Source organism: Cryptomeria japonica, chromosome 4, assembly GCF_030272615.1.
Source record: "Cryptomeria japonica chromosome 4, Sugi_1.0, whole genome shotgun sequence".
Lineage (NCBI taxonomy): Eukaryota > Viridiplantae > Streptophyta > Pinopsida > Cupressales > Cupressaceae > Cryptomeria > Cryptomeria japonica.
In genome coordinates this window covers 584,784,304-584,856,392 of record NC_081408.1, presented here as the reverse complement: position 1 = coordinate 584,856,392, position 72,089 = coordinate 584,784,304, and positions in this window count along the sequence as shown.

Genomic DNA, 72,089 nt, shown 5'->3' with positions numbered 1-72,089 from the left:
CAATTCACAGAATGAGGACAACCAAAAAGCACTTAGGGTTAGGCGGTGAGTATACCTTTGTCTAAGCGATGACAATGACTTCGAGATTTGTGCCCACCAACAGAGGCCAAGCCAACAAACACCTCGATAGTTCGGGATTTGTGCCGACCGACAGAGGCAAGAGGGAGTACGGTCGTCACGTGCGGACCCACGAACGCTCGCCGTCTATACGTCAGCACCGTCAGTGGGAAAATATCTGACCACTGAACACTCAACGGCCGAAGAGTCTTACACTTCGGCGAGCAAAAGCCCCCACTAAAAGCCTATCAACTTAATAATCAATTTACGATTTATAATTGTAAATACTTCCATGCTTGGATAGACCAAGGACTATACTCTTTCTTAGCCCATCTATCTTAATCTATTATGACTAATGTAAATTATTAATTCCTCTAAATTCTAATATATTATATCTTCAAAATATTTTGATACTTCAAATGAAGTGACTTCTAATCTTAAGGAATTTTAAGGACTATATGCATTATTCATTTTTAGAATTTCCTAGGAATCATATAGATATAAAGGAAAGGAAAGGAAAGGAAAGGGGCTTTTATAGTCCATGATGCCAGCCATTATGTATGGGTTCACAGTTGGGTTACAACAGTATGGAACTACCTCGTACTCCTTGCAAATTGATACCTAACTGCACTACAAATAAATACCAAACTTTATATATGATCTATGAACTGTCCATTGTCATAATCGACTCCTTCAAAATAGCATAATTGTTTTAGAATTTTCCTGAAAGAAACTTTGTCTTCCCATTCATGCAATTCTCCTCCTATATTTATGATTTGGTCAAACTTGAATTTGTCTTTATTTTATTTAGTTTTCTAAGGGCAGACTTGTCTTTATGTTACGATAGGTCTCTTTAATATTGTTTTAATTTTAATTTAAAATAGTTGCTTTAAAAAAAATCACTAAAACATTCAATCTTTATTTTTAATTTTATTACTTAAATAAAATAATATTCTTTAGCCTTTTTTTTTAACACGTGCTTTCACACTTGCTTTAAGTAATATTATTTTAATTCACTTTAAACATGCAATTTAAGAAAAAAAAACAATTCATTCTTTTTTTTTTTTTTTTGATCGGTAATTGGCCGAAGCCTAAATAGCTTTTGACTAGAGCTATGAACCAGTGGGGACATAGTAGGGGGCCCCATCCCCATTACTTGAATTATTATTATTATTATTATTATTATTATTATTATTATTATGTTTGATTAGATTGACCCCAAGACCTTCCCCATCCTATGGAAGGCCAAGAGTCACAACTTAGAATTCCACTTCAGATGTCCCTATTAGGAATTGAACTTGGGTCTCCACAGTGAGAACCCAGTGTTTTAACTAGTTAAGCTCAACCCCTTGGACAAAAAAAAAAACAATTCATTCTTACTTTTACTCATTTCTTTCTTTTTTTAAATAAATATTTTCTTTTGTTTAATTTATTTATATTAAATTTAGTATCTTTTTATAATGAAGCATGTTCTTTAATTAAAATGCATTCTTTTTATTTAATATATATATATTAATTAATAAAATTATTAATATATTTTTTTTACTTGGGATTTAAATAAAAAATTAATATATATATATATATTAATTCAAATATTAAAATTATGTAATAAGGAATCATATTTCACTTGATTAAGTAAATATACGATTAATTATTAAATAATAATTATATAAATAATAAGGGTCATGACACAAGCTCACATATTTTTTTCCATGGATCTGCACTGCTTTGGTCTTGGTTATTCATTCCACCTTCAATACATTATCTTCGCTTACTTCGCTTATGGTGATACGATTCACTCACCATGAAGGAAAATATGAAACTGCACTTACTATACAAAGTGCCTTGTATCCTCATGTTCTGTTTAATCACATTGTTGCTCACTATATTGCCCATTGGCACCCCAGAGTTTCAGACTCCTAGGGTCTTGGGTTTTGTCACGCCCTAAGTCCCTTAGACCTCTAGGGTCTGGGATTCTTGGGTCTTAGTCCTTTTAAAGATTTTACCATTTTGAATTTTGCATTTAGATTTCGAGGTTTTGAATTTTTGAAGTCTCAAACTTGAAAAAATTTAATTTCTTTGTGTCTCGAGAGTTCGAAATTCCAAAGGCTCTTCATCAATTTCATTACACCTTCACCTTTCTGGTTTTGCATTACCTTAGAGTCTTAGGTTTCAGACTTCCGAAGCATTGAGTTTTGGAGTACTGGCTCCTCCACACCTCAGGGGTCTGGAATTTTGGAGTCCTTATATTTTTATTTACTTCAAATTCCAGAGTTTCGGAACTGTGAGTTTTGGGCTTTTAGGTTTAACTTTGGTGCCTCCAAATTTAGGGTTCCTTGAATCCCAGAGGTTCGGGATTCTAGAAAAGCCAGATAATTCTTTTTACTCAAACTTTAGAAAGCTTTAAGACTTATTTATTAAACTTCATTTTTAAAACTAATTTCAAATTTTAAATTTTAATTAAAATTTTAAAACTTTTAAAGACTTAAATAAATATTTTTTTATTTAGACAATCAAAATTCAAATGAGTTTAAGTCTCAAAACAATAATATTAAAATCAAAATTTAAAATATAAAATCAATTTTAATTTATTACACACTATTGAAATTTATTAAAATTAACTTTAAATATTAAAATTTATATCAAAACTTATACTAATATCTCAAAATGTTTAAATTTTAATTAATTCAAATTTAAAATATTTTGAAATATTAATGTAAATTTTAAATTAATTTTGATATTTAATATTAACTTCAATAAACCCTATTTTCTGAAATTATTTAATATTTTATGATTATTTAACTTTTAATTTTATTTTTTATTTTTTCAAAATTTTAATTTTATTTGGATTTTTGGTGTTTTTCAATCCACCCTAACCTAAACTAACTAGGCAAATGATGACGAAATGACAACAAGAGAAAATAGAAACATGCAATGACATGATGATGACCAACAAGAGGACTCATGCACAACAACAAAGATGCACAAGTGATAGTTCACATGACAACAACAACAACAACAACAACAACAACAACAACAACAACAACAACAGCAACAACAACAACAACAAGAACAAGAACAACAACAACAACACCACCAAGATGAAGACACGCACACAATAACCAAAACTGCAAAAATGAACAAAGGAAAATGTAGGACTTTGGGATTTGGGGAATTGGGAACTTCTAGGAACTAAGTTCCTGAGCTTCCCAGGATTCCAAAATCATGAAATCCCAAAGGAAACAAAGAAAGACGTAAACTCAAGATTCTGGGATCCCGAGGGTCTGGGGAGTGAAGTAGCTTGAAGCCACTGCAAACTTAGAAACATAAAAGTCGGGAACTCTGAAACAACAAACACAGAGAAGAATGTGGGAACCTGAGATTCTGAGGTTCCAGGAAATGAAAGAAGAACTCTTCTAAACTCATAATTGGGATCCTAGAATGCGAAAGAAAATAGGCAAACAAGAACATGAAAGGACACAAAGGAAGGAACAATAAACCCAGGAACTCAGGATCTCGAGGTTTCAAGTTTACAAATTCGGGAACCTAGAATTTTGGGATTCTATTTAAACACAAGGAAAATAGATGGAAAACAAACAAAAGACAATGAAAAACAAGGGAAACAAAGGGAAAACACACAAAACCAAAGGGAAGAAAAAGGCGAGGGTGGGGGCAACACAGGAAGCAAAAAGTTGGGGTGTATTATTTAGGGCATAGCAAGTCCACTTGAAAAATAACCCACAATCTTGCAGATGCTCCCAACGCAGCCTCATAAAGGAAGACAAGATCACCACTATCTTGCTTCTTCTATTGGACAGAGAGTATGGAGTGCTCTACTTAGGAACAAATATTTGGATCCAAGTTTGTCTAGTCGAATGTTTTTTGCCCAATCTCCCATTGGAAGGATTGCACCTTCCTCCATTCTAATTAACTCCTTTCGAAGCTTCTATTTACTACAATTGGCTAGGAGCCATATTCTTCCCAGACCCTCCATTTTGATTGATGCTACTAGAGCCTCGTTATGACAGTCTATTGAAACCACTGCATCTCACATGGATAACATTCGCACCAATGGAGAAAATTTGATTATATCTTCCACCCTTCGCCCCTTTGAAACTAGCCGAAATTCTTCACCATTCTTTCTTTTTTCGCCTGAATGTGCTTTACATTATTTCAACATATTCTCACATAAGATTAAACATAATATTTTAGTTAATTATTAATTGTAGTGCTTATCTTAAATCTATTTTGGATATTTTAATTTTAAAAAAAAATAAAAAAAATAATTAGTGTTAAATATCTATTTAGGTCTAATGCATGGGAAATGTCAAAACATGAATTTTTGCAAAAAAAAAAAAGTTAGAAAATGGATAAAATGGAAAGTAGAGCAGGGACAAGGGAAGATCAGAAGAATTTGGATTTGTTGTTGTAAGAAGAGAGATTGTGTCATAATCAAGAGCAGGGAAGGGTGACTACTTTCGAATCAAAGAAAGTCAATGGCCATGGAAGGGAGTGCAATTGGATCATAAATCAAAATTTGGCAATATGGAGACTAGAAGAAATTTTCTTGTTGTAGGAGAATAGCAAGTGATAAATTTAAAGCAAATAAGCATTGGAACCCTAAGAAATGGTAGTTGTAGGTCAACACTAGAAAGAGGAGAGAAAAATAGGCCCTTGATAAAAAATGATCACCCAACTAATAACAAACATGTAAGAGGGAACTTGAGAACTCTTGAGCGATGGATTTCATTTTTATTGAATAATGATGCTTTAGCACATTTAGTTGCAAATTTGAAATAAATAGAATTTTTTATTAAATGGGATGGGGGTTGGCCATCTCTGAAGAAAATTAGGAAGTGGTGTGATGAAAATTGAGGAACCAATATTATGTTGAAATCACTACCAACTGGATTTTTCTTCGTGGAATGTCCATTGGGGTTGGTGAAATGGAAGATCATGAATAATGGCTCGTTAATAATGGATGAAACAAGAATATACATGAAGGATTGCACACCAAACTTCAACCCATGTAAGTAAAAAATAGAAGAAATCCCAACATGAATCAAACTTTACAACCTTCCTTAAGAGTATATTGGAAGGAGAAGATATTGAAGTATATTAGAGAGAATTTGGGGTCCTTTATCAAAGTTGATTAGAATATGATGGATGGATGTACAATGACACCTATATACAAGGCACCCCTATATACAATTGACACAATGACCCAGGGGAAGACAAAGAGAATATATAGGACAAGCATGACACTATGCACAAAGAACCCAACATAGAAGCTATCTACAAACAACTATGGACACATGAAGCATAAGGAAGAGTGAATGGATGCGAACTATGAGTAAGGGAATGTGGGTAACATGAGGTACCGCGCAAAAAAATATGACTGCAATGGAGATGTAGATGAGGGCGGGTAGCAACAGATACTGCACCGTGGAAGGTGATGGAATTGAAAAGCACTAAGAGGGGGGGGGGTGTGTGAATCAATGACACCAAATAAAACACTACTTCAAACACTAACCGGTAGATGAACTTAACAAAGCTTTTAAACACAATGCATGTAATCCAAAATGATATAACAACATTCATAAAAAGTAAAGCATCCACCATAACGTAAGTGTTTATGTTGGCATATGCACACTCCAATGAGACAATGTATGTGATTGAAGGTTTTTTCATTGATGGAAACCTTAGAATCCTATGGCACCAGCAAGGCATTACACCGGCAAGATAGTTCACCAGCATCAACAGATCACACTCTACACCGGCACAGAGAAAGGAAGCATATCGGCACAGAGGCCGACATGATTTTTGTTATATTACATTTTGTTTATTATTGTAAAAACCTTGTAAGCCAACTTGGCAAGTTATAAAATGACTCTTATATATAATAGAGATCATTGTAGACATTTTGTATGTAAGTGATGTAAGCGAAAAAGGAAGATATTAGGCAGAACTACTATGTGAAATATTGGTTAAAGGTTTTATGTAAAGAATAGAGCAAAAACTGGTACTGGATCAGGAATTATAGATACTATTGTAAAGTACTACAAGATATTGGATTTGTATAATCCACATTGTAAGTCAGTGAGATTTCCCATTGAGCAGTGAGCTCTAGGTAGTTGGCCTTCCTGCATGTGCAGGCCCCTCTTTTGTAAGTAATATTCTCTTATTGGCCAGTAAGTGGATATTATGGGTCACAAATCCCACTGAGGTTTTTACCACATCGGGTTTCCTCATTAAATCCTTGTGTCATGGTGTGCTTTTCATGTGGATATTTTTAATTCTATTTTTTTCATTATTTCTTGCATACCGGTACACTATTATAATATGTTCTGCATGTTTTAAGTTGAGAAAATCTAATTACCAGTTAGATACTGATTCACCCCCCCCTCTCAGTATCTGTGAGTTTCCTAACAATTGGTATCAGAGCTTGGTCCTCTATTTTCAGAAGCCTAATAGCTTGAGGAAGATCTTGACACCAGTAAAGATGGAAAATCTAATGAAGCAACTTGAAGCAGCTCTCTCAAACTATGATACAGAAAAATTGAAAAATATCAAACTAGAAGATGATCTAAAAGCAGCTCAAGATATCATTTAGGCACTTCAAGAGAATCTTACTATTGCATTTAGTGAAAAGATGCAAAATGAAGAATCAAAAACCTAAAGGTGACACTTCTGGAATTGGCTTTGAAGTTGGTGAAAGCTCCAGTACTGCAAACACACAGGATCGCAACAAACTGGTAAGGCAACCTAATAAATTCAATGGAAAATGCTTTAACTATAATAAGTATGGTCATAGAGCAAATGAATGCAGATCTAGAAATTATCAGAATATCAACACACCCACCGGTCAATGTTCTAAATGCAACAAAGTTGGTCACAATTCTGAAAATTGTAGAATGAAAGTGAGATGTTATGTTTGTGGAAGATTTGGACATTTATCTAATCAATGCAGAACACAAACCAACATAGGTTATGGGAAAGCTATTCAGAAGAATAATGTGACTTGTTATGCATGTAACAAGATTGGACATATTGCAAAATTCTGTAGAAGTAAAGGATCATCGATAGACAACAAAAGTTCTAGCCTGAATGGTAAGGAAAAAGTTGAAGAGGTTAAGGAAGAATTCTCAAAACAATGGATTAGAAAAGCTGATCAAAAAATTGGGAATACTCCTCCACCGGTAGAACCAATCAATGCTTCATTGGCAGGATAGAGTGATGCTCCACCAGCAGGAAGTTCTTCATCGAATTGAAGAAAGTTTCCTTGAGGGTTTGGCGATCTAATGACACATGTGCTATTATTCCCTCGGTTAGAGATGAGAAGTTGGAAATTACTTCATTACTGACAGCCAATATTAAGTGAATACTTAACCGACATGCATTTAATGTGGTAGATGGAAAATTAACACTATAAAATTGTTGTTCTGGCTCCATTTCATTTCATCGTGATTTCAAACATTCGTAGAGCGCAAAATTTGTAGAGCTAAGGGATTCCGAGCAAAGAGGTGAAGCACTTCAAGCAATCAATCCATCCAAAGGCAGAAAAAGGCATTTATCATCATGACATCCACCTCTGCACTTGAATATATAGCTAACCCTACTGTAGTCGAGGTCATAAAATGCCCTAGGCCCGTATTTCAACTAGTTCCCAAAGTAGCAAAGAAAGATTACAATGTAGGTGCTTTCTCACAAATACCAAAAGGAGTTGTTTATGCTGAAGACCCCATAATTTACATTCATTGCAACATAGAGGAATTGGGAGATGAAGAGATCAAAACTATGTATAAAACTATCATATGTGATAACTCCGAAAATGTGAAACCAGAACATAAAATCATTGAAACCCTAGGATTTATTGAAATCCTCTGCATTCCTAAATTTCCCAAGGATGTGATCAGGATAGTCTTAAGCAGGGTACATGGTGAATTTTTCTGGTTAGATGTAATTCACAAAATCACCAAGGAAGCTGTGAAAGCTGTCACAGGGTTACCGACCACCAGTAAAAGGCCAAGCAAAACTAAGAAGGTCTCCAATGACCTAGTTACTAAGCTAACTGGTGCTACATCTGATAAAAGGTCCCTAAGAGTCAATGATGTAACCGACATAAATGTAAGGTTTATCGGCATGATATTAGGGTATAAGGCAACTCATGCAAACAAACTCAATTCAGTTTCAAGTTTATGCATTAAAAGTGCTTATGACATGATCACAGATAATGTAAAAATTGATATATGTGAGTGGTTGAAGGATGAGTTAATTGACAACCTAGGCAAGATTAAGAAGGATAAGAAAGGAACTTTTAGGTTTGGAAATCTGCTAGTATGTTTGATGCTACATATAACCAAACAAGTTCCCGGTATAGGTTACAAAGAACTTGGATTTGATATACCGGTAGGTAAACAACTAACAGAATTATTCAACAATATGGGAGAAGATAAGGAAAACAATATTCATGATTTCTTTCAAGCACTTAAGGCCAAAATGAAGAAGAGAATCAGATTATCACAAAAGATTGTTGACAAATATAAGGATGAAATATGTTTTGTAATAAAAAAGGATGAAATCTAGATGGAAACAGTCATCCGAAGAACAATCTGGGTAATAGAGATGGGCTACGAGATAGATGATCATATAATTGAGACTTATGCTAAAGCACTTTTGGAAGCACCAAATGAACCAAAGGAAGAAGTATTTGGTAGTGCCGTGACTATAAAAAAACAAATACAATCTAAGAAGAGAGTAAAAAAGGTTGAGGCAGTTGTGAGAAGAGGCTCTAGATAGGAAAAGGCTATTAAAGAAGATGTGTTAAAACAAACCGGTATCACTGAGGATGAGCTAGGAACTCTACAGCTTGAGACTCATCTATCACCTATAGGCACTTCTTCGGAGAGTGACATGCCTGCAACTTTCAAAAGAGTTGTAAGGAAAAGAGACACCTCACCAGCAACCACACCCTCACCTAGGAGGACAAGACAGAAACAAGAAGTAGTAAGGTCTCCTGTTAAGAAGACTACACCAAAGAAGAAACTGACACCCAAGAAGAAGAAGAGAACAAAACAAAACCTGGCTCCTCTTGATATACTATTGAATGAAATTACAGAGGAAGGGAAACTGAAGAATATAGAGAAACTATATGACACTTTGACAACAGATGAAAAAGAACAAGTAGAAAACAGTGTTATATTGCATATTGACATGTATAAGAAATTTTTGATGGAAGTTGTAGATGAAGTACCAGATGAACTGTTCAAAATACTAGAAGTAAGGAGACAAGCAGTAATAGAACTTGACAAGAAAATCAAGATATAAAAGCTACTTGCTGTGTACCTAGTGAACTCACCTAAAGAAATTGATGATTTAATTGCTGAAGCCAACCAGTCAGTATTCTCTATTGCACACCGGCACATTGCATTAATGGTTGGAAGAGTCAATGAGGTGACTGAAGAAATAGAAAATGCATGGGATATATTCCTAGTTGAAAAAGAAAAATAGGAAGAATATCAGAACCCCAAACCAATAAAGGTATATCAGAAAGAAAGAGACAAGGGAAAAGGAAAGGTCGGTGGACCTCCGAGTATTAAATTAAAAGACAACTTATCCCCACCTTCTTTTACATCACCGGTAACAACAACTACAGAAGATCAACCGACAGTTGAAAGTATGGATGTAGAGGATGTCAATCCTAATCCTAAAGTATTATACACAATAGATGTTGATACACAAAAGATCAACATTGTGGTAGACAAAGATACAACTGGTAAGACTGAAATGGCTAGTGAGCCACCGGTAGCTGAGCAAATTGTTGAAACATAGGAGAAACTGACAAATGACAAAGAACAATAGGCAGAAGCTCAGATTGAAACAGTGCAACAAGAAAAGCAATAACAACAGGAACAGGCTCCAAAACAGAAACAGGAATAGGGTCACGAGGAAATAGTGCCACCGACAACTGGAGAAGTACACGAACCATTGCTTAAAGAAATGCAAACACAAACAAACCTACCAGAGATCACAACAAGCTTGGTTACTTCTTCCATCGACGAAATTCAAAATGTTGGTTCCTTCTTAGTAGGCCACAAACCAACAAATGTAACTAAAGTACTTTTGGATTCAATCAAAAGGATAACAGATTGTAGTTCATAGGCCTACAAAGCTATAGATGACACAATCCCAATTTTGAAGGTAATTGCTCCTAACTATAATATAGACAATAAAGATTTTTAGGACAACTTGATACTTTGTGTAAATATATCATAGAGAACATTGAGAAAATAAAGGAAGAGACATTAAAGGACAAAGCAGAAATTGAAAAGCAAAAATTCTTTGAAGATCAAATAAAGAAGTGTACTAGGGATTTTGACACACTTCTACCAGAGCTGTGTAACTTATTGAAAGAGTACAAAACTTTGTACAAAGACACCTGTAAGACAAAATTTTTGACTGTAGACATAGATAAGAAAATAAGCAAGGTACAGGATGAAATCAATAAAATTGTTGATAATTTTGTTAACTCACCTGATACATTATCAGTTTTTGAGCAAAGGATAACAAATTTTGAGGAAGAGTTACTTAAATTAGAAAGAGAAAAGGAGAGAATAGTGAATAAGGCAAAGCATCTGAGATTAAAATTGAGTCCAAGATTGGACTATCTAGCATCATTGTGGAAGGAAATATCTGAGGCACTGATACAGGGACATAAAACACCGACAGAGCATTTGTAGCACCTCACCGGTACAACTAAAAGAACAGAGACAACAATAAGAGATAGTAAAAAGTTTATGGAGAGTATAAACTTGATTTTGGCGGATCTATTTCAAATTGTAACTACCTAGTTACAAGGTTGAAACTACAAACTCTACTGACATCTTGACAACCTTTGTCATTGATGCCAAAGGGGGAGTAGTGGTATGAGAAAATTCAATATCACAGGAATCATATGCTCAGGGGGAGCACACATTTTTTTGTAACATTTTTGGACTTTACATTTTTGGATACACTTTTGAATATTCTCATGAGTGTTGCCATCAATGCCAAAGGGGGAGATTGTTGGCATATGCACACTCCAATGAGACATTGTATGTGATTGAAGGTTTTGTCATTGATGGCAACCTTACAATCCTATGGCACCGGCAAGGCATTACACCGACAAGATAGTTCACCGGCATCAACAAATCACACTCTACACCGACACAGAGGAAGGAAGCATATCGACACAGAGGCTGACAAGATTTTTGTTATATTACATTTTGTTTATTATTGTAAAAACCTTGTAAGCCGACTTGGCAAGTTGTAAAATGACTCTTATATATAATAGAGATCATTGTAGACATTTTGTATGTAAGTGATGTAACTGAAAAAGGAAGATATTAGGCATACCTACTATGCGAAATATAGGTTAAAGGTTTTATGTAAAGAACAGAGCAGAAACTGATACTGGATCAGGTATTATAGATGCTATTGTAAAGCAGTACAAGATATTGGATTTGTATAATCCATATTGTAAGTCAGCGAGACTTCCCATTGAGCAGTGAGCTCTAGGCAATTGGCCTTCCTACATGTGTAGGCCCCTCTTTTGTAAGTAATATTCTCTTATTGGCCAGTAAGTGGATATTGTGGGTCACAAATCCCACCGAGGTTTTTCCCACACTGGGTTTCCTTGTTAAATCCTTGTGTCATGGTGTGCTTTTTATGTGGATATTTTTAATTTTGTTTATTTCATTATTTCTTGCATACCGGTACACTGTTATAATATGTTCTGCATGTTTTAAGTTGAGAAAATCTAATTATCAGTTAGATATTGATTCACCCCCCCCTCTCAGTATCTGTGAGTTTCCTAACAGTTTATACGTGGAAAACCCAAATAGGTAAAAACCACGGTGAGATGGAACTCACAAGTTAACTATCTACAATAATAGATAAGTGACAGGTTAAGGTCTACAAAGTGCTCTGCTAGGAGAGAATCTTGTTAGAGATCCCAAAGCTTGATTAGAAGCTTGTACCCTATTAAAGGTAGTACCCTGTTAGGAGTAACCTCGTTAGAGGATTTAAGATTCCAAACTAGTGGATCACCTTGTAAGAGGTTTTGTACATTGAAGCTTGTTAGAGATTACCTGGTTAAGGGATTTTATTCTATTGTAATGGTTAGTAAACAATAAGAAAGGTTTGATCTGTTCTAAGTAGCACAATACTTGCTTGATCAGATCCTTCTAAGTACATTCAACACTGCTCTTCAACACACTCTTCATCTTAACACTTATCGCTCTTCAACAAAAACTTTTACTCTTCATGCATACCATCAGTTACATAATATCTCGCTTTTAAATGATTCACTAAGATGTCTTTAAATAGACATTCAAATCTTATGTCGATCCAAGGAAATCAAAACATAATTTCCTAGGTGCAGTGTATCTAGACATGTGATCAAAACTCATCACAAAAATTACTGCCAAGTAGTCGGTGCAGGTAACTCATCACAAAAATAACCAAATACTAGTTGGAACAATCAATACCGGTTTGAATAAAACATATGAGCCGTTGTCCATGAATCTTCGCTTGATCTCCATCTGGATCTTCATCTTGATGTCAACTTAGTATGGTTGTCTCTTATGCACATACTAGTTGACACAAAGTACCGATTAGAGATAAACCTCTAACATACCAGTTAATAGTGTAAACAATTGAAGTTACACCGGTAGTCAATGCAATCATATGTGTGTGTGAGAGTGTTTCATCAATGACAACAAGTGATGAATTTGTTACAATCATCATCAAGCCAACAATATCCCCCTTTGTCATTGATGGCAACACTTAGAAAATTTTACAGTAATACTGCTAAGTGTGCATAAACAATAAATTTACACATATACTCATACTCCCCCTTAATGCATGCATAAATACAAAATTATCAAAAACACACACACATATTTCTACTCCCCCTTTGACAACAATGCCAAATTGAAAAGGTAAAATATATACATATATATAGAAAATTTGTATAAAAGTGTTCAACATATATAACAATAAATTTAAAAAAAGTTCATGCATTAGCTAATCTCATAAAAATAGCATTGAAGCTCTTCTTCATCTGTGACAAAGCATTTTCCCATGATTCCAATATGTGTGCAGTATACTCGAATGTAGATGTCACCTGAGAATGGAATTCTTCCATTGATTCAGTGTGCAGGTTTTAGGGGTTGCAAGAATAGCTTCTACATTGGAGTAGGCTCTCTGTAATATGTCTACTTGTGATGTGAGTAGACTCTTGAGTTCTTTTAGAGATCAGAGTCTCTTTGCCTTCTCATTATCATAGCTGTCTAGTCTGTTATGCAAATCATCTACAGACTTGTTAAAGCATGTATGGAGTCTTGGAGTGGGACATAGGCCTTGCATATCCTTTCCATTTCTTTCTCTATCTCAATTTGACTTTTTGAAATGTCAGAATAAAAGAAAGTAACATTGGAGGTAGAGGTAAGATAATTTCCTCCTATTTTTATAGCTTTTCTCAACATATTTTTATTGTGAGATAGAGCCATTTTGCCACTTTCAATATTCTTTGCCATTTTTTCTCCATACTTCTTCTTGTGATTCTTTTCAGCTTACAGTTGAGCAACATCTTCTAGTGACTTGATTTGATCAGATGCATCTGCAACTAACTGACCAAGTTTGCTAATGGGTGTAGAAAGATGTGCTATAGATGTTTCCAGTAGTAGACGAGATAAAATTTCTACTGCATTTTGAATTGTCTCTACTTCAACCCTTTGCTCTTTCAGTCTCTTCTTATGCACTCTAGATTGCATAGCAGTAGAAATCTTCATCATTTCTGATGCGCTCAAAGTGTTCATATCAATAGGTCCTGAAATACTTAAAGAATCATCATCATCATCTTCAAGTTGTTTCTGCTTTGCCGGTTTAGGGGATACAACTTAAATGATAGCTTTTTCTGTATTTTGCTCCATTGTCTTTTTAGGTGACTACGTGACAACATTTTCAGTAGTCTCCTTCTGAATTTCTTGAATGACCAGTAGAGATTGGGGTTTCTCTAGGTGTTCTATTTCCAATGGATTGTCCACTTTGGGTTGAGTAGCCAGTTGTTCAACTAGTGTAACCTATATATTAGTGATTTCCGGGGGCTCTATATCTAGTGTAGTGATGTCTTCAGATAGGTCCACTATGTTATGAACATTATCATCAACAATAATAATGGAATCATCCTTCTTCTTGAGTGGATAGACCTTGTTAGGTTGAATAATCTCCTCTTCATCCATTTCTGATGGAGTAACATCATCAATAGCATTATCCTTATTCATAGAGGATTGGATGAGCTCTTCCATCTTTTTGATTGCACAAGCTATATGATGTGTCTCAATTTCAATAATTTCCCTTTTACCATTAAGAAGCTTCAATCTTCTTGCTTTAAAAGCAAAATGTGCTTTGTATTGATAAACTAAAGCACTAATTCCATCCGTAGATAAATTGGGAAAATATTGTACAAATATTTCATCAATAATTTCTTTTTCCAATTTTATAGCATCCTCCCATTTATCTAAAATAATAGTATTCAAAGAATCTGAGATATCCTTTTCTAATTCTTGTGGATATCTACTGTAATGACACAGATGAGTGATTACCTATTGAATCACTTTCTCTTTCTCATCTTTAGTGAAGGAATCAAAATATTCTTTGACATTGTCAAACCTATTCCTCCCTAGTGTCTTCATTGTTCTTTCAAAATGGGTATCCAGTTTGTAAGCAACTATATCAATATGTGTAGTTTCCTTTGGCACTACCTTTACCTTCTTGGATATTTTTTTGGATGTCTTTGCCTTCTTTGGTTCTTCATCAGAATCCGTTCCCTCAGATTTTGGTTGCAAAATTAATTTTCTGCCTCTCTTCTTTATCTCTTTCTTAATATATACCTTGGGTTCTGGTTCCTTTTTGGTTAGGACACTCCTGGTAACCCTAGTACTCTTTGTTGGAGATGCTTTATCAAACTTTTTATTCTTTCCTTTTGTACTTTTCACAGGTGCAGTATCAGTTTGAGCAGCTTCATTTTGGACTGCCACAATGTCCAATTTTCTTTTTTCTTTGGCTATCGGTGATGCCAATAAGGTGTTAGCATAGCCAACTAGAAGATCATAGTTTATTTCATAACTCATGTATTCCATTTATTCCTCTCTTGGCTCAATAGCTTGCATTAGACAAAAATCAGTGGTAATGGTGAAGATTATATCCTTCTCAAAGTTCTTTACCACCTATTCTGGTATTCTTATTCTCATACTCATTTTCTTTTGGAACTCGATAAAATAGGGTAGTAGGGAAAGTATTATTTACTGCCTTGATGCTGTTCTTGATTTGTGCCGAGACCGGTGAGTCCTTTGACCACTCAATGTCTCCTATCCCTGGTAGAAAATTCTGAAAGTAAAAGAATAGGCCGACTAAAAGCTGACCAAGCTTGAATTTCTAACCACTATCCTTCTTGATAGATTTTAAATTAAAAAATAGTTGTCTTCTGATAGCTTCACAGATATCATAGTTAGCATTATCCACAATCATTATGTGAGCTATGTGGATTGCTGTAGATGGAACATTGTTAAGTCTACTAGAGTAAAATACTCTGTAGCCTATCACCATTGCTGCCAATTTCACTGCAGGGTCCCTGATGTTGTTGATAGAAAAAGAACGCCTGTCAGATGTAGAAATGGTTAAATCAAAGACAATATCCTTAGAAATTTTCCTTAGCTTAGGTACTTCACCGGTTGCAAAGTAGCCAGTCACAGCCTGAATGGCTTCCTTGGTAATTGTGCGAGTCCTTTCTAAGTACATGTTCTCTCCATGAACTCTACTCAAAATTATTTTGATATGTGCCTCTTCGTAATCTTCAAGAAAATAAGAGGCATTATGAAAACCCTTTTCAAAAAACCTAGCATACTGTGTCTTAATTTTATCGTTCTCATCACAAAGTGATTTCAGCTGTGTGTAAATGTATAATGACCCTAAGTCCTCTAACTTACAGTCAATATAATTGGACAGATCACCATTTACCACAACTCTACTCAGAACTTGAGATAATGCATTATATGACACAATTTCATATGCCTTTAGAGCTTCCATAGGCTCTGAAGTGATCATCAACCTCTCTACAGACTTTGAAGAAGATGCCATTCTAGACATACAAGATTTGAAACAACGTGTTCAAAGAAATACCTTGTTTAGCACACGCCGCTCCTTTTACCAGTTGAAATGACCAAGTGCACACCAGTTTGATTTTCTGCAACTTTCAATTCAACTTAATTTCTCAATTCACGAAACAATTTGATAATTAACAATAAGACAATCTTACTTAGCTTTGCAATCACTTCAAATTTCTTTCTCAAATGAGTTAGGGTAAAAATGACAAAGTAAAACTCACTTTTATCCTTTTTACCTACTGCAATAAATGCTCACTTGTTAGGGTTACAAACCCTAATTTCACCACTCAAGTGGAAAACTGGTTGATAACATGTTAACTAAAAGTTACCAAAATTTCATGTTTCAAAATTCTGTCTCACTCATTTTTCACAAGAGGTCTGGAGATGTTTTACCGTTAAGCTCCCCTTAGCCATATTAAAAAGGCTTAAGTCACCGGTGCATGGTTCTCTTCACTGGGTGAAGGAACAGTTTCTTCTCTAGGTGAGTCATTGCTCTTCTTCTTCCAAATCCGATTCATATCCTCTCTAGTTTCTTCAATATCGAATTTCTGCTTTCCTTTCTGATCCTTGGAAGAGTTGACCGGTTTGCTATTTCTAGATCTACAGAATTTTGCTAAGTGCCACAGTTTGTTATAGTGATAACAGGCCATACCAGATGATCTCCAAGGTCCTGCATTTCCTCTTCCCATTCTTCTTTTGCAGTTCATAGCCACATGACCAAAGTTATTACAGAAGGTGCAAATAACATTTGTTACCTTTTCCATCTTGAATGGACTAAACTGGTTATCATAGGATCTTTACCAGTGCAGGTTTACCCGGTTATCAAATTTCCTCATCTGGTCACCATTTGGTCTTGGATGCATGTGTGGCATAGGGTTGTTTGCTCCATATCTACACTCAATAGATCTATGTCCATACATTCCACATGTGAAGCAATGACCTTCAAACTTTTTGGACACATACCTAGCATTAGTATTGTACCTTACATTTCTATTAGGTTTGTCCCTACAAACATTTGCAGTGTGACCAGGTTTATGGCAAACAAAGCAGAAAGGTTTAAAGACCTTCTTACCAGTAGACTTTTTGATCTTAGGAGCAGATTTGTTCTTAGTACAAGAGGATTCACCTTTTTCAGTTTTGTGAAAACCAAGTCCAGAGATATCACCCTTCATTCTTTGTGATTGAATTTGTTCTTCCAGCATGGTAGAACTTTTGATGAACTTCTCCAATTTCTCATTGGCTTCAGTAAGCTATTTGATGAGATCTTCATTATGCTTAGATAGGTTCTCTTTTAGAGATGATGCAAGCTCAAGATCTAGTTGTAGGTTCTCCTTTTCTTCTCTTTCAGCAATCAGATTCTCATGCATAGTGTCCTTTTCTCGTTTGATCTTTGTAATCTCTTGATCTCTTTCCTTGATAAGATCTTCGGTAGCTCTTCTGGCTTCTAGTTCTTGACTCATGTGGATAGTGAGACATTCTAGCTCTCTCCTTAGATTCAGTTTCTCACCATTCAACTTTTCAACTTCCTCTACTAAAGCATCAATATTGGCTTCATCTGAAGAACTATTATCAGATATCTCTAATAGTTGTTTAGTTAGCTCTCTCCTCTTGACTTGAGAAGCTTTCAGTTTGACCCTAAGGGATTCAAGTTCATTTTTGCTAGCTTCTATCTCTCTATCCATCTCACGGTAGCTCATGTCCCCCATGGTGGTTTCATGGCTCCCTTCTAAGCAGTTAGGATTCAAAGAAGTTAGGCTCTGATACCAATTGATGGACTTGAAAAGCACTGGGAGGGGGGGGAGGGGGTGAATCGGTGACACCAAATAAAACACTACTTCAAACACTAACCGGTAGATGAACTTAACAAATCTTTTAAACACAATGCATGCAATCCAAAATGATATAAAAACATTCACAAAAAGTAAAGCATCCACCATAACACAAGTGTTTATACGTGGAAAACCCAAATAGGTAAAAACCACAGTGAGATGGAACTCACAAGTTAACTATTTGCAGTAATAGATAACTGATTGGTTAACATCTACGAAGTGCTCTGCTAGGAGCAAATCTTGTTAGAGATCCCAAAGCTTGATTAGAAGCTTGTAACCTATTAAAGGTAGTACACTGTTAGGAGTAACCTTGCTAGAGGATTTAAGAATCCAAACTAATGGATCACCTTGTTAGAGGATTTGTACATTGAAGCTTGTTAGAGCTTACCCGGTTAAGGGATTTGATTCTGTTGTAATGGTTAGAAAACAACAAGAAAGGTTTGATCTGTTCTAAGTAGCACAATACTTGCTTGATCAGATCCTTCTAAGTACATTCAACACTGCTCTTCAACACACTCTTCATCTTAACACTTATCGCTCTTCAACAAAAACTTTTGCTCTTCATGCATACCATCAATTACATAATATCTTGCTTTTAAATGATTCACTAAGATATCTTTAATAGACATTCAAATCTTATGTCAGTCTAAGGAAATCAAAACACAATTTCCTAGATGCAGTGTATCTAGACATGTGATCAAAACTTATCACAAAAATTACTACCAAGTAGTCGGTGTAGGTAACATATCATGGAAATAACCAAATACTGGTTGGAACAATCAATACCGGTTTGAATAAAACATATGAGCCATTGTCCATGAATCTTCTCTTGATCTCCATCTGGATCTTCATCTTGATGCCGACTTAGTATAACCATAGGTTGCCTCCTATGCACATACTGGCTAGAGATAAACCTCTAACATACCAATTAACAGTGTAAACAATTGAAGTTACACCGGTAGTCAATGTAATCATATGTGTGTGTGTGTGTGTGAGAGTGTTTCATTAATGACAACAAGTGATGAATTTGTTACAATCATCATCAAGCCAACATAAGGTGGATGCAAAAAGCTAAAGGATAGTGGAATGACCCTTTACACATAGTGCCTGTTTCTAGGTTTTCATCATATTTACATGCCCAAGGCACCACTAGAAGTGGTTTTCACCGGAGGATGAATTTATTTATCTTTACTATTTTTGCTATTTTTGCCTTTTTTTTTTTTTTTTTTAGAATTTTGAACATACCTACATTGCCAAGGACTATGCATACAATATCTTGAGGTGCTGGATATTGAGGGGGTCATTGAGAGGCTCTCCTTCTAGAGTTGATAACTGATAGGCCCCTGAACCATACTTTGTTGTTACTACATATGGACCTAACCAGTTAGCTTCAAAACTTTCCTTTCTTCTATCGGTCCTGCTGATTCCATGGATTTTCTTTGAGGAATAGATTACCTACTTCAACTCTTGAGGGTGAAACCTCTTCTGATATTGCCTTTTGAGTCAAATTTGATATACTTGTGGATGATCAAATGATTTCTGACATTGTTCATCAAGGAAATCAAGCTGAGCTAGTCTTGTCACTCTATAGTATTCATGAGGAACAAACTCTCTCAAGGATATGCGTAATGATGGTAGCTTGACCTTAATTGGTAAGACTGGTTCTGTACCATAGATAAGGGAGTATGGGGTGGCTCCAGTGGGAGTTCAAATGTTAGTGTGATAAACCTAAAGGGAGGGGTTTAGATGGAGGTTCCAGTCACGACTAGTTTCATTGGCAACCTTTTTGAGGATGCGAAGAAAGGTTTTATTGGTTGCCTCAGCCTAGTCATTTCCTTGAGGGTAATATGGAGTGGAGCAACGATGCTAGATATGGAATATGAAACATAGATCATGCATATGTTGGTTTTTAAATGGGGTTTTATTGTTAGTAATGATGGTGGAAGGAATTACATGGCGACAAATGATGTGATACATGATAAAATCAGATGCTTGTACACCAGAGGTGAGGGTGAGAGGGATGACTTCGACCCATTTGGTGAAATATTTAGTAGCTATAATGATAAACTTGGTGTCCATATGAGAAAGGAGGACAGATCTTACCAATGAGTTCTAGACCCCATGTAGAATAGGGCCATGGCATTGTTATCAACTGCAAATCCTATGCTAGAACATGGATCAGGTCTTTGTGCCAATGACATGGCACATACTTCTTGACAAATTCACAATAATCATGTTCCATGGTGGGCCAGTAATATCCCTGAAGAAGTCACCGATTAGGAGGGACCTCAAAGAGATCAATCCGGACTGGTCAGCAAGAGTAAACACAACAAAAACATAAAGATATGATGGAGGCAATGTAGTTTAGATTGAATTATGACATGAAACATGATTATAACCAACCAGTAATAACCAAGTTATAGAAACTGGCTCACAGGCCTACTAAAACATGCTCAAAGTACATAATAGGTCACAATCGAGACCTTCAATCTCAAGATCTATCTTCTACGCTTAGTCTCACTACTTGATTCTTCAATTGTTGCATTCTAATGCACAATTACAATTATATATACGATACAAGGGGATCCGGTCAGCCCAAAAAGGCACAAAAACCTGAAGAACAAGACCTAACATGTAAAACCAACAAGGTCGGCCTTCGCCAAGAGATTCCTCCGGAAAATCCAAAGGATGAAGTGTATATCATGGGAAAAGGTCAGCCACATGCCAAGGAACATTGGAATCAATGCCCAAGGCTCCGCAAGCTTCGGAAGGGGTTCCAGTAGATCACCAAAATAGGCCAAGCAACTGGTAATAAGAAATTGTCAATCGGTAACATGAAATTGTCATGGAAACCGATAGTGACAACTTGCTGGAAAATGATCCAAATGCGATGCAGTCTAGAAATAAGAAAGATGATCAAGTCTTCAAGTAGAATCCAACTCCATAGGATCCGGTGAGCCAAAAATGGTACACACAAAGAAATGCTGAAACTCCAAACAAAAAGCAAAACAAAAAGGAAAATGTTTTTGGTTGATGCAAGATTGCTATGAACTGGGGATGCTCCTGCATTAGACATCTAGGGTTATTGAAAAAGTGAGCCTCTCACTTTGCTGGGGTTAGAGGAAAACCAAGGCATTCTACCTCTTCCTGAGAATTCCAAGATGAATCTTCAACTGGTATATCCTTCCACTTCATACTCCTTATACTGATTGCTCCGGGTACTTCGCCCAATCCTACTATCAAAAATTTCTTCAATCTGATCCGGTTCCTTATGGGGAAACTATTTCTCCAAGTCTGCAATACTATCCTCACTGAATTCTGGTTCATGATACTCATGAAGATCGACAATGTTAAACATAGGTGAAATACTCTCACTCTCCGGTAACTCCACTTCAAATGCATTCCCAGAATGGAACTTCCTAAAAATACTGCAAGGTCCAAACATTTTCATCTGCAATTTGTTATAAGTTCCAATGGGGAATCTTTCTTTTATCAGATATGCCATCACTTCATCACCAACTTCAAATTCCTTATGTCTCCTCTTCTCATCTTCCTTCTCCTTATACTTGCTGTTCATGTCCTCCAAATGCTGCTTAGCTTGAATATGCAAGGCTTCCACGTGATCTGTAAAGTCTTCTGATTCTAAATTTCTTTGATCTTCACTACTAATATTTCTTAATTTTGATATACCTCTAGAATGCACTCCGGTAACAATCTCAAAAGGTGTTCTTCCGGTACTCTTGTTTACTGAATTGTTGTAGGCAAACTCTGCTTGTGTAAGAATCAAATCCAAACTTCTAGTTTTGTCTCCAACTAAACATCTCAAGAAATTTCCCAAGCTCCAGTTAAGTACTTCTATCTGTCCACCAGTCTATGGATGAAAAGTATAAATGACCTTCAAATCTGTCTTCATCTTCTTCCAAAGTGTTCTCCAAAAACAACCAACAAATTTAGTGTCTCTGTCTGAAACTATGCTCTAAGGTAATCCATGCAATATCACTACTTCCTTGAAAAATAGGCCCGCTACATGTAATGTGTCTGATGTCTTCTTACAAGGTATGAAATGAGCCATCTTCGAGAATCTATCCACTACCACAAATATAGAATCATTCCCTCTCGGTGTTTTAGGTAATCCAAGTATGAAATCCATGCTTATATCCTCCCAAGGTCTTACTAGTACTGTCAAAGGTTTATACAATCCCACATTCTAACTACTACCCTTTGCAACTTGACAAACTCTACAACTTTGCACATATTTCTTAACATCCTTATGAATCTAGGGCCAAAAGTACTGCTCACTCACCAATGCTACTGATTTATCAATACGAAAATGTCCAACTAATCGTCCACTGTGTTTCTCCTTTATCAGGTTCTCCCTCATAGAACTCTTAGGTATGCACAACTAAACTCCTTTGAATATAATTCCATCCCAAATGAAGTAATCCAACCAATTTCTTCTATCTACCATAACCGGTTCTCTACATGATCTCCAAGGTTCTGCAAAATCCGGGTCATCATCATACAAGGTGTTCAATTCTTCAAATCCTAATACTGTCACTCTCATCTTTGTTAGCAAATTCCTTCTCCTACTCAATGCATCAACAACTTTGTTAGATTTCCCACTTCTATGCTTCAACACAAAGGTGTAACTCTACAAAAAATCTACCCATCTCATATGTCTCTAATTCAACTTACTCCGTCTATTCAAATATTGCAAAGCTTGATGACTTGTATACAACACAAACTCCTTAGGCAATAGGTAATGTCTCCACTTCTTCAAGGCTTAAACTATGACATAAAACTCCTATTCATACACTAAATATCTCCTCCAGGCAACATTTAATTTATCACTGAAACAAGCTACTGCTCTCCCTTCCTGACTCAAGACTGCTCCTATTGCTCTTCCACTTGCATCACAATCCACTTGAAATACTTTATTGAAATCTGGTAAAGCTAACACAAACTGCTCAGTCACTTTCTGCTTCAATAGTTCAATTTTTTTTTCTCCAGTGGTCCACTTGAATTCCTCCCTGATCTCCTCTCATGGTATCAATCATAGGGTCACAAACTAAACTGAAATTTTTGATGAACTTCTAGTAAAAACTAGCCAATCCATGACATGATCTTACCTCTCCAATGCTTTCCGATGTAGGCCACTCAACAATTTCTTTTACTTTCTCAGGGTCCATCTTCAAACCATCGTCACATATCCCAAATCCCAAATAGACTAACTCATCCTTCATGAAAGTACACTTCTTGATATTTATCAACAACTTTTCTTCTCTCAACCTCTGCAAAACTTGTCTCAACTGCAACAAATGTTCCTCTTTTGTCTTACTAAAAAATTAGAATGTTATCCAAATATACAATAACAAACTTACCCAAGAATTTCTTCAATACCTCATTCATCAGCCTCATGAAAGTACTCAGTGCATTAGTTAACCCAAAATGCATCACCAACCATTCATACAGTCCTTCATTTGTCTTGAATGCTATCTTCCACTCATCTCCTTCTTTGATCTTGATATGATGATATGCACTCTTCAAATATATCTTTGTAAAGTATTTGGCTCCACTCAAACAGTCCATTATGTCATCCATCCAGGCAAAGGAAATGAACATTAAATGTGATTTTGTTTATTGCTATGAAATAAGTACTTTCTCCACTCTCCATTCTTCTTAGGTGCTAATACTACTGTACCTACTGCACAAGGGCTTAGAATTTCCTCGATCAAACCTTTCTTCAATAACTCCTGCACTTGTCTATTCATCTCTTCATTCTCTGCTGGTTTCATCTGATGTGCAACTTTGTTAGGCAAACTAGCTTCAGGAACCAGGTCCATGCAATGACTGATACTTCTCACAGGTTGAAATCCATCAGGTACATTATCTGAAATGATGTCTTCGTATTTTGTCAACAAATATTTTATCTCTTTTGGTTGATCCTATTCATGCTTTGGATTCTCAGGCTTCTTAGGAATTAAAGTAAAACACACATTCTCATGTCTCAGTCCATCCAAGAATTTCCTTCCATCTACCAAACAGATTCTAGCATTCATACAAACTTCACTCTTCAAAGGTTCCTCCAAGGGCAACAAGGTTTGCTTCATACCATTGGCCACAATAGTGTATTTATTCTTCCTCCCATCATGTACTATCTGTCTATCAAACTGCCAAGGTCTACCCAACAAAAGATGACAAATATCCATAGGCATAATATCACACAAGACTTCATCATGATAATTCCCAATTTTCAATTTCACCAAACATTGCTCACTTACTAACAACTTATGTTTATCCTAAATCCATGCTATCTGATAAGGTTTAGGGTGTTTCAATCTTTCCAAATTCAACTTATTCACCATCACTTCTGAAACAAGATTATCTCAACTACCTCTATCAATAACAACTTTACAACACTTACCGAATACCTTACGATCTTGAATAAATTCTTCATCTGCAAGGGCTCTTCATCTCTCCTGGTATGACACAAAGCTCTCCTCATCATCAAAAATTCTCCATCTTTCGGTTTATTATTTGATCTAGTGGGGTTATCTTCCACCACTACTTCTCTTCCGGTATTCTTTGTCTCCTTACACTTGAAATCATGATGTCCTTCTCCTCCACACTTATAGCAAGTTCCTCTAAATGTTCTCTTGTCTTGTCTTCCAAAATTCTCATTTTGGTAGCCATCCGGTTCTCTCCTCAAGTAGAAATTTCTATCATCTTTCCGGTATGAATTACCTTCTTTTCTTACTTCCTTGTCCTTGTTTTGATCTATACAAGTTCCTTTACGTCTGATATATCCTCTTCCTCCTTGAAATCTTCCTTCGGTAAACCTTCCACCTCTTCCTCTCTGCCTCTTCTCATGTCTTTTGTTTAGCTTCTCTTCTGCCTTTAGGACATACTGGTAAGCCTCTTCAATACTCTCTAATTTGATCAAACTAAGTTCATCTTGTATAGACACCCGTAATCTATTCAAATATCTTGCAACTTGTTCAACTTCATCATCAACATGTCTGGATCTTATGTTCAACTTGTAAAATGCTTTAGTTTATTCCTTCACACTAGATTCCTTCTGTCTCAAATTCCACAACTTCCAGAATAGATTCACTTGATAAACAATTGGCATAAATTTTGATTTCAACTTAGCAATCATCTGATCCCATGTCTTGATCTTCTTTTTACCTCTTCTCTGTCTATCAACTTGCAAATGCTGCCAACAAAGAGATACATGACCTTTCAACTGGGTACATGCATATTTCATCTTTCTTTCTTCTGTAGTGTTTTCAAAATCAAATTATTTCTCCATCTCCAAGATCCAATCCATCAATTCATCTGAGTCCAACTTCCCATCATATTTCAATGGGTAAAATTAGGTTTAGTATTCACCTTACTCAAAACCCTCAAAAACCTTTCCTCATCCAGATCAACCGCCAGTGGGTTTGTTTGTTTTTCTGGGGCTTCTTCTCCTTCATCTTCACTTACATCTTCGATGTGTCAGCCTCTCTTCTAGGTCATTTCCATGACTTTCCACTGGGTTTCTATCCCTCACAATATTTCCATCACAACAGGGTCTGCATTCCCATGTTCTCCACCATTCCTAGTTCCTCTTTGCGCCATCATTCATGCTAGTCCTCTATAGCTACAGGTTAGATCCACAGTCCACCACCCTACAACAAAAATATCAGGAAACACAACCTCCAAAATGAAAAACTTCATTCTGATACCACTTGAAGCAATCACCGATTAAGAGGGACCTCAAAGAGATCAATCCGGACTGATCACCAAGAGTAAACACAACAAAAACATAAAGATATGATGGAGGCAATGCAGAGAAAATTGAATTATAACATGAAAACTGATTACAACCAACTGGTAACAATCGGGTTATAGAAACTGGCTCACAGGCCTGCTAAAACATGCTCAAACTACATAATAGGTCACAACTGGGACCTTCAATCTAAAGATCTATCTTCTACGCTTAGTCTCACTACCCGATTCTTTGATTGTTGCATTCTAATGCATAATTATAATTATATATATGATTCAAGGGGATCTGGTCGGCCCAAAAAGGGGTCAAAACTCGAAGAACAAGACCTAACCTATAAAACCAACAAGGTCGGCCTTTGCCAAGAGATTCCTCCAGAAAATCCAAAGGATGAAGTGTAGATCATGAGGAAAGGTCGACCGCATGCCAAGGAACATCAGAATCAATGCCCAAGGCTCTGCAAGCTTCGGAAGGGGTTTCAGTAGATCACCAAAATAGGTCCAGACAACTGGTAACAAGAAACTGTCAACTGGTAACAAGAAAGTGTCAACGGAACTGATATCGATAACTTGCCGAAAAATGATCCAAATGCGATGCGGTCAGGAAATAAGACAGATGATCAAGTCTTCAAGTAGAATCCAACTCTACTAGATCCGGTGAGCCAAAACTAGTACACATAGAAAGAAATGCTGAAACTACAAACAGAAAGTAGAACAAAAAGGAAAATGTTTTTGGTTGATGCAAGATTGCTATGAATCGGGCATGCTTTTGCATCAATCCCAGTCTTAAGAGTTATTTGGTAAGAACATATATCCACTCATTTGAGCACCACAAGTTCTGGCATGCACTTCTTTCATCACAAGATTAGCTTCATTAAAATCTAAAAATCTAGTGAGGATATCAAGGTAGCCTCAACAATATAGATTGTGTCCTATAAGGGTGAATCAGGCACACCAATAGATGAGGTTTCAGTGTTCATTATGAGATATGATAGATGGAAGGGTATTTTCATTAAGGTATACCTGTATATCATGTTACCAGGGTGATTAGGGTCCAAGGATGTTGCACACCATCTCTATGTGCGATATTTTAAATGCTGATTGGAGGAGTTGATCAACCAAAAACTCATATTTAGGGCTATCTGATTTAATAGCGAGAAGGGACCCAATGGTGGCCATTGCATCGATCGCTTTGTTCTAAGTCCTAGGGATCTGATTAAAGATGATGTTTTGAAAATTCCAGTTGAGGTCATCGGCCATTCTTTTGTAAGGTAGGAGTTTATTATCCTTAGTTTTGTACTCATCATTCACCTACTGAATGAATAACTAGGAATCTCCATAGATAAGGATATCCATGATGTTCCATTGAATGGTTGTTTTGAGACCAATGATAAGTCCTTCATATTCAACAATATTATTGGTGCAAGGGAAAGACAATTTGAAGGACTCAGGGATGATAATGCCTTGAGGAGTAACAAATAAGAAACTTTCCCTTGATCCTTTCTAACTGTGAGAACCATCAAAATAGAGATTCCAGGGGGTTGTGTTGTGATCATGCATACATATCCATCTAGGAATTCTGTGACCAATGGGTAAGCATCAACGAAGGGTGTTTCTACTAACTAGCTGCAATGACCTGTCCTTTGATGGGATTTTTGTCCATATACTAAATGTAAAATTCACTGAGCAACATAATCCACTTGGCAATATGACCGGTGAGGGTTGTCTTGGATAACAAGTACTTTAGGGGATCAATCATGCAGATGAGCTTGACATTTTGACTTAACGTGTAGAGTCAAATCTTTTGCAAGAAAAAGACAATAGCTAAACATGGTTTTTCTATAGGATGTCGATTTTGGGAAGTGGAAAGTCATCCTTAGGACATGCCTTATTAAGATCCCTAAAATCTGTACATACTTTGATGGCACCACAAGGCTTATAGATAGGTGCCATATTGGAGATCCAATATGAGTAATCAATTAGTTGGATGAAATTGACCTCTAAGAGTTTTTCCAACCCTGCTTTGACCAATAGTGCAATTTTAGGATGCATCTTGCATAGTTTCTATTTAATTGGCTTGGCATTTGGATTCATTGCCAAGTGATGAACTACTAGTTTAGGATTGAGGCCAGACATGCCTACATAAGACCATGTGAAGTTGATGGGCCACTTATGAAGGATCTCAGAGAAAACCTGAAATTCATCATCAGGTAGAGAAGTAGCTACATGAGTGATATACGAGTTGTCTGCAGTACCCAAATTTATCTCTTTGGTCTGATATATGAGAATTGATGATCTCTCAAGAACTTGTATATCAATGAGGGGAAGAAGGGAGTCCTCATCCTCTGGCGTCCATAGAGGTTTTCACCAAAAGACACACCCTTTATTTTTACTATTTTATGGTCTAGAGTGCCTTAGAAAGGTTTTCACCATGAGACTCTTGATATTTTAATTATTTTTCACTTTTGTGGTTAAGGATCCCCTCTTCCCTGAAGTAACCTTTAGGATCCAACTTATACACTATGTTCTGCTCAAGATAATATCATGGTACACACTCAATTGCCCCTAGGAATTGGAGCACTATATCATTTTGGAACGTGTCAAGGTATGCAACATTTTGGCCCTAATTGATGAGTTCAAGATGGATAAGTGGAAGGTCACTTAGGAGAATGAATGTGTCAAATAGGGTGGATGTGCCAAAGGTTGAGGAGCTATCTATATTATCGTACGCTTGTTTGACAACCTCCTCATACATGTCTTTGATATCGACTAAAACATTTTTGTTGTTTCTGGAAGTGCTAGTTGAAGTTTAGGCTCTATGGGAGGAACGTCCAAAACCAAGCCCTTGATGGTGAACATTAGGAGGTCTGTGAATTCCACTTTTTTCATGTCCTAGCTCTTCGCCTTGGTAATCCCATTTTTGAGTAGACAATTTATGAGTTGCAGGATATTTCTCTTTGAACTGATTTAGGTGGGTATCATTATCTACAAAGACATCTATGAAGAGCCATTGATTAATATCCCCTTCTATAACCTTGTGGTTGAGGTCACCATGGGAATGGAATGTGGTGGAGCCACATTTTTAGACCATAGGTTCTTTCTTCTTTTGCTCTTTAGTAGGTTTCCCATGAGCGTGTGGATCTAGAGGTAGGGCGCCTACTATGAAAGTGCCTTGTAGGGCGTATTCGCCACATCCAGTGTTGGTAATATTGAGTTTTGAGGAGGATAAGATGTAAGTTTTCTCCTTTACAAGGATGAGTATGGCATCAGGGTCAACATATGAGGATGATGATGTGGCTTGGGAAGCTCCAATGTCAATACTTGGGAAATGATGTGAATATGGTGAAGAAGCCTCAAGAGTATAGTAGTACTTGAATGGTTGGGTGTCACCATGAATCATGATTTCACAGCCTTGATATGGAAATTTGAGGTACTAATGGTAAGTGGAAGGGATGACCTACATGGCATGGATCCATGGATGAATGAGGAGGATATTTAATGGTAGGTCAAGATCAATGATGTGGCATAATATGCTCTATGTTATTGGGCCCACCTAAATAGGGAGATTGATCATCCCCACTAAACTTCTCTCAACATTATCATATTATTTGATGCTGATGCATTGGTTGTATATTTACGCAATAGTGTACCCCACTTGAGTAAGAGGTTCAGGGCAGAACCAATATTGATCAGTACTTGTTTTACCTCATAACATTTGACAATAGCTTCAATATTTAGTGGACGAATATGATCGGGATTAGGGACCGTGGCATCAGATTGTGTGAAACTAAGGTGATATGTGGAAGACAAGTGGGCTACCATGGATTGGAATTGTGTAGGATCTATATTGTTGGGAACATGAGCCTCTTGCAACGTTTAGGTAAGGATCTCCTGATGGGCAGGTGAGGCTTTTAGCAAATATAGGATGGAGATCCGTGCAAGAGTTTTTTCTAAATGCTCAAGGATGTTATATTGTAAAGGCACGAATGCTAAGGGGTTAGTAGGTGCTAGGGTATCAAGAAATATCATGTGGACTCTCGTAGTGGTTACTGCACATTGAGTATCAACTCCCTTGACACAAATCATGTTGATATTATCCTCTGCTTGAGTAATGCAACCTATCATACTACCATAATCGAAGGGCACAATATTGTAATTAATGTTGTTGGTTGTATGAGCCTAACCAACATTAGATGTGATAGCTTCTCCTTAATGTTTAGGAAGAGCGTTCTTATACATGTCGAGGTTAGCATTTGGTGATTTTCCTGTGATAGGATCAATGATAATTTTACCCTAGTAAATGATGTCCTGAACTAGGTGTTTGAGATTCATACTCTTATTCATATCATGACCCTAAATATGATGATAGGCACAATATTAATTATCCTTATACCAGTCAGGATTAGGTTTGGATTCATCAAATGGTTGCATTTGTGGATACACAACTAGGTTATGCTACTCCATGCATTTGAAAATTACATCTAAGGGTTTCACAATGGGCGTGAATTGACGTCGAGGGCCATTATTGGCCTGCTTGATGAGGAGGAGCTTGAGACATGATTATTGTGTTTTTTCTATTAGCTTGCACATTTGGTGTTTGCGTTGGCAATGTGTGATAAGTTGAAGGAGGTGGATTAACATGAATTATCAGGGACAAATTGACATATGATTGCTGTGGGGGATTGACATATGTCTGCTTGGGTGGTGGCTTTGCAACCACGATCATTTACACTATCTTAGAATCAGTATTCCCATCACCTACATCATTCTTGTTTTTGTTCCAATACCTTTGCTTATCATTACTAGGCTTATCAAAATACTCCTTGTAGATTTTGATGATTCCTTCATTGATCAAAGCCTTTTCTATTGATGGTCCCTTAGACATAATGTCTTTGAAGGTGCTTGCATAATTTAAATGTATATGGTATGCAAGCTTTGGGTGGAGATTGCTGATGAACACAAGGACTAATTGAGTATTAGGCACTGTAAATGGAATGTGACCAACGAGGGCTCTCCACCTTTGGATGTAATCTAGGAGGATTTCACTTGCCTTTTTCTTCATTTGACAAAGGTCAAGCATAGAGACATCATTCTCTATATTGTAATGATAATGAGCTACAAAATGCTTTAACAAGTCTGTAAATGTAGTGATAGTGTCAAATGGAAACTTGTAAAACCATTCCAGAGAGGGTCTGCTGAGACTTTTAGGGAACAACCATAGGAGATAGTTGTGGCACCATGACACCTCTTGACAAGCCATGAAGAACTCTTTAATGTGATGATGAGGATCACCTTTTCCCTTGTATTTATCAAACTTTGGCATTTAAAAGTGCTTGGGGAAGGACATTTCCATTATTGACTTGTTGAATGGGTAGGGAAAAATCTCATCAAATTTGAAAACTTGCTCAGAGTTGTTTTCTTGTAAGCTTTTAAGAGCTGCCCTCATTTCTGACGGGGAGATTCTCACAAAAGAGTTACACCTTGCTCAATAGGTAGGTAAAATATGTTTTAGTGGGATTCCATAACCCTACCCTTGGCCATTAACAAGTCAAACAGTTCAACTCCTTTGGAGTGCTCCCTATCAATTTGTTTTCTACAATTGCTCACAAGCATGGCTGGGATTCACTAGAGTAAATCCAACCATTAGATTATACAAACCTCCAACACACACTTTCAGGGGTCATAGGGGGTGTAAAGAAGGTGTTTCAACTCCATTCAAGTGGTTCTTTAATTGGTTTCTCTCCATTTTCCCATCGCTTCCTCTTCTTCCTATTTTCTAGGCCTAGTAGCCCTAGAGCCCCAATTAGCTCCACCTTACTGATTTTTGTGCAATTAATCAAAAAACCTGCAAGGGACCCCCCAAAATATTTGGTGATTCGAGTACCCTTTTGGACAAACTTTTAGATTTATTAGGGTAGGCTATCTGGTCTATCTGTACCAGTATGGATCCCAAAAATGGCACTTTTGAGGGTTTTAGAGGTAACAGTCTTCTCCAATAGAGTTTACTGGTTTCTTGACTCTATCACACCTCCATCTCTTCAATGAGACTCTGATATGCTTTATTATTCCATGCCAAACACTTGGAATAATCACATTTGTTCATCCCTGCAAGTAAAGACAAAAATGACAGTCATATTCCTAGCCGGGCTATGGCAGAGCTTGTCTAGGAAATGATAGCAAGTGGCTCCCAAACAACCTCCAGGATATTCCAAAGAATATTTAAACTATACAAAGGATCCATGAATTTAATCCCAAGGGCCATTGAACAAAAACAATGGGATTTCAAGTTGGAACCATGTCTAGGGTCTTAAACACTTGCTTAGACCAAGAGCAGTGCAGTATAAGACAAACTATAATCACACACCAAACCTGCACTAAGAAAGGATACAAAAAATTCATGAGAAACACAATATAATTTAATAAACCACCATGGAAGGATAGTAATAAGATCAATCCATTTGGTACGGACTGCTATTACCAAAATGACAACAACTTATGCAAAAATCTGGAAATTATCTTCAAATGTTATTCAAACTTACTCCTGGATCTTCCAAGCCATGTATAATCATTGAAAAATAATTTAATATTCCTCTCAGGTCATAACCAACCCCTCATTGGTTTCCTAACCACCCATTTTCTCAATTTTGTGAAGTTACTCAAAAAGTTGCAAAAAGTTGTCGAGCAACAATGACAACTTTTGCTCCATTTTGCATTTTTTTAACTTAAGCATTTTTATTTATTATAAACCCCATAAGATAGTTTCCTAACATCAAACTAACATGAAAAAATGCCTAAAAATCCTTACAATGAGTTTTACACTATTTTGCAAAATAATGTGATTTTTGGCTTACAAGGGCACATTGGCAAAAATTGAGGAAAAAAAAACAAACCTAGATGAAAAATACACTTCAAATAACTCTAAACCACACTTTTGGACCTAACCACAATCCATTATTCATTCATTTATCCCAAACATGATCAATCACTCCAAAATGTGAAAATACATCAAAACTAGGTAGAACTAAGTGCTCTTGCACCATACTCCCCCAATGAGAAAGAAGTCAAGTGACTCCTTTAGGAAACAAAGAGAGGGGAATTACAAGCTTAGGAAAGTATAATTAGGTACCCAAGTGGCTTCAGATTTTGGAAGATGCTACCACTTGACCAAATGTTCCATATAGGCAGTGTGCCTAGTCTTCTTGAGAATCCTTGAGTCCAACACCTTCTCAGCTTGTAGAAAGGATGCAGGTGGCAAGGGCAGGTCTGGAAGTGATTGGGAGACCTCTAAGACTCTACTAAATTTATCTAGAAGTGTGCCTTTATACTACACCAAGTCTTCAACATTAAATATAGGAGATAAAGCCATGTCTCCGAGTAGATCAAGTTTGTAGGCATTTTGCCCATACTTAGCCAAGACCTTACAAGGTCCAATCCTCCTCATCTGAAGCTTGCTAGGGACACCTTTTTGAAGCCTTGCTTTTTTCAAATGAACCATGACTAAGTCACCAACAATAAATTGAATATCCCTTCTCTTTTCATCTACTTTATCTTTGATGCTTTGAGAGGTGTCTAGTAAGGCTTTCCTAACCTGCTCATGAATCTCTTGCATGGAATGAGATATGTCAATATAATGTCCACTCTTTTGTTCCATCTTCCCAATATCTCTGAGCTCCAACACACCTCTAGGATGAAGGCCATAAACTACCTCAAAAGGACTCTTACCGGTTGATCTATTCACACTGTCATTGTAGGCAAATTCAGCTTGATGGATGATATGATACCAAGCTTATCCATACTCCTTAGTCAAACACCTAAGAAGGTTCCCAAGTGTTCTATTCACCACCTCTATTTGGCCATCTGTTTGGGGATGGTAGGCTAAGATGAAAGATAAGTTAGTGCCCAATATTTGCCATAAAGTCTTCCAAAAATGACCAATAAATTTTGCATCTCTATCTGATACTATACTGATAGGTAAGCCATGAATCCTAATGACTTCCTTGAAAAACAAGTGAGTAATATGACTAGCATCATGAGTCACCTTACATGGAATAAAATGGGCCATTTTGCTAAATCTATCTACCACAACATAGATAGTATCAAATCCTGATTTGGTCTTGGGTAAACCAACAACAAAGTCCATACTTACACATTCCCATGGCCAGTTTGAGATAGGTAAAGGTTAGTAGAGACCAACATTAGAAGAAGTGCCTTTGGCTCTTTGACAAACCACACATCGTGCCACATATTTTCTGATATCCCTTTGCATCTTTGGCCAATAGTAGAATCTTTGGACAGGTTCCAAAGTCTTGTTCAACCCAAAATTTCCACTTAAACAACCACTATGCTTCTCTTGCATAAAATTTTCTCTCATGGACCCTCTAGGTACACAAAGCTATCCACCTTTGAACAAAAGACCATCTTGTAAGGTAAAATTTGCATATGCAACATGAAAATGATTTCTAAACTCTTGACAAACCTTATAGATGGCAGCAAAATCTTCATCATCTTGGTATAACCCCTTGAAACTATCCACTCCAATGCTCTTGAGCTGCACTTCTTGGACTATTAGCAACCTTCTACTTAACGCATCGGCAACTTTATTGAATTGACCTTTCTTATGTTTAATGGTGAAAGTATAGGACTGCAAATACTCTACCCATTTGATATGCCTATGATTCAACTTTTCTTGTGAGTTGAGAAAATTAAGAGATTGGTTATCAGTATAAACCACAAAATCTTTAGGCAAAAAATAATGCCTCCATTTCCTAAAAGATTGAATAAGTGCATATAAATCTAAATCATAGGAAGAATACCTTTTCTTGGCATAATTGAGCTTTTCACTTAAAAATGTCACTGGTCTATTGTATTGACTTAATACCGCTCCAACTGCTATGTTGCTTGCATCACATTCTATGGTGAAGAGCTTGTCAAAGCTTGGAAGAACTAGTACTGGTTGAGTAGCCACCTTTGTCTTCGAAAGATCAAATCCTCTTTGTACTTCTTTTGTCCATTGAAACTTAGTCTTCACACCTCCTTTGATTGTGTCAAGCATAGGTGCACATATCTCACTGAACCCTCTAATGAAATTCCTATAAAATTGTGCCAAGCCATGAAAACTCCTCACTTCACTCGCTGTCTTAGGTGTAGGCCAACTGATTATGGCTTCCACTTTGGAGGTATCCATCTTCAAATCACCACTTGAGATTACAAACCCAATATATACCAACTCCTGTTTCATGAACTCACATTTCTCCAAATTGATATTTAGTTACTCATCACATAATTTCTTCAATACAATCTCTATATGCTTAAGATGTTCATCTTTAAACTTACTAAAATTCAAGATGTCATCTAAATAAACAACAACAAATTTACCAATGTAATCCTTGAGTACTTCATTCACAAGTCTCATGAATGTGCTAGGGGAATTTGTGAGTCCAAATGGCATAACAAGCCATTCATAAAGTCCTTCTGTGGTTTTGAATGCCGTCTTCCATTCATTTCCCTCCTTGATTTTGATTTGGTGGTAACCACTCTTGAGGTCTATCTTGGTAAAATACTCAACACCTCCTAAACAATCCATCAAATCTTCAATTCTTGCAATGGGAAACCTATACCTGATTGTAATCCAGTTGATGGCTCTAGAATTAGTGCAAAGTCTCCAAGTACCTCCCTTCTTTGGTGCCAAAATGGTGGGAACTGCACATGGGCTGATTCTCTTCCTTATCAGACCATTATACAAGAGTTCTTGGATTTGTTTAGCTACCTCTTTGTTCTGCTTTGGTGTCATTTTGTAAGCTGCCTTATTAGGCAATGAGGCTCTGGGTATGAAGTCAATTTGGTGACTTATGGCACATTGAGGAGGCAAGGTTGTAGGTGTTCCATCACTTATGATGTCCTTGAACTGATTTAGTATCTGTTGCACTTCATTGGGAATGCATACTTTCTTATCCTTGCTTTCTTCTTTTGGTTTCACTACAAGTGCAAACCTCACTCCTTCTCCTTCCTTGAGAGTGTTAATGAATTCCTTCTCACCAACTAGCAGCACATTTGAACCTTTAGATCTACCCTCTTCTTGATCTCCTATGGACTGAATTTTATAGGTAATCCCATCTTTTTGAAAAGTATATGAATTCTTTTCCCCCTGGTGTATTGACTTCCTATCAAATTGCCAAGGCCTACCTAGGAGTAGGTGGCATGCATCCATTGGCAAGATGTCACACAAGATTTTGTCCTTGTAGCCTCCTATAGTTAACTCCACCCAAGTTTGTTCATTCACTAGAACATGCTACCCCTTGTTGAGCCAAGTAACCCTATAAGGACCATTATGTGGGATTCTTTGCAGTTTGAGTTTACTTATTGCTTCTTCTGACACTATATTATCAGTGGAACTTGAATCCACCATCACTCTATACACTTTACCCATAATTTTGCACTTTATCCAAACAAGGATCTTCTTTGGCTAGGTTCTTCCTTAACCGGTTCTGTGATAAAAAATCTTCTCATAATGAGATTCTCTCCAACCTCAGAATCTAAACTCACTTATGATGCTTTTACATTTTCTGCATCTTCTTGAATATAATTTATTCTCCTCTCACCTCCTTGGGATGAAGAAGACTTCTCAGGACATCTATAGGCCGGGTGTCAAAGTTGATGGCAATTGTAGCACTTCATTGTGGTGAAATACGACCCTCTTTGTGATCCACTAGACCTTCCTATAGTAGAGTTGCTAGATCCCCTTCCTCTATAGATGCTCTTGCTATTGGAATCCCCACTCTGCTCTACCCATCTCTTCCCCTACCTCTACCTCTATTGCTTTGCTCTTGTTTCTTTTTTCTCTTCTCTTCCACCTTGAGTGCCAATTAATAGCACTTGTGGATAGTACTAGGACACAACAAACTTAACTCTTCTTGTATATTCCATCTCAAACCATTCAAGTACATGGCTACCTTGATGCTTTCATCTTCCACCACCTTAGATCTCAAACACAACTTCTAAAATTCCTCAGTGTAGCTACTCACATCTAGTTCTTTGTCTCAAGTTTTGTCTCCTCTTGTGTAATTGAATTTCATAGTCTTTACGAATATAGGCTTCTCTCACCTTGGCTAACATTCCTTTCCAAGTGGCAATTGGGTTCTTACCCTCCTTTTGCCTCTCCTCTTGGATGAACTTCCACCAAGTTAAGGCTGCTCCTCTCAATCTAGATTTGGCTACCTTCACCTTTTGTGCTTCACTAATTTCATCACATTCAAAGTGATTCTCCAATCCTTTAATCCATTCCATGATCACTTTTGGTTCCATTTTTCCACAAAAAAGTGGCACTCCTTCTAGCGAATTCCCTCCTAAGGCTTTGATGGATCTAAGGAAAGGTTCTTTAGGTAGAATAGGATCAAGTTTATGTGTGCCATCCTTTTCTACTACTTCTTTACCCTTCCCTTCATTGATTTTGATTGTTACCTTCTCAGTCTTGTCTTCAAATTCGTCTAGTTTTCTCTCCAACTATTGCAATCTTACCCTGAGGAGTCTATTCTCTTCCTCTTGATCTTATATCTTTTTGGCTAACTATACATTGGTCACCATTCTGAGGCTATTTTCTTCTACTGACCCACTCTCTAACATCAAATGGTTTCTCCCCAAATCTTAACTTGCTCTGATACCACTTTGATGGGGAGATTCTCACAAAAGAGTTACACCTTGCTCAATAGGTAGGCAAAAGATGTTTTAGTGGGCTTCCATCACCCTACCCTTGGCCATTAACAAGTCAAACAGTTCAACTCCTTTGGAGTGCTCCCTATCAATTTGTTTTCTACAGTTGCTCACAAGCATGACTGAGATTCACTAGAGTAAATCCAACCATTAGATTATCCAAACCTCCAACACACACTTGCAGGGGTCACAGGGGGTTAAATAAGGTGTTTCAAGTCCATTCAAGTGGTTCTTTAATTGGTTTCTCTCCATTTTCCCATCGCTTCCTCTTCTTCCTATTTTCTAGGCCTAGTAGCCCTAGAGCCCCAATTAGCCCTACCTTACTGGTTTTTGTGCAATTACTCAGAAAACCTCCAAAGAATTCCCCAAAAGCTTTGGTGATCCGAGTACCCTTTTGGACAAACTTTTAGATTTATTAGGGTAGACTATCTGATCTGTTCGTACCAATACAGATCCCAAAAATGGCACTTTTGAGGGTTTTAGAGTTAACAGTCTTCTCCAATAGGGTTTACTGGTTTCTTCACTCTCTAACACCTCCATCTCTTCACTTATAATCTTCTATACTTCATTATTCCATGCCAAACACTTGGAATATTCACATTTGTTCATCCCTGTAAGTAAAGAAAAAAATGATAGTCATATTCCTAGCTGGGCTATGGCAGAGCTCACCTAGGAAATGATAGCAAGTGGCTCCCAAACAACCTCTAGGACATTCCAAAGAATATTTACACTATAAAAAGGTTACATTACTTTAATCCCAAGGGCCATTGAACAAACAGAATGGGATTTCAAGTTGGAACCATGTCTAGGGTCTTAAACCCTTGCTCAAACCGAGAGCAGTGCAGTATAAGACAAATTATAATCACACACCAAACCTGCACTAAGAAAGGATACAAAAACTTCTTGATAAACAAAATATCATTTACTAAACCACCATGGAAGGACAGTAATAAGATCTATCCATTTGGTATAGACTGCTGCTACCAAAATTACAACAACTTATGCCAAAATCTGGAAATTGTCTTCAAATGTTATTCAAACTTGCTCCTAGATCTTCCAACCCATGTAAAATCATTGAGAAATAATTTTATATTCCTTCTAGGTCATAGCCAACCCATCATCGGTTTCCTAACCACCCATTTGCTCAATTTTGCAAAGTTGCTCAAAAAGTTGCAAAAAGTTGTCGAGCAACAATGACAACTTTTGCTCCATTTAGCATTTTTTTAACTTAAGCATTTCTCTTCATTCTAAACACCCTAGGATGGTTCCCTAACATCAAACTAACATGACCAAATTCCTAAAAAGGCCTTACAATTAGTTTTAAACTATTTTGCAAAATAATGCCATTTTTGGCTTACAAGGGCACATTGGCCAAAACTGAGAAAACAAACAAACATTGATGACAAATGCACTTGAAATAACTCTAAACCACACTTGTGGACTTAACCACAATTAATTATTCATTTATTTATCAAAAACATGATCAATCACTCCAAAATGTGAAAATGCATCAAAACTAGGTAGAACTAGGTGCTCCTTCACCAATTTCTTCCCATTAAGTATTGATTGGAAAATGATTAGGAGATGACATAGCAAATTGATAATACGATACTTGACATGACACTTGGTGTGAATGAAGATAGTTTGATTGTTGTGGCTGGTTTTGATAGCTTGCTATGTTTTGATATAGAGGAACATGTTGTTGGAAAAGTGGTGGTTGTTGATATTGGGGTGGTTGTGAGAACATCACAACATTTCATTGAGGAGCGATATGTTGTTGTTGGTACTACACATTTAGAAATTTTTGGACTTGAGGAGTGGGCCACCTTGAAGAAAATACCCCTAGTGTAGTTAGGATGGACATTGGATTGATCATTATATGATGGGGGATGAGGATCAGTGCCACTTGGTAATTGATGAATATTTGTCACGACATAAGATGAAGGTGGTGCTTGCAAGTAATTGAATTATGGTTGTGAGATGAGAGGTTGTAAAGTCACTTGCGGTTGATACTGTGGGGCACTAATGACTTGTGGCATAGACTGCATGGGTGGGGGTGCAGATGATAATGAAATTGTGTAATTCATGCCCCCATTCATAGCCTGGAATTCCTATGGTCCAAGCCAGTGCTTGTGTGGAAGACACATTTGTAGATCGAGTGACCAGATTAATGAAAGGATAACATGCACCACACTAGAAGTCATGGGCATCTGATCCATCATGGGAAGGGATGTGATAATCTATGTGGATGGCGTATTAACCAACACATTGTAGATACCTCCTCCTGAGAGTAGAGGTAACGTGGGTCCTAATCAATTAACATAAAATGGTTGATAATGTCATTTGAGGGTACCCATAGGTGGTGATCCGATCGATGCAAGTTGCAAACTTTGTTGTGGGGGTGTCATTGGCATCTGGGTTTGTTCTTGAGTCAGAAGTGATGATGAGGGTTGTTGTAAAGGCATTTGTTGTTGAGGATGTTCTTGTGTGCTAGCCACCATAGGCGTATTAGGTGATACAATAGTCATACCTTGGGTAACCATGTTCACAAAGATGAGACTCTTGCGACTTTCTACGATTTTCTCTACCATTTGGGCATTATCAATATTTGAGAGAAATTGGTTAACATGATTTATTTGGGCATCTATCTCATTAGGTTGATTGACCATAGTATCATTAGAGACAATTGGATTAAGTAGACCATAAATAACGAGAACATTTCCTGACATGATAGGGCTAACACTCGAATTAGGATTCAATGAGGGTCAAGAAATCCTACCCCAAAATAAGAAGGTTGTTGTTCCATATGTTTTCAAGATTGAGATTGAGTGGTGATGGGCATGAACTGCAAGATGAAATGATGAGGCAAGAAGAACACAAAATTAAAGTCAAGGATTGGATTGATTATTTGATTCGATCCAGCTAATAAAAAGAAGGAATGGAGATAGAAGCGATGATGGGGTCAAAGATGAACTGATTGGAAGGTCGACACTCAAATTATAATTGGATGATGTTTGAATGAAGCAATGTGACCATGAAGTCACTTAAGAAGATATACTCAAGCAACAAGATAAATCATTACGAATCAAACCTCTAGGTTGAGGTGATAAGATCACATCAAAATAAAAGATTAAACTAGATAGACATGGTATAGTTGAAGAGTTGGTGATAACTGTCACATAAAAGATGTAGACTATATTTCAATTTGAGATAATTAAGAGCAAAAGGATTGGTGAATCAAATGAGGGAAATGAGTGAAAGATAATAGGGTTGAGTGATTAAGGTGGTGGAAAAGAATGATGGACTGATGATGCAATTAGCTGGAACAAAGAGATCAATTTTGAGTAGAAAGATTATCCTTGAATTTGAAAAGAACATGCAATGGCAAGGAAATCCAAGTGACACAAGATAAATGCGGGAAAATATGCCAATAATGATATCGTAGGATAGGAATGATGATCAAGAAAACAATTGGAAAAATTGGGTGATGAAATGGCAAAACAAAATGGTATCAAGGACAAATATGCACTCAAGTTATCACAAGGTTAAACCTGCGAAACTAAGAGAAAACCCGATGGAATAAGGTTGAAACCTGCCAAATGCAAATTTTGGTAGGATAACGAGAGGAAATGAACAAACCTATTGGAGTAGGAGGCGAACCCATTGAAGTAAAGGAAAAAATCACTATACTTGGGTGCAAACCCACTAAAGGATTGATGACTAAAATGACTCACAAAGATAACAGTGAATCCACCAGAGTTGGGTTCAAACTCCCCATTCCGGGACAACTGAAAACTAGGCAAACATAGCGCAAACCCACCGATCTCAAAAGAGAACCCACGAGTTCTCAAAGCAAATATATGAGAGATGGAATGATAGTGACTATGCTAAGTATATCAATCTAGTTTAAAGTAAAAGTCATTCCCACTAGACCAAGAAGCAAACCCATTGAAGGACATGACTGACTAGAACTAGGTGAAATTAAGTGTTTAATAATTTGGATTCATTTTGGCAAAATATTATTTGTGACACAATCCCATCAAGTATGAAACATCTAACACAACTAAGATAAAAGGGAGCCTAAATTAGCCCAAGATGTTTACAAACATTAGTCAAAATATGAATACAACTCACACACAACTTGAATTTGGAAACATGGATACTACCTGTTGAATCCCCACTTAGATTTCCCTAAATACTGAAACATAGTGGACATATATAGATTTTAGTGGTCTTGGATCCCCCACCACAACACACACTTCTTGGGAACACCAAAATCTCATACCCTAAAGTTCTTTTGAATCGGGGGACATCTGTCTCAACTATGAACAATACAAATTAGAGTGGCTTAAGAGGTCCAACCTCTTGCATCAATAAGTATCAAGGATTGGGGATACTAAAACATGGTTTGTAGTGGGGGGCTTTCGAGGTGAATTTGGTGGCTATACATATAGTGGTTAGCTCATTTAAGAGATATCTCAGCCTGTAGAACACATGTTTTTATGCATTTGAGACATAAGCACCAGTGGATTTTGACTTTCATGAAGATCGTGAAGGTATTTGCATGTAGATATTGTGGGAAACCATTGGTATAATGCAACTGCACTAGTTGATTATGACTTTCATCAAAATCATGAATAGTTATATAGTGCACCGAAAGAAAGTACTACTTTGGTCGTTCCCTCTCACTTGACCTTATTGGATACTCGAGAGGCAGGCCCTCTAAAACTAAAAAGTAAAATTGAGTGTCACTAACACTTTTCTCTTGCACGTAAGACCACGAAAGCCAGGGGGTAAAAGCACGAAACTGTGTCACATTTCAGGTAACTTACCAGCACAAGTGAATTTAAGTAATTCTAACTAAAAATAATTTTAGTCAAACATATGGTCTATATGGATTCATTATAGCTAATTTATATATGTACCACAACTTTTCCAATTGGAAGTGTCTACTAAATGTATATTTTATACCACTTTGGGTCTAATTGCCAATAAAAAATAAAAAATAAAAAAACTCGATGTTTCAACAACTCCTACTCTTATAAATAATATTTTTCTTCAAATGTAAAAATACCCTTTTATAGATCTATAAGTGAATTTTCCAAAATATATATATTTTAATATTTTAATTAGTTTTTATATTTTATATTTTATTTTTATTGAAAGTAGGTCATCAACACTAAAATATAAGGTTGATTATCTTGTCAAGGAAAATTACTAAAATTTATTTAAATTTTTTGAAAAAAATATGACGCAATAGAGAAAAGAATCTATGTCGAGATGATATAATTCTTTTCTAATTTGGATAAATAATTAGGAAAAAAGCTGGTGGGAATTGGAAAGAGTTATATTTCAACACACACAACTTTTCAAATTTATTGAAAAATATATATTTATTAAAAATAGTAAAAAATATATCCATGCACTAAAGTTTCAAGTTATCAATATACACAAAAAATGATGAAAAAAATTAAAATCTACTAATTAAAGTGTGGTGGCTTGTGGAACATCAATTTCAACATTTTATAAGCAGCTAAATCATAGTGTTTACTTTATAAAAAACTATATTCAAATAATTTTTTAAAATTTTGTTAAAATTACAAACATAAAATAAAAAAAAGAATATAAATTTTATTACTTTACATCATTTCAAAAGTCAAAACATATATTTTAGTTTCTATTGATTTACTTAAAAAATTTGAATCAACATTGACCATTTCCTTTATAAAAGTGTGACACAACTTTGTACTTTTACCCAAAGGAGAGTATAGTGCGTGTTACCAATAGGTCCACTCTACATGCATAAGTGTGCTAAGCACAAAAAATACTCATTCTTTTCCTTTATTAAATTGAAGTGTGCCACTTAGATTAAACAATAAAATATGATGCAAATTAACAAACATTCAAGAAAAAGATGTTTTCAGAGAGGCACCCCTCTTCGGCGGTTCTACAATAAACTGCTAATGTTTAAAGCGCGGGGTCTTCAATAAGAAAAATAGCTGCATAAACATTAGTGAACATCCAGACAAATAGTGAAAGTTAGCGGAATAGCAATAATTTGATAAAATAAAGATTTGGGAAAAATGACAGTCAACACAAAGACCTCAAACTTGCTAAAGCATAATACAAACTTGTTAGACTACTCAAACAGATAGGAAAACCACCATAGTTATTATGAAACCTGCTGGACTACTTAAACAGACAACAAACCCGCCAAACTTACTGTCAAACCCACTAGACTAGACCTCAAACCCGCTATACTTAGGTTCAAACACATTGGACTATGCTAACTTGATTTCATAGACCTGAGGGAAAAAACCTAACATAACCGTAACAGAGAAAACCCACTATTGTTGACCATAGACCTGCTATAGCTTGAATCCAATCCAATAGACTACAAAATTCAAAATATAGTCTTAAGGACATAACATAAAACATAACGCATCAACATCAAACCCGCTATAGCTACCCACAAACTCGCTAAATTGCCAAAATGAAAGAATAGTAAAAAAATAGACCCAAGAGAAAAAAGACTCAGAATTAAAATCACAAGTTCAAACCAGTGAGTTACCTCTAACCTATGGGAGTACAAAAAATTATGAGAAATTTTGTACATGTAGACGAGATGGTGGGAATGCGTTCTCGCTGGAGTTGGTAACGAACCCATTGGACTTCTCCACATTCTTGGGAGATTGTAGAAGTCAATTTGGTGATGAAATGACCTCCGCTGAAGTGGAAGTCAACCTCCAAAATTGCATTTTTGTCGTCAAGTGCTAAAAACCTGTGATTAAAAATCACTAAAACTATAAAAAAGGATTAAAATGACCTGTGAAGTGGTTCCCATCGGGCGTGCTAGAAATATGTGAGTGAAAATTGTGCGTGAAATAAAAGAGATTGAAATATAAACTAACAATAAAAAAAAACACAAAATTCCATCAAACACTCAAGATGAGAATGTTATAGAAGCAAAATTGTAAATAATAAATGAAACACCCTAAACCCTAAACCCAAAATCAACTTCGCTTTCATAGTTCTCTGATTTGATGTGTGCTCATCACATTGCAGATGCTCAATTTTTCTCCATGATGATTTATGCAAGATGTGATTGATGAAAAATGATTGTATGAATTGAGTAGTTATTTCAACATTACGATGATATGATTGTGAAAAAGTGGATGAAATGCATAGAAAAAGGAGGGATTAAATAGGATTTGGTGAGAGGAAGGAGGATTTTAGAAATGGGACAATTATCGTCAAAGAGGACAAGCAACAATCCTTAAAGTTCCACGTGGAATAGGATTCCACACTCTAAAAAAGAAATGACAAGTGTTAAAGAGAGGAGTGACATGTGTCCCTAAGGACACGTCTATTTGGGAGATAACCACCCAAATAACAAATATTCTTTTCCAAATATTAAAGATATTAGGAATGTGCACATATATGTGAGGGGGACGTTAGAAGGGATAAGGTTGGTTAAGTGTACTGGATTGGTTAGAACCCATGGGTTTAGGCTAGGATAAGGGTTAGATGAGGGTTTAGGTCAGGAGACATGTGGGGAAATAGGATTTATTAATTTAATTAATTAATTCTATAATTAGAAGAAAAGGACAAGAGTTAATTATATAATCCAATCATGCATTCTATTTATTTAATAGAGAAAGGGAGAATATTTAATTGATAAGACAATTTTGGGTTGTCAAATAATTAATTAAAATGGATTATAACATAATTAATAAAATTAATTAGCTAGAAGGAGGGAACACTAATTAATTAAATAATGCATAATTATTTAATTTAAAAGCGCTTAGGATAGCTAAATTCAATTAATTAGATTAATCAAATTTAGGTGTCTACAATAATAAAATGTTATGTATTACATAACCGTTTTTCCCTAAGAGGGTCATGTTTCTATGTTGTTTCCCCGAGGCCACCTCTTTTCAAATAATTTTATCAAAAAAAGTTTGACTCAATCTTTCTATTGTTAATATTAGGTCACATATTCCTTCAAAAAGAGGAACACATTATTTTGAGAGGAATGGTCATCCATATTTAAAATTTCTCATAGCCCACCAAACCACCACTATCTTCTTCTTCCATGGGTGATCTACATGCCCCCTTCTAAGTCTCACATAAATGACTTATAACTTTTTAAGGGGTGCTTTCCAAGCTATTGCACCCTTTCAGAAAGGTCACCTTTAATTACCCTTTAATAAATAGAATTATTCCTCTCTTTTAAAAGATTTTTTCATAAACATTCTTTATTAATATTTCTTTAAAACAAATCATTTTATTTTATCTCCCTTTTAAATTCTAAAAGGGTTATTTCATAACTTTATCTTCTCTTAGAGAAAAAAGTCAAACAACATGTTTCTTTTTGGAGAATCAATCATCCTTGTACTATTATTATGTTGGTTTGGTAAGCAATCCACATTTTTCCATAGCAGTATAATACATATCTAATGAGAAAATAAAGTGGAGTATTGGGGGAAAATATTCTTCCAGCTCAATTAAAGTAGAAAAGTAAATAGGGTATAAGATTTTATTTCTTTGTATTTAATTGTTTATGGTTTATTTAATTCTACAAGGCACACTTATTCATGTGATCTTTGGGTAAGGAGACACTTTTTCATGATTTTAATGAGCTTATTGCCATATTTCACCATCTATTCATTGTTGCTTTTCCTTATGGTTGTGAGGTCCTGGATGGTAAATATAGGATCAACTCTATCCATACTGCATTAGAAACACCCTCATATTCTCTACCCATGAATCTATAACATAATTAGGTATACTCTTGGACTAGTTCATTATAATTTCCTTAAGTATTTGAATATATATATGCAATGATATTTTCATGATCAAATTTATCGTTATTAGTGATGTTTACAAAATACTTTAGATTGTGCTGATAGTAATTGCATTTTACTTAGGAATTTTACCCTTGATTTCATTAGGCACTAGACTAGAGTTATTAGGGATGTTATGAAATTAAATCTTCTAATATCTATCTCATCCTAAAGGATAACTAATATGATGAGTTATTTATGTATTTCTTCTAGATTGAGCTCAATTTATTTAGAGAATTAGGTTGATATTCTTATTTTTATCGGTACAAATAATTTTTAAAAGTGGGTTACCTTTGATTTGGAATTGGATGTTGATAAATTTGATCTTCTTAAAAATCTATTTTGACTAAAATTTCATTATGTATTATTCCAATTTCATCAAGAAAAGCCAAAATTTCATCTATAGTCCTATTGTGCTTATTTATATTAGGTTGAGCTAGTTCTTATGCACTATGGAAAAAAGATTTCATGTCAAAATTCTTCTTATTGGGAAACAAGGGAAATATGATTTCTATTAGTATGCCTACTTTCATTAATATTATGTACTATAGTATTTTTAAATTGAATAAGAACACTATGACCTCTTTCCATATCTCATATAACTATTCTATTTTAAAATTATGACAACATTCCAATTTTCTATGATTCCTACTATTCTTTTGTGTTGAATCATCTAAGGTATATTGAAATTTTAAGCTATAATTGAGTCTTGTCTTCTTGACGTGACAATATAATGTTCATGACAAAATACTTGAGTATATTTACTTGTCTTTTTATCTCTCCAAGTGGATTGCTATCTTTTGGTACAAAAATTAAGATATCCATGTTAGAAGGTATTGTTGTTGATAGTATCCCTTCTACATTTAGATTTTAAATTGGTCTTGCTAACTAGATCCAATCAAATAGAGGTTCCACTCTTCACTCAAGAGGAGAATATGATTTTTATTGTAATAATATTTTAGTAAGATGTCAATTTGATTAGGTTAGAAATGAGTGTAATATTTATTTTTTATTAAAAATACCATTTATTAGTCATCTTAATCATCTTTTTAAAAATTGTAAAGTGTACATTCAATTCCTAGGTTCAAATAATTTAAACTTAGAATATGGAGCTATATATTATGATTAGTAGAGATGTATCAAGACTAAAATGTAAGATAGGGGAGTCCTTTACTTTAGGCTAGATGCTAAGCCTAGAATAGTGATACTTGAGGTACATTACAAGATAATCAAAGAGAAATCAAATAACTATAGTAGGTCTTGAGAGAAAAACCACCTTGTGTATATGAAACATAATTTTATTGTCACTAAACTTCACTAGGAAAGATTTTATATTCAAGACCTAGGAAACTCCTTCAAACATATATGATAGATACTATGAATGCAATACATTCTTAATCAAGTTTATATGCCTATAGATGTATATATTTTGATGAATATAGTAAAATTTAAATATATTAGGCTATACAATTTAGTGAGAAAATAAAAAATAAAAATAGCAGTAAATTAGATATTTATTCTAGTTTTTTTCTAGAGTGGTTTGATTGAAGAAAAATATGCCATGATGATAATGTTGATTTTGTAAATGTAATTGTTGAAAGGCTCTGCAACTTCACCTGCAACTAGGGCTTGCCTTCAGGGTTGGCACGAGGCTACAGGGGTCGTAGCTGCTGACGTGGGGGAGTGCAGTGGCCTCCTCCATGTAGGTAAGTTTCCTTATGCATTTTTGCTTGTTTGTATCTCTCTTTTCCTAATTTTGCGTGTAGGTGTTATTGCTCCTTGTCCTTCCCGCTCTCGTCCTCACTCCTCTTTGCGAGAGTAGTTAATGTTCTTTTATGGAAGGATTTTCGGGAGGTATTGGCAAGCCGAGTGACAAATTGAAAGAAGATGAAGTAAAAAAAAAACCTTCAAGGAAGCCGTCCGTCAACCGCTCTTGATTGTCGCAGAGGGTGGTAGGTTTGTGTCTAGTGAAAATGGCAGCCCCCGTGGAGAAGGTAAGGACCCTAAATGTACACTGGGTTGCATCTCCATTTCTCCTAATTAATTAATGTGCAATGAAATTAATATGAAGAAGGATAGGTTAAGAGGAACTGCTATTTTCTTTGCGGCTGTTGATGTCAATAAATGTCCAGCCCAAAACTTTCTTGATGATTGGTTCAGAAATGTATGGAATACAAAATTAGGTTATCATGTCTCAATTTGTAGATTAATTCAGAAAGGTTTATTTGTAATTTTTTTCAAAGATCATAAAATACAAATGAAAGTTGTTAACAAACAATATTGGACGGTGGGAAAATGCACCTTCCGTGTCCTAGGGTGGTCGCCTGAAGCAGTCAATGAAGAAATTTTGGCACTTTCGTGCCCTAGATGGATTCTGGTTAAAAATATTCCTCCATTTTTATGGAGATTTATACCACAAATAATTGAACCGATTGGAAAGACTATCCGGTTGGATAAATCGACCTCTCTTATACCTCATTTGGATGCTAGGGTTTTGGTTTCGATCAACCCTGGCCGTGACCTTCCCAATTCGGTAAACATTAATCTAGAAAATGAACTTGTTTCTTGTCCTATTGAAATCCTTGGAGGGATTAATGCGTGCTTCCTCTGCAGAAAAGAGGGTCATATCTGGAAGAATTGCCCCATCGTTAATCGATATAAGGGTGTGGAGAAAGCTTGCAATGAACCTAGCAACCTATTTCCTATCCACGAAAATTATGTTCCGATCATGGACAATCTTAACTCCGTTAGCAAAAAAATCAATAGTGTTTTAATTGGAGAAAATAATAAAACCATGGAGTCTGGTAAAAATGCTAACACTAGAATTTCCGATAACATCTTCACAACTCATTCTGTTATATTGGATGCCCTAAAATAGATGGGTGAAGAACAACAAGATGATTTTCAAGTGGTTTAAAAAACCCTAGAAAAAGGAGAAGAAAAAACACCCAACAATTGGCTCTAGAGAAAATTAGAGTGAATAACCCTAATAATTTAAAGATTAGAAAGGATAAATCTTTTATGGGGAACAACTTGGCGTCACCTATGGATGACGACGTGCAAGAGATTCCCTAGAAATGAGATTCTCGAATGTAACCTTTGCCCTTGTTAAACCCGTTAAATGGAGTCTCAAAGGAGAGATGGTGTCAGTAGTGAGTTGGGTAAGGGAGGGAGTCCTGATGAGACTATGAGTTTAGAGGCTTCTCATAAGAACTCGACAGACATGGATGTCTCCTATGAGCTTGCCTTAACATGTGTCACGGACATTGCAGAAGACTCTTCCTCTCATATAAAATTTAGTCCTAAAATGGTCATTTCCATTCCCCCTAAGAAGTTTGTAGAAATTGAGGACAACTGTGTGATTAAGGTCATTGTTGCTGACCCTAAATGTTGTGATGATAGGTGTAGTAAAATCCTAGCCCTTGAGGAAGAAACCCTAGACTGTTCCAATAGCTTGAAGGCACTCGAATCTTGTTCTGAGAGTGGTGAGGCCCCCAGGCAGTATGTCCTCAAGAAGGTCACTGATCTAGAGGAGGAATCTCAGAATGATGATTACAACAGGGAAGAAGGGGAATGGATGACGAATAGTGAGAACCCTGAGGCTTTACCTAGAAGAAGAAGAGGTAGACCACTGGGTTCAAAGAACAAGGGCTCAACTAATAGAAGGAATAATGAAGAAAAGAAAGAGCTCCCTAGGTGTTTTAACAGTTTTAAGGCCTCTAAAGAGTAAAGAAATCACATATTGTCATGATGAAGTGCATCTCATAGAATATTAGAGGTCTAGAGTCACTAGATAGGAAGCAGATAGTTAGGAAGTTTGTTAATCAGCACAAAGATGTAGATGTTGTCATGTTACAAGAACTCAAAGCAGTTAAATTTACCTTGGAGGTCATTTTAGAGTTTATCTGGAAAGACTCTATTAAGATTTGTTTAGATCATGATAAAGGTAGAGGGGGATTTGGGCTTCTCATCAACCCCAGATGGAAAGATAACATAGTGAACCAAGGGTTCTCATTGTATAACAGAGTGGTATGGGCCTCACTAGACTTTAACAAAACCATCATTGACATATGCTCAATCTATGCTGCCAATGATTATATGGAAAGGACCACTTTGTGGGATTGGATTTCCTCCCTCCTTGATATACCATGGATAATTGGGAATTTCAATATGATTGAAGGTCATGAGGATAAATGTGGTGGTGCTCCTATGTAGTGAATAGGATCAGAGAAACTAGATTAGAAAAGAATGAAGAGTTGTAGAAAACTTTTTGACCCCCTACTAAGTAATAAGAAGGATGGCAAAGGAATTTGGTTCACATGGTGCAATTACCAGAGTGGAAAACATAGAATTTACTGTAGACTAGACAGGTTCTATGTTGATAGAGAGCAATTCTCCTTTGAACCAGATAAGAAGGGTAATATTGTGACAGTATGGCCGAACTCACTCTCGAACCATCATCTGGTTATCTCCCATATTAGACTCAGAGACTCATTAGAGAGGTAAGGAAAAGAAGGAGAGAAATTCTTCCTCAATACCAATCTACTCAATGATCCAGATGTGTTGATAGCATTAAAAATTGTTAGATTGTTCAACAAAGGTAATAAAGGTTTGAACTCTAACGTAAGCAAATGGAACCAAAATGTTTAAAGCTGGCGGGCTCTTCTACAGACTATAGGGCAGAAGAAAGCTAAAGACTAAAGGTGGAAGGAGAAAACACTTTCTAATGAACAACACCAATGTGCGGCAGAGGTTCAAGATAGCCCAAGCACAATAGAGCTTTCAGACAAAGTAGCCCAGGCAAGGGATACTCTTAGGAAGCACCAACAAGCTAAGATTAGAGGGGCAATGATCAGGGCTCGAAGTCAGTGGATGCAATTCAGTGACAAAGGATCTAAATTTTTCTTTAATATGTTGAAGCAAAAACAATCTAGAGAAAAAATTGATAGGAAATGGATGGACAATAAAGAGATAGTGGCACTGGATGATATTAAGGAGGATTTTTGCCAGTTTTATAGAGGCCTCTTCTCCTCGGAAGATTCCCTTAATTCTCAGGAAGCTAGAGAGAAGTGCAGAGCTATTATTCCCACTAATATTGCAGCAGAGGACACTCAAGCATTGAGGGGCTCTATCTTGATGGATGAGCTGAAAACAGCTATTAGGAACCTGAGCAATGACAAAACCCCAGGCCCGGACGGTCTGCCTGTTGAATTTTATAAAGCTAATGAGGAGTGGATTTTTCAAGATCTCCATGAACTATATTCAAAGGCCTTTGAGATTGGTTCCCTAGGTGAACTTATCAGTAAAGGGACTATTAAGCTATTACCCAAAGAAGGGGACAAGTCACTTATTAAAAATTGGAGAACAATTACGCTCTTGAATGTATCCTATAAAATACTGGCTAAAACTCTTGTTCTCAGGTTAGAGAATTTACTGCCCAAATTCATTTGTCCCACGCAAACAAGGTTCATTAAGGGAAGATTCATCCTAGAAAATCTAATCACCAACTGGGAGGCAATGGGCTGGGCAAATGTATCAAGTTAGAATGCGGCCATGTTCCTTTTAGACTTCAAGAAGGCATATGATAGAGTGGAGTGGGATTTTATTTTGATAATGCTAGAAGCCTTTGGATTTCCAGTGGAATTCTGCAAATGGGTGAAGATTCTCCTTAAAGATGCATCGACTCAGGTAGAAATTAATGGTTCTCTCTCTCTCTCTCTCTTAGAATATCAAGCTCAGTAGGTCTATTAGAAAAGGTTTCCCTTTGGGCCTGCTCTCTTTGTTATTGCTTTAGATGCTCTATATTATATCTTAAGAGATTACACCATCTCCCCTAAAGTAGAAGGTGTTAAACTTCCTAATGGCTCTGAGTTGATTAATTCACAATTCGCTGATGACATTGCACTTTTTGTTGAATTCACCAAACAAAATATGGAGGCATTGGAGTGCAAAATTAAGTTCTTAGGAGAGATTTCAGGGTCCAAAATATCTCAGGCTAAATCCACCCTGCTTGGTTAGAAAGAAGAGCCTCCAGAGTGGTTGCACCAGTTTGGGGTCCAATGGGGGGGCTAATAGGATTGTCAGATACTTGGGAATACCCTTTGCCATCTTCCCATCTCTCAAGGAGACGTGGTTATGGGTTAGAGGAAAAATAGACAAGAAGCTCAATAAATGGAATAATAGGTATCTTTCGCTCGCTAGAAGAGTGCAGGTGTGTCAAAAAATCTTATCCTCTTACAACATTCATTACTCCTCAGTGTGGATGTTCTCCAACTATCAAATCTTGGAAATACAAAAAACCATTAGGAATTTCCTATGGTCTGATGGGAAAGGAAATAAAAAGATTCACTCTGTAAAGTGGGAGTGGTGCCACATAGAGAAGAGTCTGGGAGGACTCGGGTTAAAAGACTTGAGAATTCAAGGGGTTGCACTTGCTACAAAATGGATCTTCCAGGCATTTGATGGCAATGAACCATGGAAAATTCTAATAAGAAACAACATCCTAAGAGCTATTCCTAAAAAGGCTAAATCTTGGAAATCTCTACCCTTTTGTGACCTAGTGGCTAGAGGTTTTGCAGTCTCAGTGCAAGGCTTGAGTGTCTTTAAATCTATTTGGAAAGCCTAGGAAACTATTAGACTTTTCTTCAACAATAATAAGGCCAAAAAAAATGACCTCATCCATGGGGAAAGATCCATTTGGTGGAACCTTCTCCACTCTTCTAGACCTCTTTCTCTTATGCAAGGGTGCTCTACTAAAGCCTGGGCCATTAAAGGCATTCGCTGCTTTAAAGACATCATTGAGGATGTTAGGCTTCTTAGCTGGGAATCCCTTAGAGATATATTTGATTTGCAGAATTACCAAAAGTGAACTTCTAACACGATGAAAATATGCATAAACCAAATAAGTTCCTTGACATATGTTTGTTAAATGTAATCCGAAGAAAAAAATGAGAACTAAGAATACACTAGACTCACATAAATTATAATGTATGTTTGTTATTTCTAATACCTAAAAATATGAAATACTTTAAGTATACTACAAATAAGATTCCTTGGCAAACCTTATATATAATTATAATTCTACCTAAGCTAATTATTTTAGTGCTATGCACATATTAGAAAATTTTGTATAAAAATAATAGTCTTTTGAAACAAATATTAGATCATAAGATAAATCTAAATAAATAGAAAAGATTATACCAATAGATCATAAGAAGAACCTAAATAAATTATTTATTCTTAAATAAGAATCTCTTCTTGTTCCAACTAATCCTAGAATCTCTTCTTCTTCCAACTAGTACTAGAATCTCCTCTTTTTCCAACTAGTCTTAGATCGTCCCAGATCATTCTTGCTGAACTAAGGTTCATATTTCTCTTATTCCAATGCTGAACTAAGATTCATATTTCTCTTATTCCAACTAATCCCGCTAATCAGGATCATTGATGCCTAAGTAGGATTCATATTTCACATTATTTTCAGTATTCCATTTTTGTTTGAAGAATCTCTTCTTGTTACAACTAGTCCCACATCGTTGATTATTGAACTATTTCACATTTTTTTCCATTGCTATAGTTTAGCACTTTTAATTTACCTATTTAAAAAACTAAAACATAGTATTATCACCCTAGGAAAAAAACACACTTCATCTAAGCGAAATACATTTAAAGAAGCCTAAACACTCTATTTGTATATCTTTCTTAACTTTGCTGCATTATTGTCATGATATTGGTATTGAAAAGATTAGGAGCGGCAATAAGTATGAGCCCGAGTTTGATTGTACCATAGAATACCCATCCACCATTGAAGCCACTCTGAGTTTGATTGAAACAGAAAATACCCTAAAATGGAGCACTCATTATTCACACCACTTAGCTCTAAAATTGGGCACAAACTGATCTGCAACAAGAACGAGAAACCACCCAAATCCAAAACAAAAGTGTTAGATCTGGAGAACACGCTTGTATATTCAAGCTCCACTCTGATTCCCCACTATGACTACACAATCTCTGTTCGAGGCCATCAAGAACACTCAACCCCAAGTACCATCACATACTACGTACAGAAAAGACCAGCATTGGACTTTCTAATGGCAGAACGAGTTTTTGCGTGGACGGCAGCGTGAATTGCAGACAATAGTGCCGGAAAAGAAGATAATAGTTTTGGAGTTAACGGATACTTTGGTGAAGAGAAGCAAGGAAGTTCTGCAATGTGGGCATGATTTCACTGTTCCAGTTCGTATAAATGGTGAGCTTTGCATGACTTATATTCAGAAGAGGCCTGGTCTGGATAATCTTTTGGCTGAGCTGGAGCAAAACTATGAGATTGTTCTTTATACTCGTTATACTCGTGAACAGGCTGATCCTGTTCTTGATAAGCTTGACATTGGTTTTTATCTCAACTGGCGGCTCTACAGGGACAATTGCCAAGGTTCTGGACTGTGTAAGGATATTGGGGTTCTGAATAAGGATTTGAACTTGGATGCCAATGTGAAGAATGTTGTGTTTGTGGACTGTGATGCTTCTGCATTCCAACACCACCCTTATAATGGGTTTCTGCTCAATCCCTTCCAGGATGATAATCCTTTGGATATTGAGCTTTGTAGGCTTAAGGGGTTCTGTAAATGGGCTTATTTGTATGACGATGTGAGGGAAGCCATTGCCAACTTTAATAGGAATGGAGCCAGGAGGCGCGTGTCCTACTTCCGTTAGGGTTGATTTTGGCTTAAGTTTTATCCTACTATCATTTTGCGAACCCTAGGTGTTTATTAGAGCTGTCTTTGCCATTGTTATTACGAGGTTCTACAATTAGTTAATCTACATTACAAGTATGATCTCCATTGCAAATACTCCAGGGAAAAAAAAACAACTTCTTGTTTATTTGACTAAAAATGGTATTAATGTTTTTATTGAATATAAATTAATATAGATAAATTAATATGTTTTTATTGAATATAAATATGTTTATCTTAAAAATTTAAGAAATATTGATTTAGAGTTATTTTGTTTATTTTAAAGTTACGTTATACAATTTTTAAACTATTTTATTTAATATATGTATGAAGGCATATATTTTATATGCTATTTATTATGAAAATATTATGTTTATTGTTAAAGTAAATATTTTAACATGTATATGACTATCAACTTTCAATAAGACATCCATAAAATACACTCTAATCATTGTGACTATTGCAGAATGTTTCTCCACATTAAAAATTAAAATAATAAAATAATAAAATAATAAAATTGAATAAAACTGAAAATTTACAGTAAAAATTAAAGTATAAGAGTAGTCCTCAACCATTAAGATTTAGATATTTATAATACATATTGAAAAAAAATATTAACGTTAAATAATATAAATGAAATTAATAAATATTAAATTAAAATATTAATTGAATTATATAAATATTTTTCAAAAAATTGTTTAGTTAAAATTTGGTTTTATGTTAAATTGATGTTCTTTCTATAGATACTTATTATATTCAAAATATAAATGGATATTATATCCAGTTCTAGAACATTATGACAAATAACTCATTACTGTTTGTTTTAGTTTAGATCAAATTTTACTATGCATGAAAATGGTCTAAGAATTTCTAGAAACCTTTTTATCTTTGAATTTATAAAACAAGTGATATTAATAAATACCTTAGATGAGTTTATTAGAAAAGGATCTTCTTCCAAACCCTTAATATTCTTATATAACACATTTGAAACAAGGATTGAAAACGGAAATAAAGCATGCAAGATGCATAATCTATTGCTAAATGTAGGTTTTAAATTTATGATGATGTTATAATGATATGCACTATGCTTGGATGGTAATGTTATGTGATGTTTAAATGGGTCTTGGACGAACATAAAAGTGAATTAAGATTCATCTTTTTATTCAATATTATAATGTGTAGTTTGAAATGTTTTATCAAATTAATACATAATGGCTATTAGGAAGGGGTTGACTTGTGTATAAATTAGTTTTTTTATTTTAAAATTTAAGATTAAATTCACACTGTTGATATAATCAAAGGTTAATTCTACACTGATGGATTTGAACAAGGGTAAGCAAATGGATAAAACTAGGATTTGGACTAGTACCTAGATTAAATTTAGATAATTTGTCCACTATATTTGTATGATGGTAAGGACAATTTAATAAAAATGAGCACTGTCAAAAACCTACAAAAATATCTTTAGTCAATAATGTGAACTAGGGGGATTGAGTGTTGAGATGTTGTAGACATAGGGATTCACATAGAACCATACTTTTCTATATTTTAAAATGGTATAACTTTTATTATATTTTGGTTCCTATAGACATAGTGAGTTCTTTAGGTATGAGATAACTCATGGAGTTATCCCTACCTAGTAAATAATGATATAGGGATTCACATAGAACCATACTTTTCTATATTTTAAAATGGAATTACTTTTAATATAGTTGGGTTTTTATTGACATAGTGAGTCATATAGGTACGAGATAACTCATGGATTTGTCTTTAGCTAGTAAATAATGATATACATTGGTAATATTCTATTTTTATTGTAATTTTATTATTGAATAATTTTAATTACATTCATTTTCTTATTTTGTGTGTATTTTTATCTAAAAATTTGTTAGCATTTATAAATTTTACATGTAGTTAAACTACACACTTTGCTTCTTAGTGATGCATAATAGTTTCTCTTGAAGGCCACAAATCTTAGAAATATGGTCAAATTAGAATGCTATACTTTAACACACATGTTTTCTCCATGATTTTTGAGTAATGGGATTCACATACCATAATGTTTTACTTTCCCATAAGTTATCCAGTACTCATAGTTGAGGATGTGTGGATGGTTCTATGCATTATAAACAATGAGATTCTTGAAAATTAGAAGCATATAACACCACATTATCTAAGAGAATTAATAGTTATAAACAAATTGTGAATTATGCATCATATAGGCTATTTTTAGGGTAGTGTTTCTTTCATTGTGATTATTATAGTTACAACATCCTTAGGGTACAAGTTAATTTTATTCACTTTTGTCTTTTCATTCCCCCTATGGTTAGGGATCCCATATCACATATTATCTCATATAGCTATGTAAGGAGGATGAGGAGAATGAAATTATATTTGGTTCCAAGGAGTAGTTATCTCCTAACCACGTTAGATGATAATCTATACACATTCAATAATGATAGACTCATGACTCTTTAAAGGGAATCATTTCTATAGTGTTGGGTCTATGAGTAGCTATGGGTGATGTGTCCATAGGATTAATAACCAACTCAAAAATCCATCATTATCATTGGTACCATGATGCAATACCACAAAGATAGATAAAGGAAAGAGGAAAAACATTAAAACTTGATGACAGTGATTTTATTGTTTGAGGTCCATAAATGTCACCTAGAGGTTGTATAGATATATTTTCATGTTGTTGATGATAGAATCCAATGAGGTAATATTAGGTACTATAGATGGATATTTGGTAGGTGCATCGTAATTATGGAACTATTTCATTATAATGATAATTTTTGCCATTTTGGGATATAAAAGTCTATGTACAAGATGGTGTTATAAAGAAGACATAAGATATCATTATTTTGGTGAGGGGATATATTGAGGCTTATAGAGTTATATTAGACAACTATAAATGATAATGATGCAAAAATATCAACATAAATAGTAGATAGGGTCCCCCTGACATCAGTTGGTTGAAATTAAACTTTGATGGGTCATCTAAAGGGAATTCAGGTCAGGTGGGTGGGGGTGGGGTCATTAGGGATCCAAATTGGAACTTGTCACGCAGCCCCCTGGCTCTCCCAACAACCTTCCTCTGGCAGGCCTGCTTCCTTGCCGGGCCCCATCGCTAGTGCAATGCCACACGGGCTCCACAGACTTCCACGCGACATCCACGCAGGATGCCATTTGGCGCACAGTCAGTGCCATGACACACTAACACGTCGGCATCCCCTTGGCATCCACAACAACATACGGTGTTGATGTCATTTGCCAAGTCACCAAATGTATCTCGCCACATCAGATTTATTGTATGGCACATCATCGTTGTGGGCCAATTAGATTCTTCCACGTCAGCAGTCCGTATAGTACGGATGTCCAGTCAACAAGGAGGTGAAGTTTTCGCGACAGCTATACGATCATAAAATTTAACCTCATGTTTTAATGACATCATCATTTTTTGAAAAATTGGTAGGCCCCTTCGTTGAGCCTTTTGATTTTTTAGTTCAACTTGAAATGGCCATATCTTGCTCATTTTTTCTCCTTTTTTGATGCAATTCTTTTTGAAATGGGCTAATTTTTTGTATACTTTCTTGTGGTGGAATTATTTTATGATTTTGATGGATAGAGTTTTCAGAAATCTCAGTTTTTGGTGACTGTACCTATCCAATCCTCATTTCTATAACTTCTGGGACTCCGTTCGGGCTCATACGAACTCCATTTCAGGTGCCATTTTTTTTGAAAGTGCATAATTTTTTGTCTACTCTCATAATATGCTATCAGTTTGTAGTGATTTTGGGTATAAATTTTAATTTCATCATATGGTCTTTTTTGTCCAATTTGGCACTTGTAATGCATAGATCTATCTTGTTGGTCTTTTGCATTGTAGTTCTCAGCCTATTGGGGCAGTTGTAAAACAAAATAAGAAGTCCACCTTTCCATTGTTTGCAAGTGGCCTATTGTACACGCACTACATATAAAGTGCCAAATCATTTTTTTTTTGGGGGGGGGAGGGGGGTACTTTGATTGATTGAATTTGGAGGGTGTCTCTTGTGCTTTTATGCTCTTGTGTTATTTCATTTTTGTTGCTATGGGTTCTCCTAAGTTTCCTCTCTTAACTCCTCATAATTATGCTACATGGAAAATTGATGGATGAAGTAAACTTATGGAAAAATGACTAACTCATTACATTGATGGAACTATTGTTGCTCCCGCTGATCCTAAGGATGATCTTGTTGCTCACTTGGATTGACTCACTAAAAATATCATGGCAATTGATATCTTAAGAAAGTATGTATCAAAGGATCTCATTTTTCATATTGAGAAATGTACTCTAATCAAGGATGCTTGGCAAAAGTTTCAAGACTTGTATGGTCAAGTCGATGAGATTAGGGGATATCAAATTGATAATGATCTCACCATGTTAGATCCCAATAGCTTTGATACTATAAAAGATTATGTCACTAAGGCAAAAGAGTTGAGGGCACAACTCAAGGATTGTGGCATTGATAAGAAGGATACTCAATTGATCTTCAATTTGATGGGAAAACTTCCACAAGAATATTGAGAATTTTTTTCTAGTTTCCAAACCCATAGGATGACAATGGGTTCAAGCTACACAATGCCTACATTTGATTCTTTCATTGAAATGTTGATGATGGAACAAACTAAGCTGATATGCATGGGCATTATTAATACTTCTAAGTCTCAAGAATTAGTGGAAAATCAAGGGAACAAAGGAAATCAAGTAAAGGACAACTCAAACAAGAAGAAATGGCAATTAAAGCCTAAGGAAAAAGGACCACCTTCTCCACAACAAGGAGATTCATCCTCTTCAAAGAGGGACAATTCACCAAAGAGGGTGAGACCTACTTGTGCCTATTGTAAAATTTTTGGTCATGTGGAGCGTCGTTGCCATTTTAAGAAGATCGATGAGCTCACACATATCCTCAAAAAGCACAACATTGATTTACCTAATGTCTACAAGAAGGAGGATTCATCAATTTTGACTTCCTCACATTCAAAAGGGAAAGGGCAAGCATTCATGACTTCTACAAGTGGGAAGACTCACTCTTTTGGGAAAAGAAAAGGACAAGCTCTTTGTGCTACTACAAGTCATGATTCAAGGAGATGAATTCTAGATTAATGTTCTTCTCATCATATGGCATCTTCAAAGTCTATGTTCTCTATATTTGAACCTTGCACCATGCCGCAGATTTTGATGGGCAATCATACATACATGGATGTGATTGGGAAAGGATCTATTGCCATTGGGGATAACTCCTTCAATTATGTGTTGTGTGTACCCCATTTGACAAACAATCTCCTTTCCATCTATCAAATCACACATGGCGCAACTAAGAGAATTGTGGAGTTCACACTTGAGTTAGTTTTCATTAGAGACTTGGAGACTAGAGATATCATTGCGACTGGGGTGGTTGATCATGCATCTCGGTTATACTCCTTTTCAGATTTTATTGATGAGGATGGTTTTACATATGATGATTCTACTCATTGTGATCACACTTCTTGTGATGATTCATATTTTGAGGAGAACTTTGGGTACTTAAACATGGGGATTCTCACATGTGACCCCATTCTTGAGCCTTGTGTTTCATCTCCTCCTATTGATATCACATCACCTATTGCACCTGATGATGCAAATAGTGTGACAATTTTGCCTTCTTGTGATTCAATGCAACATGATATCTCTTGTCTTCCAGCTTCAGTTTCATGGGATGACTACTTGATAGACATTGTAGGTTTGTTTGTGGAGTTCTACATTGCAGATTTGAGAGACGTCATTGATGATATTCACTTTCTCTTTGATGAAGATGATCCTTCTTCGATTGTTGCGAGGGCAACCTCTTGTTCTTTCTCTACATGATCATTCTTTCAAGGTTGACATGATTGTGGATTCTTATGTACAAAAGTTGGAGGAGGTCTCTTTATCCTTAGAGAAGACATGTGAGTCTTTGGGACATGTTCTACATTCATCTCCACTAGATCTTGGAGTGCCTTTTTTCAGCAGTGTGGAGCATTTTACCACCTTTGGAGGGGGTATCTTTCAAAATCGACATGGGGACACTTGAGAAGTTTTCAGAGACTTCATTCATCATGAGTTTTTTTCCTACATCTTCCCTTCTTGATTGGGGAGACTTCATGGATACACCTTTGGCTTTATTTCTTCCTAAGGGGAGGAATGTTGTTCGACGTTCATGGAGTAGTTTCTTCATTCATCCTTGAGCGTCTATCATTGGTGCAGATTCTACATTGAGGGGGGGGCTACCTAGATTCTCTTCTTCTCTCATATGAGGGGGACTTTTTCCTCACATGGGGTTTTATTCCTCACATGCTTCTATGAGAGTTCTATTGTAGAGTTTTCATCTCTCTTTTGGGGAAGGGTTTTTTCCCATTGTTTTTTTCTCTCTTTCCCTACTTTGTGAGAAAGTTCATTGCATTAGTTTGCATGCATTTTCATTTGTACATGGGTACCTAAAATGGCCTAGTAGTCGAGACCCATCTTGCATTACTTAGTTAGTTGCATTGTAGACTTAAGTGCATTCCCCTATGTTGCACTTAAGGGGGGGTGTTGGTGTAATTAATTATTCATGTTGGATATTATTACACCTTACTTAAGTTTACCTAGGATAATGCATTTCATAGTAGTTTGTGTATGAGACACTTGAGTGTTTGTGCCACATTGGGATAGTGTGTGTATGAGAATTTCCACCTTTTATGGTATGATCTTGTTGTTACATTCCACATTTGGTGGGTGATCCACGTCATGTAGAATATTATATTGTTTCTCCTACCTACCCCTACTTATCCCTACCTACCCTTGTTTCTTATTGAGCCACATGTCATGTTTGTGTGCTCACATATCCATATAGCCTTGCCTATATATGCAGGCTCATATTCATTGTATGAACAACCATTTTATCTATTGATGAGAATATAGTTTATTCTTGTCCTATATTTTGTCTCTATTTTGTACTTTTCATTGAGCTCTTGATCTTGGCAAAATCTCACAACTACAAATAGAGATCATTTTTTTATTAAAGCTCATATACTAAACAACACATACATTTATAACATACATCTAATGAATATTAAATACATCATCTACTAAATGCATGATTACAAATTACATCTTTTTCTAATTACAACAAAGCATAGAACATAATAACACAACTATGCAAGTAGGATAACACATCATATCATCTTTTCCCCTAGGGTATCTAAACATCACTACTTTTAAGAGTAACATACTATAGACTAAGTTCATTTTAGAGAACCAATTCAAATTTTCCTAATCCCCCATCATTACACATCCATTCTACTCATTATGAATTCAAACACATATCCCTTCACAAGATAGTACTAGATCATAATCTAAGATTCACAATGCTTAACAATATTGTTACTAACATATACAAGTACATGAAGTATAACATCAATGCTTAACTATTATAGGTGCATGATGCCACCTAAGAGACCTATATAATTTCCATCTAATCCATACACAATAGCATCTCTAACACATACCATATGAAATGTCAACACCGCACTATTAAAATTTCCATTCTACTTCAATCTCTAAGATCACCAATGCTTCTCATTCACAATCTTACAAGAATCATGTAACTTGAAATGAAACTACATATCCAAATCTATAAGTGGAACTAGATCATTTCTTAAAGATACATATCATCACATCAAGATTACTAATCACATGCTTGAATACACAAATCATAACAACAAGTAATAACCCTTCTTGACACATGATACTACCAAGATTCACACATAAATAATCTAACTCAAACCCATTCCTAATGAACACTTCCACAATATAGATCACATGGAATAACATTATCTTAATACATTCAAAGGTCATAATCTTTCTACATCATATTACAAGATAATACGAATTACAAGATCACATATTTTGTATCCACATTTAGCAGATCATCATGATACAATATTAACCCTAATGGATAGAAATAAGCTCCATAACTCAAACACATAATAGAGAATCATTGAATTCATAAAAATCCACAACTACTCATTCATTTGCATATCCCAAGAGTAACTAGAACTAAAGATTAATATCCTTTAAATCAAGGCATACAAGATCATCATTATATTCACTACCATCCACAAGATATACACAATCATTACAATCATTTAATTCCTACAATATGGAAATTATATTCATCATGAATATCCATTTACAATAATCTTATCCTATATATCTCATTTCTAAATCAATCTTCTAAAAGTCTCATTACAAATAATCCAAGATATTGATTACATGGCTTCCTTTACAATTACATCTATACACGTATAAATCTGACCACTTTCCTAAGTGAATATTTAATATTCATTTTAACCTCATTCCTCTATTTAATTAATTTCTTCATATTCATTTTTTTGATTAAATGAATTACTCAATTTGTTTAATTAAGTTCACCTAAACCTTTTCTAACCTTTAATTAAATAAATCACTTTATTTATATAATTCCCCTTTCTCCCTTTTTAATTAAATTTATCCTTGCAAATAAATAAATCTAATTTATTTATTTAAATCCCCCAATTGTATTTATGCAAGTTGCATCTATTTGATTGAAATAAAGTAATTTTATTTTAATTAAATTTTTTTTCCTCCACTTGCATTTTCCTACATCTCCCACTTGCCTCCTTAACCCCTTCTAGATTCTTCTAATCACTTCCAAATTAGCCTAATTAATCTCCTAATTATTATCACAATCCTAAGAAAAGAGAAGTCACTTCTCAAAGCCTCCAAAGTCTTTGAAATGCATTAAAGGCTTTATGTTCCCAACAAGTTAACCCTGAAAGTCTTCTAAACCATTTAAGGCTCTTCCATAACCATTAATGGTTAACTCAACCTTCTTGCATGATTAGAGACTTTCTCTCTAACTCAACCCTCATCTAACCCAAGGGTCTCATCAATAATTCATGGCTTTAACCTTGGTTATTTATTTAACCCTTGCACAAGAGTTATACAATGTATAACCCTAACCTAACCTTAACCCTTCATGTATTCTCAAGCATTTAATGCTTCTTTCATCTCCTTTCAAGCAAACTCTTGTTTACAATTGTCACCATTTCATTGGTGAGAATTGTAAACATGGATTGATTAACTTTCAATCCCGGCCCTTGTAAATATTATCCAATCTTGACCATCCATTACCCTATTTTTCCTATAAATAGAGCTCTCATTCTCTCATTTTGATATATCCAAGTTTTCATGCATCAAACTTATAGTCATTTAACTAAGTATTTTAGCCTCTCTTTGATAAATCATCTTAATAGCATTTAGAAACATTCTAATATCATAGCATATCCATGTTAGACTAGTATATCATTGCTAGGATAATTAGTTAATCTTATCATCATCTTTATGCTAGCTTAATCACCATAGATTTAATAGAATAAATATCTAGGAATGCATTCATGCATAATAATCAAACATCACTCATTCTTGGAGTTGTCATTCCTAAGTCACTTTTCTCAATGATCTGAGAGAATAGGCATTAACTTTAGGGATCCTATGAGATAGAGAACAATGGGACATCTCTTGGGAAGTTGAGCTATTCAATATAGTTCCTATAACTTGCACCGAGAGTCTCATTAGTGTGTGGACCCTTTGAAAACTAACTTTCATGTTTTTGTTGCCCTAATTTCCCGCACACATTTCTGGCACCCACCGTGGGGCCCGACCCCATTAATCATATCATTTTTGATGCAGGAGAAAGATTGCAAGCACACGTGAATGCTATTTTAGCACGTTGAGACCTTTCATTAGCGTATTCAGAGAAAACAATAATGCCCTTGGTGTACTGCTTAGCGCATAAGACCCATTCCTTAGTGCATCTAGACCCCCTATTAGCGCATAATATTCAGGTTTTTATTCTGTTTATTGGAACAACAACATAGCACATTTGGTAAATAGCGTAGGGCATTTGGTAGCTAGTGTAGCACATCTGTACCTTCCTGTAGTGCATCTGTGCAACAGTCTAGCGCATGACTCTGACAGAGAAAAGGCAAAAAAAAAAAAACTGTAACCGAAAGGAGAAAATTTAGGCTTGTGTAAGCCCACCACAGATTCTATTTTTCACTAACTTTCTTCTTGTAGGTAACTAACCATTTTCTTGTAGGTTTAGAAGAAGTTAAGATAGGAATTTTAATTCTTTCTAACTTTTTTATTAGTTGGATAAAAAGAATTCACTTTCTTTAAATTTGAAAAGAATCTAATTTGTCTTTTAGGTTTAAAATTCACATCTTCATTTGGGTTTTAAAAAGAATCTCATTATTGGATAAAAATAACAACAAAACAAACTTTTCATTCTTGTAAGTTAGGCAAAAACACTTCAAATTTGGGTTTAAAAAGAACAAGCAAATTTACTTTTCAGTTTGCAAAAGGTAAAAAGAACTTCATCTTCCTTAGGTGTATAAAAAGAATTCATTTTCATTTGCAAGGGATAAAAAGAACCTCACTTTATTTTCTGCAAAGCAAAAGAAATTTTCATTTATCGACTTTAACTTTTGTTGACTAATATCCTGATTTCTTTTGTTGACCAGGATTTCATTTTCTTAGATAGAAAATCATTGCTATGAAAAGTTAAAAAGAACACCATTCTTTTTGGAGAAAAATCTCCGAGTAGAAGTTAGAAAATCATTGTCTTGAAGGATAAAAAGAACCTTGTCTGCTTTGTCTCAAAAGTGGAAGGTATATGCTCTCCCCTTAACTGGGTGACCAAAAGTCCAAAGCACTCTTATGCTCTTTTTATTTCAAGCATTTAAATCCTTTAGCAGGCCTGCCCTCCCGAGTTGCTCTTAAAGCGCCATTAATGGCCGGTGAGAGGGGACGACCTAAGTGGGAAATGACTTTATCGCTAAATGTTCCAACCCATTATAATCAAATGTGGATGCTGATGAAAGTTCCCTTCAATGGTTTTTCTTAGTGATTAGCCTTCCCCTAGTATCTTTAAGATACGTAAGGCCTTTGTTCTAAAGGTTGGGAAGCTTCTTGAGGGAGTTTATCATTGAAGACCGTCTGAAAGCCTGATTAAAAACCTTAGCACTAGAAACTTTGAGCCAAGTCATTTACTAGACATTTTCAACATTATAGTGCAAGGGTGGGGAAGAATCCGCCCTCAAGATCACTCACCATATGTTTGCCAAGATAACTACTCAATTGTGAAGTAATTCACTTTGAGTTAATTTCTGGCAAAATGCAAAAAAAGGGGCACCCCCTAGGGGGTGACAAGGCTATTTGAGTTGACGGAGTATTGAGACTAGTGGGATATGATGTTGTTGATAAATCTTGAATAAAGAGTCTGCTTGATTTGTCTTAATTGTTATCTAAACCAGTGAAAACATCGGGGATTTGAACACATCCTCACAGAACATACACTACTTGTCTAGCATAGGCAAAATTTGTTCTCTTTTATGTGCCATGTTTGCAATTTATTTTTCAAAAAGTCATCCATCAAAAATACAAGTGTTAAATATCCAAAATGGTAGTAGCAAAGAAATCAGGGCATTTAGCGCATAGGAGAAACTTGCTAGCACGTCACAACCATTCTATAACACATTTCAACTAAATCTTAGTGCTTTGATCAGACATATTAGCGCATAACCAGTATCATATTGGTGAAATTTCCAGTAGTTCTTTTCGGCATCCATCTAGTGCATTAAAACATCAGCTTAGCACATCCAAGACACATCATAGTGCTTTCAACTCAAACAATAACGCGTAATCCAGACATATTAGCACATAACTCATCCAACCAAGTCAGTTTCAAATATTCTAAAACAACGCATAGGAAGGGCAGCTTAACACATAGAGAGTTTTCTATGGTGCGTCTCGAATATTCATTAGTGCATTTGGTCTCTGTCTTAGTGCATGATAAAAACTAAGAAAAATAGAGAGAAAATTAGGCATTTCGGGAAAATTTCATCGACAGTCTTGAACACCCTTTCAGGTCCTTTAGCAAACTCAACAGTCAAAATTCGAATCCGATCATTAGAGAAAACAATTACAAAATTCAAACAAAGCGCTTTCAGAACAAGTTTTTGAAATCTTAAACTAGCTCGAGATAAGACTTCATCCAACAAAATGAGGTGGTATCATAACAATGATCAAAGTTTCACCATCCAACGGATTCTATCAAAACAACATACCTATTTTAATTCTTAAGTTGTCAAATAAAGTTTCCATATTGGGAGACCTTTATCCATATCTTTTGACACACTTTGTCATGGAGGCAAATCTAACTAAACCTCTACTTGATAAAGTAAACTTGAGTATTCAAATGAAATATCCAAATCCAACATCAACGTCAACCTTTGATCATTCGTGTATGACCACTCCTCATATTTTGAGAAGAACAAGTCTTCATCATAAAACTAAGTTGAAGAAGAGACAACCTAGTTCTAAGACACTTGCAAGAAGGAATATGTTTCTCTATATCAATCGCCAACTCTTTTCATCACATTGCGCATTCTTGTGTCACATGCGATTGTATATCCAAGGCAAAAAAAAGGAGTTTGACAAGGAACCTTTAAGAAGTAGGGCTTATATTTAGAAAGTGGTATTCAACCAATGCCTAAATCATGGAGGAAGGATCAACCCCGCTTTATTACCACAATTCTATATCACATATAACGAAGCTCAACCTGAACCACCAACACCACCCAAAACTCCCATAGAAGACGAAGAATTCATCACGATAGAAATTTACTAAATCCCCGTTGTCACTCGATCTTAGAGAAACAAACAAAGAGAATCACAACCAGAATCAAGTATGGGTTGTAGATTATCCAACCCTTTTGATGAGTATGCCAATATGGGTGAAACAAAGATCAACGAAGAACTTCTCCAAGAGTGTCAAGAAAACCCATCATTCCAAACACTCATGGAAAGACTTATTGAAGCAGACAAGGAAAAATATCTACTCATGCTAACTAGCAAAGGAGTTAAATTTCCTAAATATTTTGATACCAAAAAATTAAGGAATATGGATGAAATAATTTTAAGAACAAGGTCTATAAATTATGCCTATCAAGAACAACAAAGAGAAGAAGAAACACATGACCCAAAAAACATACATGAGAAAAACAACACCCATGAACACAACCATGCCCACAATTGGGATAATCTTAATGAGAGAGAGAAGGCTCTCCCTTGAAGTACAAATGCACCCATGGTCACTCTTACACAACAAATCCAAACATTGCAAAGGCAAATGCAGGACATGCAACAAGGAACCACAATGCGATACTCCTTAGATGAGATCTGTCACTATCCTTTTGATGAGAGATTGAACATGGTACCTTTTCCCCCAAATTCAGATATACCAAAATATGACATGTACGATGGTAAAAGTGATCACCATGATCACGTTTGGGAATTTTGTACCATAAGCCTAGAGTTTCTCACGATGACACCTAATGAGACTATTCCCAAGAAGTTTGGGAGGGAAAACCATTGAGTGGCTGTCTAAGATTCACACCTCCCATCAGATCATTTGATGAGTTGATAAACAAATTTATCACATAATACTCCTATAACATTCAACACACAATCACCATGTTGGATGTGTGTAACACCAAACAAAAGAACAATGAAACATTCATGGTGTTTCTTTAGCAGTGGAGACACATGGTTTCGAGATATCCTCGAGACGTGCCTTAAAAGGAAATGATGGAGATCTTTATCGATTATTTAAATAGTGAGATGAGTTATCAACTCAAGCTCTAATGCATGCCATCTTTTGTCAAGTTGATAGAAAACAAAATCCAAGTGGAAGAAGCCTGCATCCAGAAAGGAACATTGAAGTTCTTTAAGGAAGGAGTTAACTCATCAAACACTAACCCCTTTAACAATCAAAATAAAAAAAACACTTTAGATAAATCTAGATTTTGGACAAGGAACAAAATCGTTGTTAATGATGGGGTAGTTGATGCTAATAATGTAAAGTCCAAACAACCAGTATTGGCTTTATCAGGTAACCCACCTTCCAACAAAAATAAAAAAAGTGTTAATCAAGGCACTAACACTTATCCACAAGATACAAATAAAGGACCTTCAATTTCAAACAAAAACAATAATAAACAAGGCAACAACACTAGCAACAATAACCAAGGCAACACCAATAACCAAGGCAACAACACTAACCGAGGGAACAATGTAAACCAAAGAGGTAACAACAATGCTTTCCCATATAGACGAATCTACACACCATTAGGGAAAACCTTAGAATAAGAATTTTGAGAAATCTTGGTGAATAAGATTATCACATTGCTAGCCATAAATAACTTTGAACCCTAGGTCAAACCACCTTGGTGGAATGACTCACATTTTTGTGATTTTCATTGAAACAAAGGAAATCACACAAATGATTGCATGAGGCTTAAGAGCATCATTAAGGACATGATCCATAGATGCAATTTAACAGTTGATGGTCTCAAAACATATGGTAACCATGATGCCTTTAAAAATCCTCTTCTGAATTATAACAAGAGAGGAGCTCGTATAAATCACCTATACAATAACACCATCAATCACATATCGACAGATGAAAACCAAATAAATGTCATAAAAATCAAGGACAAGCAAGAACATGCGTCAATCAATGTGACAACCAGAGCACAAAAATACATCTTGAAAGGGAATACATCCACATCCACAACTATCCCCAAGACTCAATATAATTTGGTTGATCAACTACGGAAAACTCCCACTCAGATATCCATACTCGAGTTTCTCAAACTCTCGCCAAAACAAAAAGATATCTTAGAACAAGCACTTGTCAAAACAAATTTTCCTAAAGATCTGGACATTGATAGATTCCAAGCCATGGTGGCTCATATGACAGGGCCTCATAACCTTACCTTTTCTGAATACAATGATGTCTCCTTGAATCATCTACATAACACTCCACTCCATATCAAAGTCTTAGTCTATAAACTTTGATTTAAAAGAGTGTAAATATCTATGGAGGAGCTGGTCTCAATATCTGTACTTTAAAGCTTATCCATGCATTGGGCTTCTCTGAGTAGTATATTGATCCAAACAAGAAGATCACCATCAAGGCCTATGATGATGAAGAAAGTTCATCCAAAGGAATAGTGATACTACCTATTTAGGTAGGACCAATACAAAAGGACACTATGTGCCAAGTCTTAGACATAGACTTAACATACAATATTTTATTGGGTCATCCTTGGATACATGAAATGTAAGAAGTTCCTTTGACATATCATCAGTGTATCAAGTTCCCATATAATGGATAGGGAATTTCCATATCTGTCGATAATAACCCTTTTCAGCATTGCAATGCTATGGGGGCATCTCAAGACAACCTGGTTCCATATAATAGGGAAGCCCAAGCTTCCTCAACATTCAATCATCATCAAGAAAAACCCATCTTTATCCATAGAATTCAAACAAAAGATGAAAATCAAAGATCAAGGCATGGGGGAATACTCTTTTAAACCCATGTGTCTATCAAAATTGCCAACATTGCCAAAATCTTATGGACAACCTTCTACATCAACACATCAAGCAACACAACCCATCACCAAATTTGATGGCAAATTTATCCAATGGGGCACACTAGCAAATGAATCCGAAGAGAAAGGCATACTTAATTAGCTATACAAGGATGAAGAAGAAGTTAGAGCTACTACCCTAGAGGTGGCCAGATCGATACAACAATGTGGAAAAGGATTCTGAATCATGCAATAGATGGGATACAATGACAAAGGACCTATAGGCAAGCGTCATGAAGGCATTATAGAACCTCTACAACCTCCTTCACAATTTTTATGAGACAAAATAGGACTAGGATATGGACAACATGTACCATCTAGGCAAAAACAAAACAAATATCAGAAACCTCAGTGGAGAGAAAAGAGGAAATATAATGAAAACACATGGAAAGAGGCACTACACCAAGCAATAGAAATGACAAGGAAAGAACACTAGGAAAATGAGAAATGACAAGAGGAACTGGCCATTCAAAGGGAAGAAGCATCTTATAAGAAAGTGCATCATGTGCAAGAACTTGTTCAAACTAAGGCAGAGCCACCACCCAAAGAAATTCTTACTCCCCGAGGAGAAACAATGTATGAACAAATGCAAAGGGTACAAGTAGGATCCGATTTTGAATAAGAAAAAGCTACAAATCTGGTATCAATTGTCAGAGATCTTTTCTCACCCTACAACGTACCTGTTAGAAGCAGTGAGAGACTTTGGGACAATACTTTTGAAACTGATTCTAATGAATATGAATGGGGTAGTTGTTCAGATGTTACTGAAGATATCAAGGTAGGTACCATCCATTCATAAACACCCCTTTCTCAGGAGGGAAAAGGCACATAGTCTCGATCACTTGAATTCAGACCACGACATATTTACGAGCCTAATGAGAATGAGGAGCAGCAATACGAACAAGTCAACATCAAAGACCTTGAAAATATCATAAACCTAACCAGTATCCCAAACAACTATAAATATGCCTCTATCAAGACACTTACCGCAACCGATCTCAACCCACCAAGTGACTCCTTACTGCCCGTATTTCCTAATCTCATAGACTGGGAAGAACTTGAATACCATGATATACCAATTTTCCCAGATGATGAATCCATTGTCCAATATCTATGTATAGTCAACTCAAAAACTTGCTAGACCAGCGAACAAAATAATGATATCTACAATCAGGGGAGTGCCAAGTCTCTCAGTTGCAAAAATGAAAGAAATAAAGGATCTAATGCTGGAAACTAGTCAATGGCAGTATTAGATCACAAAAAAGTAAAATTAAAGGACGCATCTGCAGGTGAAAACCTTTTTGAGGCACCTAAAGATGGGAGACTTGACACTCTTCCTGAGAGGTCACCCATAATGATTGA